Here is a 72,089-nt window from a genome sequence, read left to right as displayed (position 1 = left end):
GATAGAAGAAGCAACAGAAGAGAGTAGGCAGGGGTGTTTTTGCTCTCTAGAAATGTTATAGGAAAGAAATGTGCCTAGCCTGGGCTGCTTTGGCTCACTGAGAAAGTCAGAGGAAAGTGGGCCATGGGAACAGGAATAGGTTCAGGGGGTTAGCCTGGGACAAGCAGGCACTGCCCAGTTGCAAGTCTCATGAGTTCCTTAAAATTTAGGAGATGCATGCCTTTAGGAAAACAAGAGGGGGAAGGAAAAGGTATGGGCATGTTTCCTGAAAGAGAGAGTATATCTATTTTAGTTGTTTTAATAGGTCTAAAGTGATATCTCATTGTAGTTTTAATTTGCATTTCTCTAATAACCAATGATGTTGAATATATTATTGTGTGTTTATTTGACTTCAGTATACCCTCTTAGATGACTTTTCATGTCCTTTGCCCTTTTTCTAACAGGACTGTTTGGTTTTTGTATTTTTACCATTGTCTCTAGCCTTCTTTCTAAAATTTAATTTAAAACACTTTGAGCATTCTTTACATATTCTAGATATGTGTTTTTATATTACCAAACAAGTGTTCCTTGACCAATGAGCAATTCTATGACATCCATCTTTGAGGTAAGAAACAGCAAATTATTTAATGCTAAGTTGGCTCATAGGAGAAAGGAGCAAAGCTCAAATCTCTCTCTGATCCAGGGTTTGGGGCAGAAGTGCTGGTGGGGCAAGTTTTAATTGGAGAACCTTGGAGCTTGGGCATTTATGGTTAGAGGACTCAGTATCAGATCTTCCTGGAAACAAACCCATCACTTCTGAAAGGGTTCTGATGTTCAAGTTCCAGTCATGTTCCGGTCCTTTGGTTCCTTGGAGAGGTAGAGGAGAGAGAAGACTGGTTCAGAGAGCAGCTGGAAGACAATTTTCTTCTGCACATGCCCTGGTTGCACGACGACTTGCGATCTTGTTCTGTTATCTCTGAATAGCAACTCAGTATCTCCTTAAACAGGATAGGACCATTATCATCTGGTTCTGCAATTACATTGTGGTTTGCAAATATTTTCTCCTAGTCTGTAGCTAGTTTTTTCCCGTTTCATCATTAACAAGATCTTTCATAGAGCAAAAGTTTTTCATTTTAATGAAGTCAAATTTATCAATTTTTATTTTATGATTTATGTTTTAGGTTTCATGTTAAGAACCCTTGGACTTCCGCCAAGATGGAGGCATAGGTGGAAACACTGTGCCTTCTCCCACAACCAAGTTTGAATACAACAAAGGTTTGGAGAAACAAAGACACAACCAAAGGCCAGAAAATTGAATTATACGGAAGTCCGACTACATCTAACCGTTCAACGGGGACGGTAAGAGGGGCGGAGCCAGCAGCGAGCAGGGTCGGGCAGGACAGGGCCCCCGACCCAGGCCCGCAGGCAGACGGGAACCAGTTGGGGTGCGGGGCAGACCGTGGGCGCATATTCGCGCACAGTGAGACAGACCACGCAGGCCCCAGGGGCGGAGGGCTGACGGCGGTGGCACACTCGCGTGCAGTGGGACGAAACGCGTGGGCCCGGTGACGGCAGCAACTGCGGCACCGGTGAGGGCCGTGGCGGCAGGCGGCGGACAGGACGCCATAGTCCCTCTTTGACCCCGCCCCCACATACAGCGTCACAACCCAGCGACTTAGTTGCCCTGCAATACCGGTGAGAGCCATTGTCCCTCTTTGACCCCGCCCCCACATACAGCGTCACAACCCAGCGACTTAGTTGCCCTGCAATACCAGTGAGAGCCATTGTCCCTCTTTGACCCCGCCCCCACATACAACGTCACAACCCAGCGACTTAGTTGCCCTGTTCTAGTGAACACTTTAGGGCTCTGATCCTGCTATGGAACAGGCACGAACAACCCGAAAGATGGCACAAGAAGAACTCAAAGTCCCAGAGCCAATAACTCTAAGCGACCGAGAAATTGCCAGCCTCTCAGAAGCACAATTCAGGACACTATTTATCAGGATGCTCACAGAACTGGTAGATTATAGTCACAAATTAGAGGAACAAAGTCACAAATTAGAGGAACATATGAAGGCTAAACTAATTGAAATGAAGGGAGATGCACAGGAAACCAATAGTGATGGAAAGGAAACGGGGACTCAAATCAATGGAATGGACCAGAAGGAAGAACAAAACATCCCACCAGAAAGGAATGAAGAAATGAGAATTCAAAAAAATGAGGAGAGGCTTAGGAACCTCCAGGACATCTTTAAACGTTCCAACATCCGAATTATAGGGGTACCAGAAGGGGGAAAGAAACAGCCACGAGTGGAAAACGTATTTGAACAAATAATAAAGGAGAACTTCCCCAGTCTGGCAAAGGAAATAGACTTCCAGGAAATCCAGGAAGCTCAGAGAGTGCCAAAGAAGTTGGACCCAAGAAGGAACACACCAAGGCACATCATAATTACATTAGCCAAGACCAAAATGAAGGAGAGAATCCTAGAAGCAGCAAGGGATAAGGGGACAGTCACCTACAAAGGAGTACCCATCAGACTGTCAGCGGATTTCTCAAAAGAGACCTTACAGGCAAGAAGGGGCTGGAAAGAAGTATTCCAAGTCATGAAATCCAAAGACCTACAGCCAAGATTGCTTTATCCAGCAAAACTTTCATTTAGAATGGAAGGACAGATAAAGTGCTTCTCAGATAAGGTCAAGTTCAAGGAGTTCATCATCACCAAGCCCTTATTATATGAAATGCTAAAGGGACTTATATAAGAAAAAGAAGATGAAAAATATGAACAGTGAAAGGACAGCAAACACACAGTTATTAACAACCACACCTAAAACAAAAGCAAACCAAGAGGACAGCTAGATGAGGAGTGGAACCATAGAAATGAAGAACACATGGAGGGTTAGAAACAGGGGGGTGGGAGGGGGAGAAGAGGGGAGAAGGCACAGAAAATAGCATAGATGGTAGGCAGAAAATAGATAGGGGGAGGGCGAGAATAGTGGGAGAAATATAGAATCCAAAGAACTTGAGACACGTGGGTAGAAACTAAGGGGGGGAGAATGGTGGGGGAGGGAGGGTGTGGGTGGAGGGGATTGAAGGGGGGGAATAGAACAACTGTAATGGTATAATCAATAAAATATATTAAAAAAAAAGAACCCTTGACCAAGCCCTAAATTCTGAAATTTTTCTCCAATGTATTGTGATATAAGAAATAGATTTTGGTCTTCATCCTTGTCTCCTGGCACACAACTCCTAAAATCCTTGTAATTTCCTAAGTGATAAAAACTAAGGAGCATCATTTATTATAATACTTAGTTTTTGTTCTCAGCTTCTGTAATAGCTTCAGAGCACAAAAGTGAAAGAAGTGTCTTGTGTTATTCATTACTTGCTCCTTTCAACCACACCTGAGTTAATGAAGTGACTTTTGAAAAGCCTCTAAGGATGAGGGAGCTGATTTCCAGTGGAAAAAACTTTGTGATTAGAGAGTTAGAACTTTTAGCCCCTCAGGTGCCCAACTTTTGTTTTCTACTTCCCAGCATTACTTCTTTCCAACCCTAATTTTTATTCCACTTCTTTCTACAGTATGTGGACTTTGGAGAAAGCTAACTGGCTCAGAGAAAGCAAAATCCAACTCTCCTTCCCCCCAAATTGGTTCTGAGTAGGAACATTCTTAAATTGGCCTAATCAAGGTAAAACTGAAGGATTTGTTCCAAGATGATGGAGTAGATGTAAGCTGCACTCACATCCTCCCATGACCACATAAAATTACAACTAAATTAAAACAATAAACCTGGGTAACCATTTGAAGACTATATGAATAGAAGTTTTCCAACTGAAAATAATACAGAAAAAGCAACATCCAGACTGGTAAAATGGGCAGAAATGCTAAATGAGCTGGCCTTGTATCTATATGTAATGTTTGAGAATCCAGCTATCTCATTTGCAGAGGTCCCTTCTGAGGAGCAAAGGGTCTCAGCCCTATGCCAAGCTCCCCACCCTGGAGCACCAGTGCAGGAATAGGAGCTTTCATAACATTTGCCTGAGAAAATCAGCAGGGATTTTGTTCACCTGGGGAGACAGAGGGCCGCTGGAAACCCAGGTATCCTTTGAAAGGGCCAGCAAACTCTTACTACCAGGCACTCACTCTGGGCTCTGGAAAATGAATGGCAGCTCAGAGGGTGCCAGAGTCATACAGGGAGAGATTGGGTTGTGTAACTTCAGGGAGAGGGCAGGAAGGACAACTGCCAAGGTCCAGGCCCGAATGCCTCTTCTGCAAGGCTCACAAAGACCATCTTTCCTAAGTCAAGCCCTCCTTCCATTATAATGGGAGCTACAGTAGCCCCACCCTAAGCAACTTACTCACAACTATAAAATCTGTCAATAGCAACAAGCCCGGGCCCATGATGCAGTCTTTCTTGAAAAGTTCTAGCCAAGCTTGGGGGTAGCCAGAGAATGGAAGGGAGAAAATAAGTTGTTTGGCTTTAGGGAGAGGACTATCTTCCTGAAGGTGCCACCTTTTATTTGCTAAGTCTCCCTTCCAAACAGACAAATCTTAATTGCTTGAGCCTGATGAACTCAACTAGCTGCACCCTGATGAATCCCTGAGATTCCCAATACACCACAAAACCCCACAGGCCCCAGGAAGGTGGTGGCCCACCTTAGTCTACTGTGAGACTTTTGCTAAGAGGCCTCAGGCACAATACTGGTGCCAAGTTTGAGTCTTTATTAACCTGGTGAACACCACTCAATGCACTCAGGTGACTCCCTAAGAACGTGTCTCAGTAAGATTGAGGGTGGGAGGTAGAGGTCCATGGAGTGGGGGAAAGCGGTGGTGAGGAAATGAGGACAACTGTACTTGACCAATAAAAAAGAAAAGACAAGAAAAAAGAAACCTGCCCCATGCGAATCACATAACACCTCAGACTCTTTCAGTAGCTGAGGCTAATGGGCAGCTGACAGGAGCTGGCAGATCTCAAGTGGCTTAGACCTTCTGATGACCTGCCCCAGGCCCTGTACTGGTGGCAGCTGGCTTCAGTAAGCAGTTTGGCCCCTCCCATTTGTACCCAGGCCAAGCAGAGACAGCTACCAACTGTGGATTTCTTTGCAGCTTCTAAGAGGAAGCCCGGGGCTGGTTACAGATAGCACCTGACATTAAACTGCACCAGACCCCTCCCAAGACTGGCTTCAGACTACATCAAAGTGTGATTTGATTAGTTTCACAAGTGGAACACCTAAAGGGAGATCTTGGCAGGAACCAGACCCTGCTGGGGCAAATTCTGCTTCATGGGATCAGCCCCACACAGCAGCTCACACACTGTTATCACAGCTAATCCTGACAGCCTCAAATCTGCCTCAGGGTCATCCTCATACATGGCTGAGCCAACAGCAGTCAAGTCTTAACTACAACAGGATGGAATACATAATCCACACAAAAAAACACTGGAACACCTGGCTCACAGAATCAGGGAACCAGGTAGTTACTTAGTCATACAGGATGCAAACTTCATAAGACCATCATATCAAGACTGGAAGACATAGCAGATATACCTAATACATAGAAACAAACACATAGAGGTAACCAAAATGATGAGACAAAGAAACATGCCCCAAATTAAAGAACAGGAGAATTTCCATAAAAAGAATTAAATAAAATGGAAGCAAGCAAACTACCAGATACAGAGTTCAAAACAATGATTGTACGGATGCTCATGAAACTTAGTGACAATTTAACAGCATAACAGAGGACACAGAAACCATAAAATGAACTAGTCAGGAATGAAGAATAACTGAAATGAAGAAAACACTATAAGGAATCAACAGTAGATTAGATGAATCAGATGTTTAAAACAGCAATTTAAAAGACAAGGTAGCATAAAACATACAATAAGAGCAGAAAAAGAAAAAAGAAAAGAAAAAAGTGAGAATAGTTTAAGGGACCTCTGGGACAACATCAAGCATAACAACATCCACATCATAGGGGTACCAGAAAGAAGGAAGACAGCACAAGTTTGAGAATATATTTGAAGAAATAATAACTGAAAACTTCCCTAATCTGGGAAATAAAATAGACACATGAGTTCATCTATTCGGCAGAGAATGCCAAATAGATGAACCCAAGGAGGCCCACAGCAAGACACATCATAATTTAAATGGTGAAGGTTAAAGACAAACAAAGGATCTTAAAAGCATCAAGTCAATTAGTTAACTACAAGGAAGCATCCCAGAAGACTGTCACCTAATTTCTCAGCAGAAACTTTGCAAGCCAGAGGGAATGGTAAGAAATATTCGAAGTGATGAAAACAAAAGACCTACACTGATTACTGTATCCTGCAAGGCTATCATTTAAAATTGAAGGAGAAATAAAGAGCTTCCCAGACAAGAAAAAGCTAAGGAAGTTCATCAGCAACAAACCATTGATTAAAAGAAATGTTAAAGAGAATTATTGTTTTGTTTGTTTAAAATTTAAATTTTATTTTATTTTGCAAAGTTTTTCAAACTGTATTTTACCATACTTTAAGAAAGAAAAATAGAAACACAAATATTAACAATAAAATGGCAATAAATATGTACCTATCGATAATCACTTTAAATGTAAATGGCTTAAATGCTCCAATTATAAGACATAAGATAGCTGAATAAATTAGAAAACGAGACCCATATATATGCTGTCCACAAAGAACCCATTTCAAATCAAAAGGCCTGATTCTCTCAAAAGACCCATACAAAGAGTAAGGGATGGAAAAAGATATTTTACACAAATTAGAATTAAAAAGCTGAGGTATCAATACTTATATTATACAAAATAGAATTTAAAACAGGCTATAACAAGAAACAAAGAAGTATCATCAAATCCATAATGATAAATAAATAAATTTAACAAAAGGATATGACCCTTGTAAACATTTATGTACTGTGTACACAGTACATAATGTAGTAATGTAAACATTCAGGAGTGCAAAATATGCATTCCTATTTTGGATATAAAAAGAGAGATCATCAATAATAAAGTTATAGCAGGACACCCAATTGATATTAATGGATTAATATTCCAGACAGAAAATCAATAAGGAAATAGTGGCCTTAGATGACACATTTGACTAGAAGGATTTAATTGGTATTTTTAGAGCATTTCCCCTTAAAGCAGCAGAATATATATTCTTTTAAGTGCACATAGAATATTTTCAGGATAGACCACAAAACAAGTCTGAGTAAATTTAAGAAGACTAAGCTCATATCAGGTATCATTTCTGACTACAACGGTATGAAGCAAGCCGTCAATTACAATAAATAAATAAATAAATAAATATCCACAAAACATATGCAGGCTAAATAACATGTTACTAATCAGTGAATGAGTTAACAATGAGATTAAGGAAGAAATAAAAAGATATATTGAGACAAAGAAAAATAAAAACACATTGTCCCCAAATCTCTGGGACACAGCAAAAACAGTCCAAAGAGGGAAATCCATAACAATACAGGTCCTTTTTAGGAAACAATAAAAAATTTCAAATAGCCCTGGCTGGTGTAGCTCAGTGGATTGAACGTGGGCCTGCAAACTGCACAATCGTGGTTCTATTCCCAGTCAGGGCACCTGCCTGGGTTGCAGGGGAGTTCCCAGCAGGGGACTCATGAGAGGCAATCATACATTGATGTATGATTCCCTTCCCCTCTAAAGATAAATAAATAAATAAATCTTTTAAAAATTTTCAAATAAAGAATCTAAACCTACAAATAAAAGAAGTAGAACAATTATAACAAAGAAGCCTAAAGTGAGTAGAAGGAAGGAAATAATATCACAGCAAAAATAAACAAAATAGAATCTAAAAAATATAAAAGATAAATAAAATCAATAGCTCGTTCTTTGAAAAGATCAACAAAGTTGATAAATATTTAAACAGACTCGTCAAGAAAAAAAAAGACAGGACCCAAATAAATAAATTCAGCAATGAAAAAGGAGAAGTAAAAACTGATATCACAGAAATGTGAAGGATTATAAGAAAATAGTACAAACAATTAAATGCCACCAAATCAAGAATGAAATAAAAAATAATAATAAAAAATCTGAACAGATATATTACAACTAATAAATCAAAGCAGTAATCACAAAACTCCCAACAAACAAAAGCCCTGGACCAAAGGGCTTTACAGGTAAATTTTAACAAACATTAAAAGAACATTTAACACCTATATTTCTCAAATCATTCTGAAAAATTCAAGAAGAGTAAAGACTCCCAAGCTCATTTTATAAGGCTAGCATTATTCTAATTCCAAAACCAGATAAAGACATTACAAGGAAAAAAAATATATAGACCAATATTCCTGATGAACATAGATACAATAATCCTCAAAAAAATATTAGCAAACCAAATTCAGCAAGATATTAAAAAGATCATACACCATGATTATTGGCTATTTATCCTTGGGATACAAGGTTGGTACAATATCCGCAAATCAACTCATGTGATACATCACAAAAACAAAATGAAGGATAAAAATCATATGGTTATATCAATAGGTACAGAAAGGCATTTGACAAAATCCAGCGCCCATTTGTGATAAAAACTCTCAGCAAAGTGGGAATACAGAAGATATTACTTGACAAAATAAAGGCCATATATGAAAAAACAACAACTAACATCACATTCTACAGGGAAAAACTGATAAGCGTTTTCCTTAACATCAAGAACAAGACAGGAATATCTATTTTTACTACTCATATTCAACACAGTATTGGAATTCCTGGCCACAGCAATTAGACAAAATAAATAAATAAAATTGTTCAACTTGAAAGGAAGAAGTCAAACTGTCATTATTTGCACATGACATGACACAATATACAAAGAATCCTACAGTCTACCAAAAAACCATTAGAACTGAAAAATAAATTCAATGCATTAGTAGCATACAAAAATAAATCTTTAGAGACTAGTTGTATTTTTATATACCAATAATGAACTATCAGAAGGAGAAACAAAGAAAAAATAAATTTACATTTGCATAAAAATTTTCCTGGGAAAAATTTAATCAAGGATATAAATGCCTGTACTTAGAAAATTATAAGACACTGAAGAAAGTAATTGAAGATACAGATAAATGGAAGCATATGCTGTGGTCATGGATACGGTCATGGAAAGAATATGGTTAAATGTCTATACTACCCCCCAAAATCTATAAATTCAATGCAATTCCCATCAAAATACTGATGGTGTTTTTCACAGAACTAGAACAAATAATCCAAAATTTATATGGACCCACAAAAGACTCCAAATAATTACAGCAATTTTGAGAAAGACAAAAAAGTTGGTGTTATTACACTATCTGATATCACACTATATTACAAAACTGTAGTAATCAAATCAGCATTGTACTGGCATAAAAACAGACACATATGGCTTCTGGCCAAGATGGAGGTGTAGGTAGATATGCTTCATTTCCTCACAAAACCAAAAGAAGGAAAATAACCAATTTAAAAACAAAAAACAATCCGAACTGCCAGAAAATTGAACTGTCTACAAGTCTGGCAACCAAGAAGTTAAAGAAGAAACATTCATCCAGACTAGTAGGAAGGGTGGAGAAAGGAAGCCGGTGTGGAAAGGACATGTGACAAGACACTGGCTGGCAGACCATGTGGTCCCACATTCGTATGTGGATAAACCAGGAGGCACAACTGGGGAGTGAGACAGACTGCACAAAAAAGGGTTCCAGGGTGGGACAAAAATAAAGCCTCAAAACCTCTGGCAAAAAAACTTGAGAGGGTTTCAGCAGTGGGAGAAACTGCCAGTTTCACAGGAGAATCCATTGGAGGGACCCATGGGGTCCTAGAAGGTACACAAACCTACTCACCCAAGAATCAGCACCAGGGCAGCACCTAGGAGAGTGCGATTTACTTGTGAGAAGTAGGGGAAGTGACTGGAGGTGGGGTGAGAGCCGAGGGAGCAATATTATTCTCTCTCTGACCCCTCTACCACATACAGAGCCACAACCCAGTGAAGTGGTGTCGGAAACCGTCCTGCCTGGTTTCAGGAGCTGCAGCCCCCACATGGCTCAGGCTGAGTGAGCGACCTTCACGCCCTAAGCCACTAAGGAGACAAAGCTTATCTCCCTGGCAGGGGGGCCACTTCTGCTCTTTTTTTCATAACTGGCCCCCAGTGTTTGATCAGTTAGCCAATGACAGGTAAGATTCCCTAAGGGGGGAATGACCTAAGATAGGCATGGTTACATGGAGGTCCCAGGGAAGGACTTGGGGGGCATATGGAGAAAGGGGGTGATGGACCCTCACCCCTTGGCTTTGATGAAGCCTGACTCCCCTGAGTCCTTGAGAAGTGTCTGGAAATTTCTTGGCTATCAGCCTCCTCTGCCTGACTTAAGCCTGAAACAATGACAGAGAGTGGTGCAGCCCTGTGCTAAAAAGGGCAGGCTCCCTGGGAGATCAGGCCTGAGAAAGGATGTGTAAAATCCTGTGAAGGCCTGCTTTGCTAAACATGCTCTTAGTTAAATGATAAAGACCCGGGCAGGAAATGAGTTTGTTTCCCAAAGTTTTGTAGCCTTTTAGCTGATAGACCCTGACTCAGAATAGGCCCTTGTATTTCTTTGTATGCTATTTACTGTTTGATCCTCACTGCCTGACAATGATTAATAAGCTGTACCTGTATTCCTGCTCAAATTAAACCCAATAAAAGCCTGTCTAAGCAAGGGTCAGTGCGCTCTCCCCTTGAGGAAGTAGCCACATTGTCGCTTTTCCTCCACAGGATTTGGTAGTCCATGTGAATTTGGCTCATATCTCATCGATTACACTGCATGCACTGCAGGCCGGTGCCCGTGTCAAAGTGGGTTGCCCTGCCCTGTTAAATACCTAAGGCTCTGCCCCTTACAAGGTAACAAGGGTGCTGAGACAAAGAAATGTGGTTCAGCCCTGGCTGGCATAGCTCAGTGGATTGAGCGCGGGCCTGCGAACCAGATGATCGCGGTTCAATTCCCAGTCAGGGCACATCCCTGGGTTGCAGGTCAGTTCCTGGGAGGGGCCAGCTCCCAGCAGGGGATGCAGGAGAAGCAACCATACATTGATGTTTCTCTTCCTCTCTCCTTCCCTTCCCCTCTAAAGATAAATAAAATATTAAAAAAAAAAGAAATGTGGTTCAAATGAAAGAAAAGATCAATACTCCAAGAAAAGAACTAAGCAATGAGGAGATAGTCAGATGCAAAGTTTAAAACACTGGTAATCAGGATGCGCACAGAAATGATAGAGTATGGACACAAAAGAAAGGAAGAAGTGAAAGCTATACAAAGTGAAATAAGGGAAACTATAACCAACAGTGAAGGGAAGGAAACCAAGAATCAAATCAACAATTTGGAAAAGGACGAAATAAACACTCCACTGGAGCAGAATGAAGAAACAAGAATTCAAAAAAATAAAGAGAGGCTTAGGAACCTCTGGGACAACTTGAAACATTCTAACATCCAAACCATAGGGGTGCCAAAAGGAGAAGAGGAAGAGCAGGGAATTGAAAACTTATTTGAAAAAATAATGAAGAAAAGTTCCCCAATCTGGTGAAGGAAGTAGATATGTAAGTCCAAGAATTTCAGAGAGTTCCTAAGAAGTTGGACCCAGGGGGGGAACACACCAAGACACATCACAATTAAATTGCCAAATATTAAAGATAAGGAGAGAATCTTAAAAGCAGCAAGAGAAAAGGAGAGGGCCTATAAGCCTATCAGCTGATTTCTCAAATGAAACCTTGTAGGCAAGATAGGGCTAGAAAGACTATTAAGAGTCATGAAAGGCAAGGAACTTCATCCAAGATTACTCTATCTAGCAAAGCTATCATTTAGAATGAGAGGGCAGATCATATACTTCCCAGATAAGGTCAAGTTAAAGGAGTTCATCACCACCCACCCCTTATGATATGGAATGTTAAAGGGACTTACCTAGGAAAAAGAAGATAATAAAAAATATGAACAGTAAAATGAGAACAAACGACTATCAACTGTAGCAGGAGACCTGCCTAGACAAGCCCAGACAATTTAGAAGGACACGGTCCATTTGCAGAGCCACTAAGATAAGGAAGGGTGAGCAACTAAGTAACTAAGAAGTAAGAACAAAAGAACATTGTATGACCCTATCGGCAGCCCTGCTTTCTTGGTTCTGTAAACCTGCTTCTGCCACATAGGCTCAGTAAAATCGCTTCCGCATGCCACACAATATAAACAAGCCCCTGCCTGAGCTCAGGGCCCAGAATTTGGAGACTGCCTCCTCTGGGTCCACACACATAAAAAAAGTTCCACTCTGTACAACTGAAAGCGGCTGAGTTGTTTTCTGTAACACAACAACTGAACCTAAAAACAAAAACAAACTAAGCAAACAACTAGAACAGGAACAGAATCACAGAAATGGAGATCACATGGAGAATTATCCATGGGAAAAGGGAGGCAGGAGAAAGTGGGATAAGGTACAGGGGAATAAGAAGCATAACTGGCAGGTACAAAAATAAGAGAAGGTCAAGAATAGTATTGGAAACGGAAAAGCCAAAGAACTTATATGTATGACCCATGGGCAAGAACTAGGGCATGGGAGAATGCTGGAGGGAAGTGGGGTACGTGGTGGGGGGAATAAAAGGGAGAAACAAATGGGACAACTGTAATAGCATAATCGATAAAATACACTAAAAACAAAATAAAACAGAAACTTATAAATATGGAGAGTAAGTAATGTTTGTGAGACGGGAGTGGGGTTTACTGTGCTCAGTGAAAACGTTGATGAGATTAAGAAGTACAAATGGGTCAATGCAATCTAATCATTGAGATGTAAAGTACAACATAAGGAATATAGTCAATAATATTGTAATAACTATGTATAGTGGTAAGTCGGTACTTGAAATATGGAGAGGATCATTTCTTAAGGTATATAAATGTCTTACCAATATGCTATACATTTGAAACTAATATAATATTGAATGTCAACTGTAACTGAAAAACAAAATGAAATAAAAATAATGGAGGTTTTTGTTCAGAGGGTGAGGAACACACATCTGAAACTTCAGGAAGCTGTGTGTCTTGGGATAACGGGAAAAGTTCATCTGAGCCTGGAACCAACCCAGAGGTGGCTGAGCTGTGACATGGGATATAATCACATCCTTTGAGATCCAAATCAAGCTAAGCTGTGGACATTTGGCTTTTGGAACCAATCAATTTTTTTGTGTGATTGGGGCCAGTTTGAACTTAGTTTTTTCACCCAGAGGTGAAAGATTTCTTAACTTGCCTCTTTTCTCGGAGAGGCTTCTTGCCCTGGGAAAAGTTAAGGCTACCCAGTGAAGTGGAGCCAGGGAAAACACAAGTCTGAAACTGACTACTAAAACCTACTTGCTTTGGTGAAAAGTATCCTTTTTGGATAGCACATTCACTTGTTACCCCTTTAGGTTGGGGGTAGGGAGGAGGCAATGTCCTTGGAGGCAGTAAGGAAAAACAATTCTGGGATTCTTAACAAAAATATGTGGACCCTCTTCTAGAGGTTTTCTGCTGCAATGCGCTTCAGTCCTACCTTTAGGTCTTAGGGACAGTGCTTAGAAATTACCAGGTTGAGGCAGCTTCTTAAAAGAACCTCAACCAGACCAGCTTCCACCCAAAGCCTGTGCAGCTTTTCTTACTCCCAACTTTATTTTCTACTCTTTAATATATAATGAACTTCACTAAATAAATCCTTTCTCTAGGGATCTCTCTCCTCTCCGATCCTGAATTAGAGGCCCCAGAGTTGTGTATTTTAAACTGCTGGTCTCTATACACCATGAGTGAAATCAATTTAGTATGTTTTTTAAATACAGAATATCAATACATTACACATAATAAAAGCACTGTTTTCGAGAATATTTTTTGAGATGTTGTGAGGAATCTGATGGTTTCTGTGGGGTCCGAAAGGGTGAATGGTTTGGCTGAGATTCTTCTCAGAGGTCTTGGGGTGGGATGGAGGGAGATAGAGAAGAGAGAGCAGAAAGAGGTTGGAGAAAACTGAGCTGCTAATTACAGCAGGTCCTGTATTAGTTTGTGAGGCCAGGGGAAGAGGACAAGTCTGTGGCTTCTGCAATATTCATAACGTTTCTGGGACAAATATTGGGTACTAGTGTTATAGAAAACAACTCAGCCGCTTTCGGGTATACGGAATGGAAGTTTATGTTACGCACTTGGACCCAGAGGAGTCAGTCTCCAAATTCTGGACACTCAGCAGCGGGGGAGCAGTTATATTTATAGAGCAAGGGAGGGCCCGTCCTTCGGACCCTTACTTCTGCCGTGAAAGCAGGAGGCAGTTACAGAAGCAGAAAGCAGAGCATTATCTCTGGTATGTAGACAATAAACTGTCCAGAGACGCCAAAAGAGGCTTTTGGCCTCTATGGACCAAAACTAACCACCGGGCTGCAAAAACAGCTGGGCAGCAAAAACAAATCACTCTCTAGTCACTGTGTTGTGTCTTAAAATAGCTATCAATTTCCCCCAACACTAGGACTATACTTGTTGCTAGAGAAGTGCAACTACGTGAATGTGTTATGGATGAGGAGAGAGAAACCAGAGTTAAGAGGCTCCCTCCCCTGCCTTGGTTCTTGTCTTGCTTCCAACACACATATTCAAATGAGAGACAAACATGTATAGTGGAAATGAGATAGCAAGTTTATTTATGAAACACATGAACACAAAGCTATAAGCAGGCACCCAGCTAGTCTAATTGCCCCACTTAGGGAGGAAATAAAGCTGTTAGTAAGTCTGTTAGTTTATTGGTAAGTTTGCTGTATACACTTGAACCGAGGCTACAAATGGGTACTTAGCTAATCTGAGTATGCCGACTATTGGGGTTAAGGAGTTATATACCTTAGCTAGCTTCTAAGTCCCCCCTCATTCTGTCCCTTTTAAATCTCAGGAATAATGTACAGCTACAAAGGCTTTCTTTCTCAGTAATGGCTCCTTGTCTTTGTTAGTGAATATTTTACTGAGGCCCCCTTTCCCAGCATAGGCCCCCCCTCTTCCTCCAGTGCAATAGTTAAAGAAGTTTACAGAAGCCCCCTTTCTCAGCACGTTAGGACTCTCCCCACCTCCTGTGCTATTTTCATTGTAATGCTCACAACACCTGGCAATGTTATCAAATCAAGCTCAGGACTGCTAAATTAATTGGTGAGACATGTCTTCCTTTTGCTTCTAACCTTCTCTACTAAGTTCTTTGTTAGGTTGTAATGGTGAGGGCCCTGCCTTTATTTCCCCTCTGGCCACTTATTCCTAGCTGCTACCTAACAAATGAATTAGTTTTTAAACCAATTGGGAAATATTTGCAAAAGGAGAACAGAAAATAATTGTTCTAGGATTGCTTGTGTATTCTACAGTTTGTGGGGTTGGGGTTGGTACTACAGTATTTATATGAACCTCTACCGGTAACACAGCAGTTCTCAACCTGGGATGGCTTTGCCCCCTAGGGGACATTAGGCAATGACCAGAGATACCATTGATCATCAACAGTGCAAGATTTGAAGGTGCTACTGGTATCTAGTGGGTGAAGGGAAGGGATGCTTCAGTCCCTACTATAAAGAATTATGACTCAAAAAATTCAGAGTGCTGGGTCTGAGAAATCTTGTGATACATTCTTGCAGCTTTAGAGAGATAGGGTGCACAGAAACCTTGATGTTGGCATTGTAGAGAAAATTTTGTGCTTCAGTGGAAAACTGTGCACTGTTTAGACTATAGAGGACCCCTTCCAGGGTTTGATTCTGATTGTATAAAAGCTATTTTTCAATCCCACAAATTATAGCTAACTCACGGAAATACTTGTGGAGATTCAACCAACTCCCCTGTTCCACCATAGAACAAGTTTTTTTTGCACCAATGAATTTTGCACATTCATTTCATCTTATATGTTTGATTATTTTGACTTTTAAACTGGTTGTAACACCTCACCACTCTCCTCATTAATGAGTTAAATTAAATAATTATTGTGTTCATTTTGAACCTGTATGGAACTCAAACTTTACCTTTTTTTTTAAGAATACTCCTTTAACTGCATCATCCACCTTTGAGGTACTGAAGTAATGGAATCATTTCCACCGGAAGATGCCCTGACCTTGCCAGTGGAGACAGACACCAGGACTTGCACGTGAGCTTCAAAATAACAGGTGTTTTTCTGTGTGTCCCATTGCTATGTTCCTGGTAAATTGAGCAGCTCCCAGCAGGCAGTAAATGCTCCATAAATATTTGTTGAGTGACTATATGGTGCAACTAACTGTACATCTGCTTATGGTGAAACAGATTGAGAAGAGAGTGATGAATTCTCAATGGGAGCAAAGGAGGAGAGTTTTCTTTAAGTAGAGGGAAATGTTGACTTGATAATGGGTAGAAATCTGTGTTAAATTTTGTGGGGTGCTGGAACATTTGGGGTCCCTTACATAGCTGGTGGCTGTATTATCTGGTGTATATTGCATAAGCCAGTCTAGGCAATTGAGTACAATTGGAAAGAGCAGATGGTGACTTCTCTGCTTAGTAGACAGTGTGGCTTTGGGATAAACGAATTTATTTCAAAGACATCTGTGGTAAAAATCAACTTAACACCAGTCAGAATGGCTACCATGAACAAAGAAACAAACAGCAGGCGCTGGAGAGGTTGTGGGGAAAAGGGGACTCTAGTTCACTGTTGGTGGGATTGCAGACTGGTGCGACAACTATGGAAAGCAGTATGGAATTTTCTAAGAAAACTAAAAATGGACGTGCCTTTTGACCCAGCGATTCCACTGCTAGGAGTATGTCCTAAGAACCCTGAAGCACCAATCCAGAGGAACCTGTGCACCCCGATGTTCATGGCAGCACAGTTTACAGTAGCCAAGAGTTGGAAGCAACCTAAGTGCCCATCGGTCAATGACTGGATCAAAAAACTATGGTACATTTACACAATGGAATTCTATGCTGCAGAAAGGAAGAAGGAGCTCCTGCCCTTTGCAGCATCATGGATGGAACTGGAGGGCTTTGTGCTGAGCAAATAGGCCAGGCAGTGAAAGACAAATACCATATGATATCACCATTAACAGGAATCTAAACAACAAAACAAACAAGCAAGCAGAATGTAACCAAAGACACTGAAATACAGAACGTGCTGACAGACAGGGTCTAGAGGGGAGAGGGGAGAGAATCACAGGGGAAAAGGGGAAGTACTCACATGAACAAGTATAAAGGACACATGGACAATAACTAAGGTGGGGGGCAGAGATGGGAGGGAGGTGGGGAGCACTGGGGGGGGCAGGGCTGGGAATACAAGAAAGAAAACTGTACTTGAACAAGAGTTAAATTTAAAAAAATAGTTAAAAAAAAGACATCTGTGGTAAAAATCAAAGGCATTCCTAAAATTTGTATGGTGCAGCATTGCTTATATTTTTGGTAAATATGTAAAGGAACAGTTCAAGGTATCTTCAAACATAGTGGGGAATTGGAAATGGACAAAAAAATAGGAAAGACTCACTTAAGAAATTTACTGCTGCATTCCATCACTAAAAAGTGGAAGTTTTGAGCTTCCGAAAAGCCTGAGCATAGTTTTTATTGTGTAATAGCAGGAAGTACACCTATTATCCAGAAGTAAACAGAAGATTCTTGGGCCCTGAGCAATGAGGAAATGTGCTATAGATTGGTCTGAAACAATTGGGTATCCACATGCAAAAAAGTTATTCTAGAAACAAACTTTACATGCTGAAAAAAAGTTAACTCAAAATGGACCACATACTTAAATGTAAAACACAAAACTATAAAACTCCAAGAAAATAACATAGAGAAAATCTTGATAACCTTGGGCTTGGCAATGACTTTTTAGATGCAACACCAACAGTATAATTCATAAAAAGAAAAAACTGATAAGCTTGATTTCATTAAAATTAATATTTTCTACTCTGTGGAAGACACTGTTAAGAGAATTGGAAGAGAAGCCACAGACTGGAAAAAATATTTCCAAAAGACACGTTAGATAAAGGACTACAATCCAGAATACACAAAGAAAACTGAAAACTCAACAATAAGTCCACTCTGATTAAAAAATAAGCCAAAGATCGTGACAAACACATCACCAAAGAAGAAGATATACACCTGGCTGGTGTAGCTCAGTGGATTGAGCCTGGGCCTGTGAACCAAAGGATTGCGGTTCGATTCCCAGACAGGCCACATGCTTGGGTTGCAGGCCAGTTCCCAGCAGGGGACACATGAGAGGCAACCATACATTGATATTTCTCCCCCTCTCTCCTTCCCTTTCCCTCTAAAGATAAATAAATAAAATCTTTTTTTAATATACTTTATTGATTATACCATTACAGTTGTTCTATTCCCCCCTTCATTCCCCTCCACCCGCACACTCCCTCCCCCACCTTAGTTTATAACCACGTGTCTCAAGTTCTTTGGATTCTATATTTCCCCCACTATTCTCGCCCTCCCCCCTATTTTCTACCTACCATCTATGCTATTTTCTGTGCCTTCTCTCCCCTTCTCCCCCTCCCACCCCCCCGTTGCTAACCCTCCATGTGTTCTTCATTTCTATGGTTCCACTCCTGATCTAGCTGTCCTCTTGGTTTGCTTTTGTTTTAGGTGTGGTTGTTAATAACTGTGTGTTTGCTGTCCTTTCACTGTTAATATTTTTCATCTTCTTTTTCTTATATAAGTCCCTTTAGCATTTCATATAATAAGGGCTTGGTGATGATGAACTCCTTGAACTTGACCTTATCTGAGAAGCACTTTATCTGTCCTTCCATTCTAAATGAAAGTTTTGCTGGATAAAGCAATCTTGGCTGTAGGTCTTTGGATTTCATGACTTGGAATACTTCTTTCCAGCCCCTTCTTGCCTGTAAGGTCTCTTTTGAGAAATCCGCTGACAGTCTGATGGGTACTCCTTTGTAGGTGACTGTCCCCTTATCCCTTGCTGCTTCTAGGATTCTCTCCTTCATTTTAGTCTTGGCTAATGTAATTATGATGTGCCTTGGTGTGTTCCTTCTTGGGTCCAACTTCTTTGGGACTCTCTGAGCTTCCTGGATTTCCTGGAAGTCTATTTCCTTTGCCAGACTGGGGAAGTTCTCCTTTATTATTTGTTCAAATAAGTTTTCCACTCGTGGCTGTTTCTTTCCCCCTTCTGGTACCCCTATAATTCGGATGTTGGAACGTTTAAAGATGTCCTGGAGGTTCCTAAGCCTCTCCTCATTTTTTTGAATTCTCATTTCTTCATTCCTTTCTGGTGGGATGTTTTGTTCTTCCTTCTGGTCCATTCCATTGATTTGAGTCCCAGTTTCCTTTCCATCACTATTGGTTTCCTGTGCATCTCCCTTCATTTCAATTAGTTTAGCCTTCATATGTTCCTCTAATTTGTGACTTTGTTCCTCTAATTTGTGACTATAATCTACCAGTTCTGTGAGCATCCTGATAAATAGTGTCTTGAATTGTGCTTCTGAGAGGCTGGCAATTTCTCGGTCGCTTAGAGTTATTGGCTCTGGGACTTTGAGTTCTTCTTGCGCCATCTTTCGGGTTGTTCGTGCCTGTTCCATAGCAGGATCAGAGCCCTAAAGTGTTCACTAGAACAGGGCAGCTAAGTGGCGGGGTTGTGACGTTGTAGGTGGGGGCGGGGTCAAAGAGGGACAATGGCTCTCACTGGTCTTGCAGGGCAACTAAGTCGCTGGGTTGTGACGCTGTATGTGGGGGCGAGGTCAAAGAGGGACTATGGCTTCCTGTCCGCCACCTGCCGCCACAGCCCTCACCGGTGCCGCAGTTGCTGCCCTCACCGGGCCCATGCATTTTGTCCCACTGCATGCGAGTGTGCCACCGCCGTCAGTCCTCGCCCCCTGGGGCCTGCGTGGTCTATCTCACTGTGCGCGAATATGCGCCCGCGGTCTGCCCCGCACCCCAACTGGTTCCCATCTGCCTGCGCGCCTGGGTCGGGGGCCCTGTCCTGCCCAACCCTGCTCGCTGCTGGCTCCGCCCCTATTACCGTCCCCGTTGAACGGTTAGATGTAGTCGAACTTCCTTATAATTCAATTTTCTGGCCTTTGGTTGTGTCTTTGTTTCTCCCAACCTTTGTTGTATTCAAACTTGGTTGTGGGAGAAGGCACAGTGTTTCCACCTATGCCTCCATCTTGGCAGAAGTCTCAAATAAATGAAATCTTTAAAAAAAGAAGAAGATATACAGATGACAAATAAACATACGAAAAGATGTTCCACGTCATGTCAAATGGTAAATGCAAATTAAGAAAACCATAAGATATCACAACATACCTACGAGAATGGCCAAAATCAAGAACACTGACAACACCAAATGAGGATGAGGGTATGCCTCAACAGGATGAGGGTGTGCCTAATTAGGAACTCTCATAAATTGCTGCTGGGAATGCAAAATAGTGCAGACAGTTTGGTGGTTTCGTTGAAAACTAAGCCTCCCCTTAACATATGATTTAGCAATTGTGCTCCTTGTAATATACCCAAAAGAGCTTAAAACTATGTCCACACAGAAACCTGCACATGGATATTTACTGCAGCTTTACTCATAATTGCAAAAACCCAAAAGCAACTAAGATGTCCTTCAGTATGTGAGGAGACAAATAACTAGTACAACCAGGCAATGAAATGTACTAAATTCACTAAAAAGAAATGAGCCATCAGACCATGAAAAGACATGGAGAAAACGTAAATGTATATTATTACTAAGTGAAAGAAACCAATCTGAAAAGGCTATATAGGATTACAACTGCATGACATTCCAAAATAAAGGAAAACTATGGACACAGTATAAAGACTGTGCTCATCAAGGATTAGGGGGGGTGAACAGACAGAGCACAGAGGATTTTTAGAGCTGTAAAACTATTGTGTTTCATACTACAGTGGTGTGGATACATGTCATTATGCATTTATCCAAATCCATAGGATGTGTAACACTAAGACTGATGCAAACTATAATGTAAACTATGGACTCTTAGTGATAATGATGTATCAATGTTGATTTATCAATTGTAATAAGCATATCACTCTTGTAGGGGATGTGGATAGCTGGGGAAGCCATGCATGTATGGGAACAGGGAGTACAGGCAACTCTCTACCTTCTGCTCAAATTTGCTATAAATATAAAATTGCTGTTAAAAAAAGTCCATTTAAAAATTCAGTCCTGACTGGTGTGGCTCAGTGGATTGACCACCAGCCTGTGAACTGAAAGGTTGCCAGTTCGATTCTCAGTCAGGGCACATTCCAAGTCCCCAGTTGGGGGCATGTGAGAGGCAACCAATCAATGTACCTCTTGGACATGGATGTTTCTCTCCCTTTCTCTCTGTCTTCCCTGCTCTCTAAAAATAAATACATAAAATCTTTTAAAAATTCATAATAAAATCATCTGAATCATAACCCAATATATATTTAGATTATAATTTAGAAAAAAACTGAAGCCTGTGAGAGCCTGGACTTTCTAGCCATCTTAAGAGAAACATGCTGAGAAAATCAGTAACTTCTTTTGCTTTTATCCTCCCTGTAATAATAAAAACAATGCTCATTTTCTGCCATTTCAATTAATAGAACTTTATGTCAAGTTATTCTAAATGTCCAACACTTGTCCTGCATTTCTAGTGGGGATAACAGAGGTTGCTCATCTCAGCTTCTGTTCCTCTTCTGCTTGAACCCTGCCCATGTGTGTGGAGGACCAGGCCCAGTAGCGTCTACTAGAACACCCTCCTCTCTAACCTCTGGCTAGGCCTTCAGTCAGAGAAATCTGCAAGAAAACAGTTGCTATAAAAGACATAAGCAATGCTGTGCTGAGCACCTCTTAGTGCATACTATGTGCTTCATACACAGCAAACACAAGGGATGCAGAGGGAAAAAATTTGGGCTGAAGTTATTTTGGTTTGTGGTTATCATAATTTCTTGATAAAATGATTTTTTACACTGAGACGACTCATAAGCTAATAGAGAGAAAAGTTATTCTATACTATGCCTGAGGCCAAGTGAGGATGAAAGCAGGAGTTGGAGGATGAGGGTAAGGAAAAACCAAGGGCGGGTCGTCATATTAATTTATTCTGCAAATGTGGAGATCTATCAGTGAATAAGAAAGGCAATTTTTCTGTTTATATCTGAGAAGGGGGAACACAGGCAATAAAAAAGAAACAGATTACTTACCAAGATGATGTTAGAGCACAATAAGGTGATAGATACTGTTAGGGTGGGTGGGGATAGGAGGAAGCTCCAGCTGGACTTTGCCAAGAAGGACATCCTCACAGTAACCTGAGTCCGAGGAAGAGACCACCAATGCTGTATTGCTGCTTTGTTCAGAGGGCACCAATCCCCAGCTTCCACGAGGAGCCAACGAAAATAAAACCCCATGACATTCCCTGCTTGGGTGTGACTTCTCCAGCCTCATCCTGCAGACCAGGAAACCTCACCTGGGTGCACAAACCCCAATAAAGCTCTTTATTGCCTACTTTATGGCTGGTTGGCATTTCTTTCTCGGCAGAGCCTAAGAAAACCTCTCATTTGGTGCCAAAACCCGAGAGGGGTTGTTGTCTGCTGAAGATTGCTCCTCTCCCTACTCCCCGAGAAAGCCTCATAGCCACCCCACCAGTCTGGACAAAGAACCAGGGTAAGTGCCCCTGCCCTTAAGTTTCTGGTCCCCGAACACTGATTCCGGCCTTCGTCTGCTGGAGAGACTGCTGTCCCACCAAATCACAGCACTGCGTCGGGGTGACCCTTCAGGGAGAGGTGGCTCTCCCTCCGCTGAGAGGCTCTAGGCACCGGAGGAGACGTCCCTGGGCCTAGATCCTCATTTTTACCTGGATCAGCAGATTGGGTTGAGGGATGCTGATTCCCATCTGCTGCTCCTCATGGGACCAGCAATGGAGCGGCAGGAGTCCAAGCCAGATCCTAAATCACCTCTAGGGTGCCTTCTGAAAAATTTCAAAGTAATTGATCTTGGCCTCAAGCGAAAACGGCTGATTTTTCTATCCACTATGGCCTGGCCGTTATATCAGCTCAATAATCATGAGACATGGCCTCCTAAAGGCACTTTCAATTTCGTTATCCTTACTGACCTAAATATTTTGCAGACAGATTGGCAAACGGTCTGAGGTCCCCTATGTTCAGAGCTTTTGGGCCTTGCGCTCCCTGGCAAGCTCTCCTTGCCCAAGGGAAACCTATCCCCCTCCAGCCTCCTAAACCTACTGTCCCAGAACCTCCCTCCTCCTTTTCTGACTCCCCTGAAGACCTTGTTACCCTTCCTCCTCCCCTTATCAGCTCTCTACTAGCAGCCACTGAAGCTCCCAGCCCTCCCTTCTCAACCAGTTTCTACCCCCCCCCCAAGGCCTTGCTGCTGCTCCTCCTCCTCCTCCTCCTCCTCATCAGTCCCTACCATCAGCTACTTCAGTCCTGGCCCCTCCCTTCTCAACCAGATTCTCCCCTCCCCCTGAAGACCCCACTACCCCTCCTCCTTCTCCTTATCAACCAATGGGTTACTCCAGCCCCACCCTCCCCTCTCAGCCGGATTCTCTCCCTCCCTCTCATGATCTTTCTTCCTCTGTCAGCTCACATACTCGCTCCCACCTGAATCTAGAGCCCCTAGATTCCCGCATTTGCCCCCTCCAGGAATTGACAGGAGCAGAAGGTGTAGTTCGGGTCCATGTTCCTTTTTCACTAGCTGACCTCTCTTCAATTGAAAACCGCCTAGGCTCGTTCTCCACTAACCCTACCAATTTTATCAAGGAATCCCAGTACCTAGCCCAGGCTAATGACCTCACATGGTATGACCTGCACATCATTTTAACTTCCACTATGACCCCAGACGAGCGCAACTGTGTCCAGACTGCAGCTAGGGCTCATGCAGACCAAACCCACACCACCAATCCTCTAATGCCAGTACAGGCTGAAGCCATGCCAGAGGCAGAACCAGGCTGAGGCTACCAGGTAGGACAGGCGGGTTGGAGACGCTGCAACCAAATGGTCGAGTGCCTGATAGCAGGTATGCACCAATCTGCCCAGAAAGTAGTCAATTATGATAAGCTCAGAGAGGTCACCCAAGGCCCCGGAATAAATCTGGTGCTGTTTCTCAACAGACTAAACGAGGCCATACCTGCCTTGACCCGACTTCTAACGCTGAGGCCACTGTCTTAGCTACTCATTTTATCTCCCAGTCAACCCCAGATATTAGAAGGAAACTGAAAAAGGCTGAGGATGGCCCCCAAACCCCCATCTGAGATCTGGTAAATATGGCATTTAAGGTTTTCAACAACTGGGAAGCAGAGGCTGAGGCTGCCCACCAGGTTCACCTATAGCAAAAGGCAGCCCTGCAAACCCAGGCTATACTGGTGGCCCTGTGGCTGGCGACAAACACTGGCGTAGGGGTGAAGCCAAAGTCCAGGCCAAAGAACACCCCACCGGGGGGCCTGTTTCAAGTGTGGCAAAAAAGGGCACTGGGCTCGCCAGTATCCTCAACCCCGGCCACCAAGGAAGCCTTCCCCGAGTGCCGACAGCTTGGCCACTGGAGGGATGCCTGTCCCCTTAGAGGCTCGTCCCCAGTGTCTCCATATGGGGGACCAGCTGATCAAGGTGCAGACTCTTCCCTGGTCACTCCGGGACTTCTCGGACTCCTAGGTGATTGAGGCGGCCTGGACTTGAAGACCCCTATCACCCTCACTGCGCCCAGGATAACACTGCAGGTGGCAGGTAAGTCCATTTCTTTCCTAGTGGACATGGGGGCTACCTTCTCTGTTTTACCATCTTTTTCAGGACCTCTTACTCCTTCCCAGATCTCGGTCATGGGGGTTGACGAGACCCCGTCTAGCCCGTGGCAAACCCCCCAGCTTAGCTGTAGTCTGGACGGCTTTCTCTTTTCCCATTCATTCCTCGTCATACCCTCCTGCCCTATTCTGCTCCTAGGATGGGATGTTCTGCAATTATTAGGCACCACTCTTCAGATCATGCAAAACCCGACCCCTACTTCCCCCCTTATCCTCCCGCTGTTAGAAAATCCAACTCCTCCTTCAGCTCTACTCATTTCCCCTTTCCTTGTCAACCCACAAGTATGGGACACTTCTATCCCAACCGTGGCTTCTCATTTCCCGCCCCCCCCGCCCCGGTTGTCATTAGCCTGAAACGACCCAACGTTTTCCCATCTCGACCCCAATTTCCTATCTCCCACACGAACTTAAAAGGATTACAGCCTATCGTCAACCGCCTCCTAGACCAGAAACTTCTTGTTCCTATTAATTCTCCCTGCAACACTCCCATCCTCCCAGTCAAAAAACCATCCGGAGCCTACCACCTGGTCCAAGACCTTTCGACTCATCAACGAAGGGGTCATCCCTATTCACCTGGTAGTTCCTAACCCCTATAATATTCTCTCTCACATTCCTCCTAATACAACCCACGTCTCAGTTCTAGACCTCAAAGACGCCTTGTTCACTATCCCACTACACCTAGAGTCCCAGTTTCTTTTCGCCTTCACATGGACAGACCCTGACACACTGCTCTATCACAACAGCTCATGTGGACAGTCTTGCCACAAGGGTTTAGAGATAGCCCCCATTTATTTGGTCAGGCTTTAGTTCCTGTGACCTAGGTTCCAGCAAAGTCCTCCAGTATGTAGATGACCTCCTTCTCTGCAGCCCCACTTTGCAAAATTCCAGACAACATACTGCAGATCTCCTTAACTTCCTTACCCAAAAAGGATACCAAGTCTCCCCTGACAAGGCTCAGTTGTCAAGCCAACAAGTCACCTACTTAGGTCTCACCTTTCGCCTACCTCACGTAGTCTCACAGTGGACCGCAGTCAGCTCCTCCGCAATCTCCAACCACCTACGACAGGAGATCAAATTCTTTCTTGGGGCTAGTTGGATTTTTCAGACACTGGGTCCCCAACTTTGCCCTACTCGCCAAGCCGCTGTATGAAGCAGCCAAAGACACTCCTATGGGCCGCTTCACATCCCCCAAGCTAGGGCAAAAAGCCTTTACTGTTCTTCGGAACATGCTGTTACAGGCCCCCTCCCTGAGTCTTCCCAATCCCTCCTGTCCTTTCCATCTGTTTACAGACGAGAGACAGAGAATTGCGGTGGGAGTCTTAGCTCAACCGGTAGGCCCGACATATCACCCAGTTTCCTACTTATCAAAACAGCTTGACCGTACCCTACGTGGATGGCAGCCATGCCTCCGGGCATTAGGGAGTGCGGCTGAACTCGAGAAGGAAGCCCTCAAACTAACTCTATGCCAACCTGTTACCATACTTTCCTCTCATCGCCTTACAGACCTGCTATCCCACCAAGCTCTCTCTTTTGAGCCCTTCCCGTCTACAGGAATTCCACCTCCTGTTTGTCGAGGGGAAGCTGCACATCCCTTATCACCCCCAGTCTTCCGGTAAAGTAGAACGGGGTAACGGTATCCTGAAAACCCACCTAACCAAACTTACCAACAGGACTTAGCCCTTTCGAACTACTGTACAGCTGCCCTTTCCTTATTAACCATAACCTGCCAGTACATACTCCTCCTCTGGCCTCCTATCTGCCCTCTCTCTCTCACCTCCGGCATCTTCGTGAACACGCAGACAGAGTTCTTCCTCCTGTGGGGGGGGTGTCCTGAGACAGGCCCAGTCACTCTCCTACAGCCTGGAAACCAGGTATTACTCAAAGAACTCCGACCTGGACGGGGCATCATACTGTTATTTTAAGCACCCCCACAGCAGCGAAACTGGTGGGTCAGCCAGTGTGGGTCCACCTCTCCTACCTTAAGCCAGCCCCTGCCTCAGGAAAGTGGTCAGTGCAGCTCATAGAAGATACCCAAGTCCGCTTTACTAGAGCTCCGGGTTCTCCCAATGAATCCTCCACCTCCACTCTACAAATCCTCCACCTCCTCCTTCTTGCTTACCCACCCCTGCCAAAAACCCCTCCTAACCTACAAACCAAATACATCTGAAGATTCTTCCTATGTGAAATATATCACAAAAACAGACAGATGAATTCTCACTCTGTCACTTTTGTGGACTGCCCTCCCTCCGGTTGCTCTACATCCATCCTTCTTTCTCTCTGCTCCCAAAAGTAGCTTTAGAGGGCTAGACGGCTGGACTGCCTGGTATGGAAGGCACATTCTCTGCTTCCTCTATGACCAGACAAAAAGTAAGTGCAAACTCTGGCCAGACACATATGGAGGCTGCCCCTACTACTACTGCAGATACCATACATGGAATACTCTCCAGTCATGGCGCTTTACCATTTATCATCCATGGGACTCCAGATGGGAACAGGGAGTGAAGGGAAAACTATACCAAAGCCTCTCATATTTGCATCCCCAGAGTTCCATTGAAATACACCGAACTCTTGTTCCAGAACCAGGGAATACAACCCGATTAACTGATACCATATTAACACATGAACAATCTTTGCAAACACAGATACAACAAAGAAAACAGAGTGTCCCTTTTTCTTGGCTAAGCCTCATACGCCAAGGAATTCAGCTCTTCAATATCACTGACATGGAAAACATCACTGTTTCCTACGTGCTTTTCTTGACGGCTCCCCTATTGCGGCAGTTCCCATACCCACTCCCCTCAAGGTCACACCTTTAGTCTCTGACACCTTTTTTCCTAAAGGATGTACCTCTCTTTCAAAACATAATTAATGCACAGTCCCAAAGTACGTTACACTACTGCAGGCGCTTCCTCATGGAACCAGACCGTGCAGATATCGGGAACCACTACCAGCCCCCCAGGTACACTTTTCTGGTACAATGGAACGCTGCTGCGGACCATTAACTCCTCCTCAGCCTTCCCCTACTTCCCAACTGTGCTGACCCCACAGCTTATGTATTATGGAAAAGGAGAGCTCAGAGACAAACTAACCAGGCATAAAGAAAAATGAGCTGTCTTCCTGCTCGTGTTAGTAGGTCTAACCTTCACCACAACCCTGGCAGCAGCTGGGGTAGGTGGTGCTGGGCTAACACAGTCTCCAAGCTACTCGCCAGTTATGGGCTGAGTTGGAGCAGGCCCTTAATGCCTCAGCCATCTCTCTAGCATCCTTGCAGAGACAGATAACCTCGGTAGCCCAGGTTGCCCTCCAGAACCGCAGAGCTCTAGATCTACTAACAGCAGAAAGAGGGGGAACGTGTCTCTTTCTGCAGGAACAGTGCTGCTTCTATGTGAATGAGAGCAGCATAGTAGAAGAGAATGTTAAGACTTTACAAAATCTCAGGAAAAATTACACCAAGACCCCACCACTCTTGAAATAACCCCGTGGTGACGTTCCCTATTTTTTACCACCCTGGCCCCAGTCCTAGGGCCAATCATAATAATCTGCATAGTATTAATGCTTGGTCCCTGTTTCCTGAGATTCCTCCAGAAAAGAATTCGAGAAGCTTCCAGGGTTACTTTTCACCAGATGTTGCTGCAGACACAAACCTACTCGCCTCTCCCTGGCGAACTAGAAACAGCTGAGCTCTAGACCCTCCTCTCTACACCCATCTGACAGCAGGAAGTAGCCAGATGAACATGACACCCCTTATCCTATCAAAGAGGTGGGAATGTTAGGGTGGGCGGGGATAGGAGGAAGCTCCAGCTGGACTTTGCCAAGAAGGACATCCTCACAGTAACCTGAGTCCAAGGAAGAGACCACCAATGCTGTATTGCTGCCTTGTTCAGAGGGCACCAACCCCCAGCTTCCACGGGGAGTCAACGAAAATAAAACCCCACGACATTCCCTGCTTGGGTAGGACTTCCTCGGCCTCATCCTGCAGACCGGGGAACCTCACCTGGGTGCACAAACCCCAATAAAACTCTTTATTGCCACTTTATGGCTGATTGGCATTTCTTTCTCAGCAGAGCCTAAGAAAACCTCTCAGATACGAAGGACATGTGATGGAAACTGGAGGGGTGAGAACTGGGGTTATGGTACTTTATTAAGTGATCTAGCAGGTAACACCTCTGAGCTGGCAGAGACCTGAATGAGGTAAGGAAACTAACCTGTGAAGGTCAATGGATAAAATGTGAGGCTGAGTCTTAGAAAGTAACCCTCTGACTTCTCTGTAAAACTCACTGCTCACTTCCAAAATATTGAGCCAGGCACTCTGCATTTTATAAGGAAAATATGGTCTCTGCCATCAAGTGACTTATAGTCTTTTGAATGCAACAGTGAGGTGAATAGAGTGAGATAAATTATGATAGGCTACAGGTGATTGGAAGCACAAAAGAGCAGCCAGCCCAGCTGAGATGGGGTTCAATGTTGCAGAGAACAAGTAAGAGTGGAATCCTCGAGAATAACTGAGAGTTGGAAGAGTACAGAGTGTGCAAAGACATGGAGGTAAGAGGTGCATGGCACACTGAAATTCCGTATGGCTGAAGGTGGAATGTGAGGTTGAGGCACAAAATCTGTTACCCAATCATGCTCTAAGAATTTGTTGTGGACCATCTGTGTAATAAATACATGGAGGATACTGTAGGGAAAAAGCAAAGTTCCTCTTCTCAAAATATTTTCTAGAGAGGATAGATGATAAACAAGTGCAAGACTAAGTAAACAAATACATGTACGTTCTATAACAGAAATAAAAAAGGGGTAAAGTGACAGGATGGGTGGGTGAAAGCCCAGTTTAGATGAGATTAGGACGACTGAGGAGGTGGCATTTCAGCTGAGTGAAGGGTAAGATTAAGCTGGTAGTGCAGAGATGGGCAGAGCATTTATGGTGTTGGGGAGATCCAGGACACATGCCCTGAGGCTGGAGGGATAAAGCAGGGATTTGGAGCTACTAACAGTTGCTCCAATCTCTGGGGTAGCTAGTACTGAAGAGACTGAATGGGACAAAGACTGACCCCAAGGGAATACAGAAAATGTCATAAATTTGACTCAGGAGGCCTTCAAAGGTGCAGGGACGAACACTGGTGGGGGTCCCGCGTCTTTCGTTCTGCATCTTAGCCAGAACTTTGTGCTAATGTCCAAATTCTGTCAAAATTTAGGATCCAAATATCACTGCAAGTAACTTTTCTTCCTTAAACTAAGATGGCTAAGTTCTAGGAGCTGACAGCTTCAGTGGGCACAGCAAGGAGAACTGTAACAAGGGTGGTATCAGCAGCCCATACTGGTGCTTTGCACACAGAAAAGGGAGAAGACCGAGAGTTTGAAGATGACTTCGTGGACAAAGAATTCCACCAACATGGGCGAGAAGCACAAAGTCTACGTGCTTTGTAAGGACCTCCAAGTTGTAGGTATGGCTGGGGTCAACATGAGCTTCCTTGCCTGTAAAATGGGGACAAACAAAAATTCTCTGCTCCTTCTATTCCCTACAGCAAGACACCTTACAGATAGAGAGAGAGAAAAAAAGAGAAAGGTTTTAAGTTCAGGTAAAGTCCTTGTTAGTCAACAACTGCAGGTTCTCTGTAGGGCACACTGATAGGCGTGGGACCATGCTCACCTGGAGGAAGCACACAATATAATACCGCAAAGTGCAGGACCGCGTCTAGGGCCCAGGATTCTAAACTTGTTAGTCTTGGGCCTTTGGAGGTCCAAGGCAGACTTCAGTCCATGTCCCCCTGTCCTTTTGCGTTTCTTTTGTGAGTCTAGAGACGTCATTCCCCAAAACGATTGCCCCGCCCTGAGGTCTCGTCCACCGCCTAATTTACTGCTGGAAAAAAAAAACAACAAACAAACAACCCAACAGTGTCAGGTCTAACAACCCCTCCCCTGAAGTCTGAAGACAGAACACGCCCCGGCATTCACGCAATCTCGCCCAACCTCCACACCGGCCAAGTCGCCGACGCCTGTCGCTGAATTGCGTATCCGGTCGCAGAGCATTGTGGAGCTGGTAGTCCAGGCTAGGGCTCACGGCTTTGGGTACGGGAGCCATAGAACTACATGTCCCAGTAAGTTCAGCGCCGGCACCGGCCGCCGGCGAGACCATCAGACTTCCGGAAGAACACGGGGCGGGACCGTGGCTAGGGCTTGAGCTGGGCGTAGGGATGCAGCGCCCTGGGCCCTTCAGCACCCTCTACGGGCGGGTCCTGGCCCCTCTGCCCGGGCGGGCCGGGGGCGCGGCCTCTGGAGGAGGCGGAAACAGTTGGGAAGTCCCTGGCTCCCACGTGCAGCCGCCTGGGTGCACGCAGTCAGGGCTTCGCGGCGGCGCGAGTCGTACAAACACTAACGGCGGGGAAGCCAGCAGCGTCTTGTCGGGCCCCTCAACGATGTCCAAAGCCGAGGAGGCCAAGAAGCTTGCGGGCCGCGCAGCGGTGGAGAATCACGTGAAGGTGAGTAGCTCCGGACTGAGGCGATGGACTCGTGTTGGGTTTTTCCAGGGTGCCCTAGATCCTCGAGGCGAGTTGGCTGCGTGAGAGGAGAGAGGGTGTTCATTTTCCCCGGGTTAGTTCCGGGCTCCTAAAAGGCCGTCGTGATGTGGGATCTACTGGGGAGAGCACCCTAAGTTGAGCTTTCTAAAGGCTCCTTGTATGGCGGGACAAAAATTTTGCAAAGTGGAGCCAGGTGGTGTCCACTTGATGTTGAGTGGGGCTGGAAGGGACTTGCCGTCTGGGTTTTTAATCAACAAATGGAAACTGATGCGTTCTGGGCTGCAGAGAGGTATTCTTCCTGGGAAGCCAGTGGAGAGCTGACTTGAAAATTGCCTTGAAATTTCACTCCAAGTAGGTTTTAGGTTGTCGCGCGCCCGCTCCTGCGTGTGTACTCGCCGAAAGGAAGGGGAGACATCATAGGGGAAGACCTGAGCTTTTTAAAATGTCACTTCGAGAGGGCCTGGTGAACACACTTGAAGTATGGAGGTTGATGTTCGGAGATATTCAACTGTTAGTGATGAGGTCGAGGTCGTGGCTCCACTTTTTTGTTAAGCAGTGGGTGTGATGTTATTAAGTGGAGTCTTTTGACCTGAGTGGATTTGTTGTTGCCAATCAAGTTATCTTAATTATAGTATTTTGAGAACCTAGTGGAGTACCTCTCCCCTTAGGCGGAGTTTCTTCTGTTTTAGTGGCTTTTTGTTTTTCTTTTCTGTTTAGAAAATGGTATAATTCTCTAATGGTAGTTCTTTATATTTGATAATTCATTAGTTTACAAAGTTATTTTGCATATATACATGATATTTGATTCCCCAAAACACCCTAGTTAAGTGGGAGGGGCCAGTGTGAGGTAAACTGGCTCTGCATGTTCTGTAGAAGGAATAGGTAAGGGTCCTCCAGAACCCAAAAGGAGTGACTCCTGTTTTCCCATCCTTCCACCAGTTTCACAGCTGCACTGTCCTGGTGTTCTGAGTTTGGTTAGCAATAGGATTTTCTTTGGGAGTTCACAGAATTAATGTAAAATGTGTAATCTGGCTCTACTTTGGGGATTCAGTGCCTCGGCTGCAAAATTGTGACAATAAACTGAGATTTCAAAATACCTGAATAAAGTGAATAGCTAATCTACAGGTAAATGAAATCTGTACAACTGGAAAAGCCCCATATCTTAGTTGTCCTATTAACCAATTTACATTAATATTTGATGACTCATGGTTCCCTGACCTTTGTTTTATAATTATGTATTTGCTTAAGTAAAAATCTGTAAGCCCCCACCTCAGGCTAGAGCCTGGATTCCAGACACATTATTCCATGAAGTTACCAGGTGACTCTGGGGAGATTGCCATTGGCCTTTTGGGGATACCTCACCCAATCTCAGAGGCACTCACTTTTCCTGCCAACAAACTTATATGCCAGCACCACTTGAGTTTTGTATTTTCTGCCCTTTAACATTGATTTATTCATTTCATTTGTTTGCCAGGTATTTTTTGAGTTCATATTTCTGGTGTGATCACCAGAAATATGGCTAGAGGGGGGAGGAGGTGAGTCTGGTCCTGTATGCTTTTCAAGTGGGATAACTAATTCAAACCCACACAATTATTGAGCATATTCACATACTTAATTGCTGTCTGCAGTGGCAGGGGGGTAGGGGCTGGGTATCCTTTGCTCTGTGTAAGGCCATGTTTTTGTCTAGCACTTTGAGACTGGATTTGTTTACTTGCTTGTGTAGGATAATCAGGATCAGATATATGCTAAGACCTGTTGGTTCCATCTTTGGGATGTTTGACCTGCCAGCCTGCTCAGTTTTGGCTCTCCTCAGGTCCAGATGATAACAGTTGTCCTTACCTTGTTCCCTCTATGGATCTCCAGGTGGTACATTATCATCTTCTGAAGCTCTCATCTGCTTTTTTCACAGTGGCCCTCATGTGGCTTCATCTTGACCTCCATGTGACACATCTGGAACATCTGCTGTAAGATAGGTACTCAGCCAGATGGGGAGGACCTACAGACAAGAGACTCTGGGCCTTGTCCTCAATCCAACTAACTTGTTTCCTTCTGTACTCCTGTCTTCCTGTGTACCCAAACATTGCAAAAGTCAGACTACTGGCAGATAGTGTGTGTTTTCACATTATCACCATCAACCTAGAGTGCTCTTTCTTGTCCTTTGCCTTTATGATAAAATCATATGTCCTTTAAGATTTGGTTCAAAGACCACTTCTTCCTTTCAGTTTTTTCTTAGCCTCATAAGAGGAGGGCAGATTCTCTTTGATTTTTGTAGTGCTTTATACCTTAGGTGCCATATGCAGGTGTCTTTTGTTTCAGTCATTTTTGTGTTTATGTCTCCCAGCCCCATAAAGGGTAAGCTCCTGGATAGTAGTTAACCTTATCTTCATTTAGTGTTGGTCCCACTGGTGCCTGCCTAGTAAATGTTCAATGAATTGTGTGAAATGCAAAAATAGACATGAGGGTTGTGGGATTATTGGCGGGTTGAATTTCTGGGTGTAGGTCCAGTTCTCTAGCCCATGGGTGTTCCAGTGTGGTAACCACCTCCACATCTAGGACACAGAAGTTGGAGAATTTTGAACTGAATCCTTTGGGTAACTACCCTGAACTCATATCTGTGTGTTTCTGGGAGTGTAGTCACCCAGGACGGGCTACTGTTTAGGTCCCTGGCCTTCTGAAGGTCCATAGCCTCCTTTGTGTTCTTTGGAGCCATATATAGTAATCTTGGTTGTAGGTCCTTACTTTATATCACATTGAGTATTTTATGCCAGTCCTGTGGCCTAAAAAGTGACTGTTGAGAAATCAGCTTACAGTTTTATAGGAGTTCCCTTGTAGGTAACCAACTGCTTTTCTCTTGTTGCTTTTAAGATTCTCTTTTTACTTTTGACTTTGGCATTTTAATTATGATATGCTTTGGTGTGGGCCTCTTTGGGTTCATTTTGTTTGGGAGACTATGTGCTTCCTGGACTTGTGTCTTTTTCCTTCACTAGGTTAGGGATGTTTTTTCTCATTATTTTTTCAAATAGATTTTCAATTCCTTGCTTTCTCTTCTGGTACCCCCATGATGTGAATGTTGGCACACATGAAGTTGCCTTAAAGTCTCCTTACATTATCCTAATATTTTTGGATTATTTTTTTGTGGTTCTGCTTTTTTTTTCTTTTTTCTTTTTGGCTGTTCTGATTGGGTGTTTTTTGTTTCCTTATATTCCAAATTGCTGATTTGACTCTGCTTCATCTACTCTACCATTGATCAGTGTAACTTACTGTTCATTTCAGTTAGTGTATCCTTTATTTCTGACTTGTTCTTTTTTATGCTGTGGAAGTTATCATTAAGTTTCTTGAGCGTCCTTATAACCATGATTTTGAACTGTGGTAGTTTACTTGCTTCCATTTCATTTAGTTCTTTTTATGGAGATTTCTTCTGTTCTTTCATTTGGGACCTGTTTCTTTGTCTTCTTATTTGGCTTCTTCACTGTGTTTGTTTGTATTTATTGGGTAGAGCTGCTGTCTATCCCAGACTTGGTAGAGCAGCTTTATGTAGTAGGTGTCCTGTAGGGCTCAGTGGCTCAGCCTCCCAAATTGCCTGAGCTGGGTGCTGCAGGTGCTCTTCTCTGTGGGCTATGTGTAGGGTTCTGTCATAGCTGAAACTTGATTGCTATTGGTGTCATTAGGAGGGATTTACCCCCGGCCAGTTGGCTGTGAGGGCTGACTATGTCTACAGCAGAGGAGCTGCTGTGCAGGAGCTGACCCTATGGAGCAGGACTTAATTCACTGGGGCTTTGGTGGTGTTCACTGAGCCTTCCCCTTGAGTCTCTTGCTTGTGAGGATAGTAGAACTGTAATCCAGTGTAGTCTGAAGCTGTCCACTGTGTGCACTGGCTGTGGGGCCTCCCTAGAAGTACAAGGTCAGCCACTGCTTGTTCCCTGCCTGGGCCCACTTGTCAGGAGCTACAGAGTGATCTACAGGTAGCTGCTACTTGTGCTAGGCTTGGCAGTGCCTGGAAGAGGCCAACTGATGAAGAGAGGCTGGCTGGCTGCCATTAATTCTGGGCCTAAAGCCACTTAGCAAGAGGTTTCCTGCCGAAGCCAGATGCTTCTTGTTTAAGAGATTTAGGAAAGTAAAGTATCAGCCAAGATAGGCCATTTGTATGGGGAAGAAACTAGAAAGAGCTTGGGTGGGCCCACAAGTTGGGTGGGGCTATGTCTCAGGGAATCACCAGGGTGGAGCAAATATTGTTAGGAAGGCTCAGCAAAAGAACAATGGCCTCTGCCAACACTTTTGTCTGGAGAGAGCTGGCCCTCCACCCCTCACCCTGATGCCAGGCACTATTTCTTCCTCTTATGACCCTGGCACCTTTCTAGCTGCTGCCTGATGGCGGGGACTCAGAGTGAGTCAGAGTAAGTCTGTGCTTGGGCCATTTAAGAGGAGTGCATGGGACTTCAAAAACTCTCCATCTCACTTAGCCACAATCCCTGCTGGTTTTTACAGACAGAAATTATGGGAGCTTCTCTTCCCAGCACTGGAACCCTGGGCTGGGGGTCTGGTGTGGGGCTGGAATTTCTTGCTCCTAATGGCGTTCTCTACAGTTGAGATATTCCTCCTGTTTTTTTTGTTTGTTTGTTTGTTTGTTTTTTTTTAAGATTTTTAAATTTTATTTTTAGAGAGGGGGGAAGGGAGGGAGAAAGAGAGAGAAACGTTGGCTTGTAACCCAGGCATGCTCCCTGACTGGGAATTGAACCCACAACCTTTTGGTTTACAGGCTGGTGCTTAATCCACTGAGCCACACCAGTCAGGGCAGATATCACTACTGGTTTTTTAACTGCCACATGTGGGTGTGGGACCAGCCTGTTCCCTGTCTCCTCCCTTCTTACCAGTCTGATGTGGCATCTTCTGTATATACTCAGTTGTAGGACTTCTTTTCATTTAGATTTCAGGTGTTTTGAATGATATGGTTTTTCTGTGATTGAGTTGTAGTTTTGATGTAGTTGTGAGAGTTTCTGAGTACCATGTTTACCTATGCCACCATCTTGACTGGAAGAAAGAACCATAAATTAAAATGCAGTCAAAAATGTTAAACTTACAAGACTTTTCGCTAGGGTCGTAATCAAATGGGTCTTACAAAATACAATTAATTTGCATTTATATGGACAAGAGCTATTCATTGTTAACAGTTTTCTGCAACTTAAAATCTATTTCTAGAGTTGTAAAATAGCCTAGTAAAGGTGTTACTTGTGTTGGAGTGATTGGATTCCCCAAGATACAAATCAAGAGGAAACCCCATACAGGGGTACCCAACCTTGTGGCCTGTGGGCTACATGTGGCCCGGGGTGGCTATGAATGTGGCCTAACACAAAATCATAAATTTACTTAAAACGGTTTTTTTTTTTGCTCATTAGTTTTTGTTAGTGTTTGTGTGTTCAATGTGTGGCTCAAGACAGCTCTTCTTCCAGTGTGGCCCACAGACTCCAAAAGGTTGGACACCCCTGCTAGAAAATTCCAGGCAGATTTTATTAAGCTTTTGCTCAAGAACAAAGAAGCAACACAGAGGAAAGAACCATCCTCTGACATGGTCCCAGGGGCTGATTCTGCTTGGCTGCTTTTATAAAATGGGGACAAATTGAGCTTGCCTGAAAAGGCATACTTTTTGAGAAACGTAGGCTTGCAGAATTTCCCATCCCAGGCCTGGGTGACTTTTTTTTTCCAGCTTTGTTGTCTGGTAAGCACATTGGCTCCTGAACTGTAGGGACATGATGGCTGACCATTCATTAGCCACCCTAGGAGGGTCGAATAGCAGTCAAACATTGATCCACTATACATATGGGTTAGTTGAAGCAGGCATTTAGAAGGGAGATAAAATCAGCTACTTCTGTATTTTTTGAGCAGGAAGTGGAAGGGTGGTGACATTTTGTGGTCCAGCATTCCTTTTGGTTATCTGGCACCCTTGGGCAGAGGTCCCTATGCCTATTCAAAGGCAAAGACACACACCCCAGTAGGGTGAGATCATACAGTACCTACAGGCTCCAGCATGCTATTGAGTGGACATCCAGTAATCTCTTTTGCTCATTTCCAAGTCTTAGGTTTTTCCTTAGAGTGTTGAATTCATCTCTAAAGTGGGGTTAATCAGTGAGATTGTAAGGGGTTGTGAGATATGATTTATATTTATGATTTATAAATCTTCTTGGAAGATGCTTAATGAATGGTAGTTGCTGGTTTGGTTTTTAGCTGTTTTGCCTTAGACTGGCAGGGGACTGCTTCCAGGAAGTTGCTTGAGAACTGAGCTCCACATTAGTTCCTTACTGTTCGTACATACCCTGACCTTGTGTTGTTTGTGGTCTAACTGACCTCAGTTGGGGCCGTGCTCTTCTCCTAGTCTACTAGGTCCTTCCCCTTTTGTTAAGTAGATAGGTTCAGTAATGATGCCTGTTTTTTGTCTGTTGCACTCAGGAAGTGTACATGTTTGCATGTTCTTCCTAATGCAGATAAAGAGGTTTTTTTTCCATGTTTCTAAGCCTTTATCCTCTCTCCATATTCTTTCAAACCGGCTTATGCAAAATATGGAGCCCTTGGCATCAGCTGGAAAGATGCTGATATAATTTGCTATTTCAAGGTTACTTCAAACTCTTCCCTCTTCTGTTTAACACTGGGGTATAGATGGTGGGCTGGATATGTCCCTCAGGTACCCCTTGATGCCAGCAACATGAAGGTGTCTGGAGTCTATCTCCTGCCTAGATGTTAAACTTTTGTGAAAGGTACTGAAGCCAGAACCTTGACTTACTAATGCCTGGTGCCTTTGCTTGCTGATTGCCTCATCCAGGGGTTGGTAAGGAATCTTTCAGTGCTCACCTGCAGGCCATTTTTGGGAGGCCAACTAAAGCTGCTTTATGTTGTACTTGAGCCAAGCCTTTTGTCTGATAGGTTGTAGGGAGTGTTAAATGTTAGACAGCAGGCCCAACGTGGAGAGTCACTTATGCTAAGCCCAACTCATCAAACCAAGACTTAATTACAATGTTGGCTCTCCCAGAAATGGAATCTTAATTGAGTCAATCAGAAATTGCCTGATCAGTGGTAGTTGGGTATCTGCCTGGTAGACCCTGCCACCCTTAAAGGAAAGGACCTAAAAGTCTTTCATTTTGGGTAGTTCCTTGAAGCTCCTTTCTGTCTGCTAGACTGATGCTGCCCAATTCAAATCAGTTTTTGCTCAAATAAACTCAACATTTTTTGAAAAATTTATTTATTTTTAGAGGGGGGGAAGGAGGGAGGAAGAGAAGGAACAAAACATCAATGTGTGGTTGCCTCTTGTGCACCCCCTACTAGGGACCTGGCCCGCAACCCAGGCATGTGCCCAGACTGGGAATCAAATGGGCTGAGAGGTTTTCTTAGGCTCTGCTGAGAAAGAAATGCCAATCAGCCATAAAGTAGGCAATAAAGAGCTTTATTGGGGTTTGTGCACCCGGGTGAGGTTCCCCGGTCTGCAGGATGAGGCCGGGGAAGTCCCACCCAAGCAGGGAATGTCATGGGGTTTTATTTTCGTTGGCTCCCCGTGGAAGCTGGGGGTTGGTGCCCTCTGAACAAGGCAGCAATACAGCATTGGTGGTCTCTTCCTTGGACTCAGGTTACTGTGAGGATGTCCTTCTTGGCAAAGTCCAGCTGGAGCTTCCTCCTATCCCTACCCACCCTAACAGTATTCTTTGGTTCCCAGGCTGGCACTCAATCCACACAGCCACACCAGCCATGACAACTCTTTTAACATTTTAATATTCCTTAGTTTATCTTTTAACAGGAGGAAGTGGTGATGTTAGTGTCAGATAAAAGGGGGAGGGCTCTGCTAATAAATTGCCACTGGGCACTAAATAAAGTACAGCTTTGAGGTTCAGTAGTTGTGTTTCTGTAAAAGGGGCATAGTACCTGCCTTGCAGCAGGTTGGTGCATTAATGTTTACAATAATTTTATAGCCCTAGGAAGTGAGCTGAAGAGGGAATAAATGATGATATTAATGTTTTGGGTTTTTTTCCTCCTCTTTCTGAGCAGAATAATCAAGTGCTGGGAATTGGAAGTGGTTCTACCATTGTCCATGCTGTGCAGCGAATAGGTATGGTCTTGGGCTGTTTCCTGGATATTTTGTGTTGTATGATGGGTGTAGGGAGGTGGAAGGGTGGGGGTGTTAGTGGGAGTGGGGCATAAGTTTGGCACTGGCTGGGTGTGGCTCCAGCACTGTGGAGCTGGGAGGAAGGGTTGCTTGCCCGAGGCTAAGTGTTCCTACTCTTCCTTTAGAGAGGGACAGATTCTTGAACCTCTTCAGTCACCTTTGGGAGTTGTCCTTTATTTATTCAGCTGGAAGTGAGGGGCAGACTTAAGGTGACATCTCAACAGAATTTTAGTCCTCTTGTGGGTGCGTGCACGTGTTCAGTCTCAGCGACCCTGAGGGAAGCTCTGAAGTCTGTGGGTTTCTCAGGCAATCTCTGGTTAACAAATCTAGATCATTGCAGGCTTGACCCTAGAGAGAATACAGGGTGCTTGCAGTTGGTGGCTCATTTTCCCAGGTGCTGACTTTAGTCTGATTAAGGTATTTTTGTGCTTAGGGAAGGCTCAGGAGTTGTCAGGCTCTGTGGCTGCTCAACAAGGTTTACTGCCTTGCTCTTATTTGTAAGAACAAAGCCCAGAAGAGAGGCTTGCCCGAATGCTGACCTCTTCTAGGTCCCGGGAGTCAGTGCTCAGGAGACAACGTCCAGTAGTGCTTTGTCTTTCAGGAGTGGTTGTGTAATAGGGCACAGCCAAGAGGGCCCTCCCCCCCTGCCCAAAAAAGGGATTTGGAATGGGGTCCAGAACTCAAGGTGTCCAGGAAATATTAGAAAGACATATAAGATGTCTTCACCCCTTACCCCCCCCCCCCACAGGTGTAAGTTGGGGGAAGGGAAAAATGTAGCAGGGCCATTTGAGAGCTGTTTTGCATAGCAACAGTTTCACAGGTAACCTCTAGAATGGTCATTTAACATATCTATAACCTCTAACTGGTTTCATAGATATGTTAAATAGCTGTGGCCATGCTCTGAGCTAGGGTGTTGCAAGTGACTTCCACCCAAGATGTAACTGCAGGCGGGTGCCCTGAGTTACAGAGCCTGCCTGAGAGCTTGGAGATGATTGGCTCCACGCCATGGGGCGGTACCTGCCCAGACTCATGGTGGCAGCCCAGTGAACTTGGAATAATACAGGAATGCTGGCAGGTAGGATTGTAGGAGGAGTCGGAAATGGGGCTGCAAAGGAGGACTGGTGCGGGGATTTAAAATCCAGGCACGGCAGCCATTGGAGGAGTGCCACGTGGCTTTGCCAGAGTCGGGACACCTGCAGCCATATGAGAAGGAGAGGGAACCATCGTAGCTGTGGCAGTGCAGAGAGAGAACCACGTGGTTTTGGCAAAATGAGGAACCCCCTCTTGGCCAGGTAAAGAAGAGAACCACGTGGCTTTGCCAGAGTGGGGACCCCTGCAGCCAGTGGAAGAAGAAAGCCATACGTTTTTGGGCATAGTGCAGACCCCTGCAGCTTTGGTAGAAGAGGCCCATGCAGCTTTGGGGTGCTCCCTTTGGCCGAGTGGCCTGGGAAGCAAGAGAGATTTTGCCTGGAAAAGTGGGTACAAAGAACTCTTGCCAGTGGACTGTGAGAAGGTGCCACATGACTTTGGATTAATTGGAGATCCTGCCTGGACGGCAACACAGCTGATGGTGCCAGTGGCCTGGAAGCACGGATGGGTGCTCTTTTCCTGAGTTACAGTACCCAGAATTAGGGCAGGGGGAGAAGGGAGCACTGTGGGCGTCTGTGGTTATCCTAAAGGACTTGGATATTTTTATGGAGACATTGGGTCACTACTTTAAGTCTGTATAGCTTTAAGTAAACCTTTAATTTTCACAAATCTCTGGCATTGAGAAACTAATTTCCTTTAGGGGAGGACAGATGAGCCCAGTAGGTGGTCTGGATGGTATTAGTATACTGTCCTTTGGGGTGGGGGTCTGTTGTTCTGTAACAGTTTTTGGCGTCCCAGGGTGGGCCAAATGTTGCCCCCTTGGACCTCTGTTCTGTAAGAGTTTCAGTGCCGGTGTTTTGGCTCCTGGAAGCATTCTCATTGACCTGACATGGTCTTCATATGCTACCTTAGCACCGAGCGTGTGGAGGATTTTAAGCACAGGAATTAACTGTGGATTTTATAATACTGATATCTAAACCTCACAAGATGCAACCCAGTGATTAAAAGGACTTAAATTTTAACAAGACAGTGTTTTGTTTAGACTTTTTAAAAGTCAAGTTTTCCTGAGAGGTGCAATCCCGCAGATGAATAAATAAACCCGTCCTAACAACCCTCTGGGGTCTACAAATGATTATATATTTTGCTAGACATAAAAGTTGAGTTCTAGGTTTACCCTGTAAGAGGCAGTATAGGGAAGTATTTAAGACTGGGAAGCTAGACCGCCTGGGATCATGTTCCAGTTCTGCCACTTGTTAGCTGTGTAACTAACTACCCGTCACTGTACTTTACCTCTCTGTGCCTCAGTTTGCTCACCTGTAAAATGGAGATAATAGTTGTAACTTAATGTTTAAGATTGAAAGAGTTCATTTGTACACAATTCTTTGAATGCTGCCAGGCACATAATAATAATAGCAACCACTGGCATTATTTTTTCTGTAGTTAGTAGTCACTTCCTTAGGCTTTGTAATGTCCCATTCTTGTGATGGGAGATGTTAAGTTCACCAACTTTTTCACCAAGAGTGGGGACACAGAATGAAAGGCAGCCATCAGGGGTAGTGTGTTTGTTTTCTGTTGGAGTTGAGCAAATGTGTACATGACAGGAAGAATAAAGTGAGAGTGAAAATCCACCAACACAGCTTTTGTCTCCACAGCTGAAAGAGTGAAACAAGAGAACCTGAACCTCATCTGTATTCCCACTTCCTTCCAGGTATGTCCTGCTTTCCATTCTGTATCTTTGCAGTAGCTGAGGAATATTCTCCATCCCTGAGGACATTGTGGTGTGGCTTTGGGTTGTATACCAGGGTTTTTCCAGGTGAGAGGGCTAAGCAGCAGAAGAGTTTATTTACTGAGGATTGCTCCTCAGAAGTGTGGCTTTGGGTGCATTCACTGTGAATACTTCAGTGTATCTTGTGTTAGGCATGATGGAATCTATAGAGATGACCAAATGGTCTCTATCCTTAACATTGTTTTTATTTCTAGATGAAAAAAAACTGGGGCAAAGGGCATAGGGCATTAAGTGATGTGTTATGCAAGTACAGTGCATAACAGTACAGTTACGCAAGTATGGTATTTGCAGTTCATGTCTAATGCTTTTTCACTGTAAAATAGTAAGGACTTGTGGAGGAAAGTAGTGCAGCCAAGTAAATTTAGGGAAAAACCAGGGGACAGTAAACTTCAGGAAGGAAAAAAAGAAAGGTACGCAGGTAGAGCCTTCCCTACCCATCATCTGGCTATTGTGGAGAGGGGTATATGTTGGAATTGTGGGTGGTTGGTGCTGCCATGACTTTGTGGATTTAGTTTTGGGTAGATAGGTCTTAGGAAAGAAACTCTTCCAGCCTTGGAGGCTCAGCACCTATAGCCTGTAGGTACCTCTGGTGAAGGGAGAGAGTGAAGAATATGCCTGAGAGATGTCTTTTAAGCCAGGTGGGGACCCTAGCCTATCAGAGTAGGGAGCTGAGGAGGCATTCTGGGCGGACAAGGTAGGAAGTTAGGATGGTGCATACTGCCAGAGCTTACTTGGAGTGAAATCTTATTCACTCCAAGGAAGTGAAAGGGACTCTCGACAAGGTGATTGGGCACCAGGGAGACTAAGACAGTACCATAATTGCTGCTTCAAGCTATAAAGTGAGTGGTTTCACAGCTTGTTTTTGCCTTTGAAATCCTACTGTTCTGAGGAGATGCTTTTAAAATCAGTAATTGTATGGATTTTCTTGGCCTTTTGAAAAGGTAGGTACATAATTTTCTAAGTGACTTGACCATGTAGTATTTTTCTTATTCAATAAATTATATATGTGTGTGTGTGTGTGTGTGTATTATATGTGTGTATTTTAATTTTTTATATAGGGGATCTTGATAAGCTCATACATATGCCTGGTGGTTTTGAAGAGGTTCGTTTGGGCAAGGTGCAATGTGTAGGCTGAAGAGAGGTCAGGGATGGTCTAGTTACTGTCTTGACTGGCTGAATGTGATGTCCAGTGTAGGTGCAGAGGAGACATAAGAAAGTCCAGCAGAAAGTAAAAGCTGGGGCTAGCTTGTAAAGTACCTGATCTTTGACTCTATTCCCCAGTCCTCACATAAATCCATTACCAAAGGCTGAAAACCTTACTGATTTAAGCTGCTTAAGCATTAACTTCTGGTTAACTAAACTGTGGTGACACAGGGTGATGCTTAGGAATCTAGACTTAAGAATAAAAACAATTGAAGAAAAACCCAAACTGAGCAAAAATATCAGTGGTCATACATTGCAAGGGAGATAAAACTATAAGTTAATGCAGGCAAGTGAGTAAATAAACAGCAATAACAACTCCTTGTGGGTCACCAGTATCCAGAATTATATAGCATATAATCAAAAGTGTTTATTTTTATTTCATTTTATTTTTATTTTTTTTCAATTATAGTTGCTATTCAGTATTATTTTGTATTGATTTTAGGTATAAAGCATAGTGATTAGACAATCAGGTACTTTACAAAGCAGTTCCCTGATATTTCAAATACATAGTTATTTTAATATTATTGACCTTATTTCTTAATGCTGTACTTTACATCTCCATAACTGTTTTGTATTTACTAAATTGTACTTTTTAATCCCTTTACCTTATTCACCCGGGTCCTAACTCCCCTCCCCTGTGGCAAACATCGGTCTGTTCTCTGTATCTACAAGTCTGTTTCTGTTTTGTTTATTTTGCTCTTTAGATTCCACATGTAAGTGAAATCATATGGTATTTGTTCTCTGACTTCACTTAGTATAATACCGTCTGGGGTCCATCCATTCTGTCACAAATGGTAAGATTCATTCTTTCTAAGGGCTGAGTAATTAATATTTTTAATTAAAGCTATGCAGTCAGGTCCTGTATAACATTTTGGTCAACAGTGGATCACGTATACAATATGACCATAGTCTCATAAGGTTATAATTGAGCTGAAAAAATTCCTGTTGCCTAGTGACATCATAGCTGTCAACAATGTCATAGTGCAATACATTACTCACATGTTTGTGATGATGCTGGTGCAAATAAAATTGTGCTGCTAGTTGTATAAAAGTATACATGTACTTTTATAGTAGTAGATTATACAATTATACAATTATAGTAGTAGGCTATGTCATCTAGGTTTGTGTAAGTGCACTGTCTGATACTCTGCAATGACAAAACCACCCAACAACACATTTCATAATATATCCCCATTTTTACACAACACATGGCTATCTACACATGGATTGAAGAAGCAAATCATTCAAGTCTTATTTTTTTCATTTAAGTCTTTTTATTAAAAACAATGATATTCTCCTTATCCCCCACCCCTGACCACCACCATTTATTACTCTCTAGGTAGAAATAATTTTATTTATTTATTTTTAGAGAGAGGAAGGGAGGGAGAAAGAAAGAGGGAGAGAAACATCATTGTGCACACCCAACTGGGAACCTGGCCCACAATCCAGGCATGTACCCTGACTAGAAATTGAACCTGCAACCTTTTGGTTCACAGGCCAGCACTCAGTACACTGGGGCCACTAGCCAGGGCTGGCTAGATGGTAACAATTTTAAAACTCCTTTAGCAGATTGGATGTTTGCTCCAGTATCTCAAGACAGGCTTTTCTTGGTATTTGAATGTTTTTTCAACCTTAGGTAACAATTCTGCACTAAAAGGATGAATGGAAGATAGCATTTGGTTATCTTTTACCTCCTTAGTCTCATTGTTCACATACTCAGTTTTCTCCCAGTCTCCCCTAGAGTTTCATTTTGATGAGGCTTTACTCTGTTTTTACAGAATTGTGACCATCCAAACTACAGCTGACCTGTGTAGTGTGCTATGATTACTCTTCCTTACCTGCCCATTATTTTGTTTTCTTGAAAATTAAGTAAATATTGCATTCTTTGTTTGCTTGGTTGTCTATGTACTCCTTACTAAATCTACCCTGAACTCTTACCCAAAAATGATGGCTTAAAAGAGCAAATATTTATTAATCCTCCTGATTCCCTGGACTGAGTAGGAAGTTTCTCCTCAGCCCTTTCCAACACAGTGAATATTTCACTCCATCAATTTCATTTTCTTGGTCAAGCCTCTCTGAAGAGTTGGGGTTGGTAATGCTATAGCAGCTGCTCATGGCTATTATCTTGGGGACTGCCTTTGTAGTCAGGAAATTTCCTTCTCTTGTTTTGGATCCATTCTGTTTTTTGGTCTTGTTCCTCACCAATCCCCCACACTCTTCTTGTTTTCTTGAATTTTGGCTAAGCACGTCCTTTAGGTAGCTACTTAAGCACATGGGATGCAAATTTGTTGCCACTTTGAATATCTGAAAATGTATTTATTCTAGCTTCTCTTGAAGTCAGTTATTTGATCAATACAGAATTCTGTGTTAAATAATTTATTAGAATTTTCAAGGCGTTTCTTTATTGTCTTCTGGTTTTCAGTTTGCTATTGAGGAGCTTGAAGCTATTCTAATTCTTAGTCCTCTGTATGAAACCTATATTTTATTCTCTCTAAATGCTTATACCCTTATATTATCTTTTCTTTGTCTCCAGTTCTAAAATTTCAGCATGTTGTGTTTGGCTTGGTGTGGTTTTATTGTTGTTGGTTGTTTGTTTGTATTCACTCTGCTACTCACTTGCTGGGACATTACATTCTACAAATTCACACTCTTCAGTTTTGGGGATTTTTTCCCCCATTAATGCCTATGATTTTCTTTCCTCTGTTTTCTCTGGCCTTTCTTTCTAAGAGTCCTGTGTATGTGGTGCTTGTGGCTTGTTTTGTCCTTTGGCCTTGTCTTTTTCTCTTGTATGTTTAATTTCTTTTTTTTTTCTTTTTTTTTTATTTAATATAATTTTTATTTAATTCTTGTTCAAGTACAGGTTTCTGTCTTATATTCCCAACCCTGCCCGCCCCCCACCCCATGCTCCCTGCCTCCCTCCCCTTTCCACCCCCCACCCTTAGTTATTGTCCATGTGTCTTTTATACTTGTTCATGTGAGTCCATTCCCTTTTCCCCTATGATTCTCTCCCCTCTCCCCTCTGGGCCCTGACAGCCTGTTCCATATTTGAGTGTCATTGGTTGTATTTTGCTTGCTTGTTTGGTTTGTTTAGATTCCTGTTAATGGTGAGATCATATGATATTTGTCTTTCACCGCCTGGCTTATTTCGCTCAGCATAATGCTTTCCAGTTCCATCCATGATGTTGCAAAGGGTAGTAGTTCCTTCTTCCTTTCTGCAGCATAGAATTCCATTGTGTAAATGTACCATAGTTTTTTGATCCAGTCATTGACCGATGGGCATCTAGGCTGCTTCCAACTCTTGGCTATCGTAAATTGTGCTGCTATGAACATCGGGGTTGTATGTTTAATTTCAAACAAGAACTCTGTTTTTGTTTGAAGTTAAACAAAAAATTCTGAAATTTTTTTTGTTCTTAGGGATTCAGTTTTTCAATTTCTTCTCTTACCTCCCTGAGGATATTAATAATAATTTTCTTTTTACAGTTTCTTCTTTTTATATATCTGTTTCTTCGAATTACTTTTACAGTTTTTTGAGGTATAATTTACATATATAGTAAAATTTACCCTTTCTAGCATAAAATTAATTATGAGTTTTCACAACTATAGTCATGTAACAACCAACACAGTGAAAGTATTGTTAGATTGCTTTGGTAGTTTAAAAAATTATGTTCCTGTTTTTCTTATTCTGATGTTCTTGGCTGTCTGCTTGCTTTGAAAGACTGTTAGGCTAAGAAGTTGATTGGAAACTAGCTCTCAGGGTGAGGGTGGTCTTTGCGCTAGATTTCTCTGTCAAGCCCTTAAATTGGGGAACTTGTGATGTCAGATCATTTGTCTTTCTAATTGCTTGCTGGCCAGTTTTTCCAGAGAAGACCTCATAGTTCCCTCTTGGAGGGTATGCATGGCTGCCCATGTCCTGGGAGTCAAGTAGATAAGAGGACTGGAAGACATCTATTATTATTCCGGATGTAAACTTGCTCTTAATTCTCACTTTTAGTATCCTTGTGTAGATGACAAAGAAGTGTCTAGCATTTTGCAGAACTATGATCATGGGACTCATTTTCCAACAGAATGTGACCGAATGGTATGCTAGAGAGCCTTGTCTTGCATTGGGCATGGCATTCTCCCTTCAGGTGAACAAGCCCTGGTGGACGAGTGGCTCTTTCGCCCCAGGCATGTGAATGACACCATTTATATCACCCAGCCCAGACCAGAAACTTCCCATTCTGTCCAGGGAATCGTGAGAATTAATAAATGTCTGCTTTTAAACCACTGTGTTTTGGGGTAGCTTCTACACAGTAAAAGGTCACTGAAGGAGTGCCCCTGCCTTCACTTGTACCTGGCAGCCCAGCCTGAGATTTACTGTTTGACTCTTTCCGGAGAATAAATGTGGTGCTTTGGGAGTAGTGGAGAAGAATGTGGGGGTATAACAGGTTCTTACATAAGCCTTTCCACCAATCTTCCTTTTGCTCCAGCATCATCTGCTCCTTGAAGTTCACAATGCCTTTGAGTCATGAATCTTTTGGGAGGTTCTATGTTTATTTGTTTGCTTTTTGGCTTTGTCCAGTACTGGCTTAGGATTTCTTTCTCATGTCTGCCATTTACCATTAATTTATGTATTAGTGGTCCAGCTTTTAAGTTTTTTGTTGTCTTTTTTTCTTCTTTCTTTTTCTAGGTGTGTGCCTTTAAGAAAAATTACTTTACAACAGTTTTAGAGAGGTTTTGGGGAAGAGTGAGCTAAACACTAGTGTTTATATTTCTGTCTTTAATTGGAAATTTGATCCTGCATTCTTAGTATAGCATCATCCTCTAAACCCACCTATTTTATGGTGGTAATTAACAGCAATTGCTGGCCAGTTCCAGGAAGTTAGGAGGAGGAGTTGTTCACAGGGCTTTAAAAAATGTACTTACTCAGTTACTGTTTTGTTTTTGTTTTTGTCCCTCCCAAGCCTAAACTTATTTTGTATTAAGTTTAGCCAGGTGGCAATTTCCTGAAATTAAATAATCTGAAAGAAAATAAAAATATTTTAGGCCCTATCTTTTAAACAAGTAAACCTGTGGTAATATAAAGGATTTATATAGATTTTCCTTTTAAAGTTGGGCTTTAGAAGAAGAAAATAAAGTATTTGAAAGTCAGATTTGGTCTAAGCCAAAAAGTTGTTTATTGATTATGCTGGTTTTCAGTAGAAGGGGAAGTGTTTTCAGAGTTTGTTATAACATTTATGAAAAACAGAAGGATTGCTAGTCTCATTAATCACATGAGACATTTGCGGGGGCATCAGTTGTGGGATTGCAGTGAGAAGGCATTGCTTCCTGTCTTTTTTCACAAGCACAGGGTAATCATTATTAGCTTTCTGGCTCCCTGCATTTTGCAGTTGGAAGAGGCAGATGGGGTTTGCCCTGCACCCTCGGGAGACCCCTGAGCTTGTAAGTGTGAGTGCTTGGTGTCCAGTAGATGCTGATCCAGTTAGGCCACTGAGGCTACGTTTGTGCTGACTGATCCAGTGGTGGGTCTATACTGCCATGGTAGGGCTGTTATGTTGAATTCAGTGTATTAGTTTACTAGGGCTGCTGTAACAAGGCACCACAAACTGAGCGGCTTAGAAAACAAATTTACTTTCTCATGGTTCTGGAGGTCAGCACTCTTAAGATTAGGGTGTTGGCAGAGTTGATTCCTTCACAGGCTGTGAGGGAGAGCCTATTCTGTGCCCATCTCCTAGCTTCTGGTGGTTTGCTGGCCATCTTTGGTGTTGTTTGACTTGTAGATGCATTGCACTGATTTCTGCCTTCATATTCACATCACCTTCTCTTTGCATGCGTCTGTCACTGTGTGCAAAATCTCCCTTTATAAGGAAAGCAAAGATACGGGGCTAGGGCTCACCTAATGATTACATTTTAACTTGATTATCTCTGTAAGAACCCTATCTCCAAATAAGGTCACACTCTGAGGTGCTGGTGGTTAGAACTTTAACATATCTTTTTTAAGGGGAACACAGTTCAACCATAACACTGAGGCCATTAGGGAGTATGACTTCTCTGAGTGTGCAGGGCCATTCGCAGGGCATCCAGTGAAAGGTGGAGAGACAGAGTTGAAGAATTTGCTAATAGGAGCAAACTTAAAGGGTCTCAACCCAGTGGGATCTTGAGGTCATTGTGTAGGGTCCTCCAAATTATGAATGGGGATACATATTCTTTAAAGGAAGGACAGATCCTGTGCTTATATTGTTGCTTATTGTTTGGGGAGATGAGCATTTGTGTGGGGCAGGAGAATCACCAACAGGCCTCCCAGCTGCACAATGTAGCCTGTGCTTACCTGATGGCCCCGTCATGTGCCAGACTCTGGACCATTGCACAGGTCGGGGGGCTGGAGGTGAGGAAGTTGAGTCAGTTGGACGTAGTGCTTATTGAGGGTGTATATATTTTTTTTTAGAGACGTGGTACATGGGAGGTGTTAGTCATTGTCTCCAATGTCCTAGTGTTGCACCTGGCTCTTAGGCACTCTATAAGTGTTTGTTGGATGAATTAATACTACATTTATTTGCACAGTCTGTCACAAATATGTAATAGAGAATGAAGAGGTAATATGCCTTTTAGAGGAAGGAGAGAGCCCACTCTTTGCCAGGGGATGGGGAAGTCTTCCTGGAAAGGAGAACCTTTCAGTTGCATGTAAAGCGCTGGAGTTCTGGAGAAGGTAGGACATTTTAGGTAGAAGAGGAATGCCAAGACCTCAAAGAACTTCTAAAATTGTTACTGTTAATAGAATTATTAATAGCATATTATTATGTAAGATGACTTAGATTCTATTTATAAATAGGGTTGTTTTTCTTTTTTTTCTTCTATCATTCCCATTTTCCCTTTATTCTAATTCTGTTCCTAGTTCCTACACAGGATAGGAAAACAGGTGCCAGTATTTCTGTTCCTCACTCTGTCCCTAACTTAACCACTGTGTGACTTCTCTGGGTATCCATTCTTTAAAACAAGGGCTTTCACTAAGTGACTCCTTTTGGATTGAACTCACATCGACCAGTTATTTACTCAACTGTTGGCTCAATGTGATGCTAACTTTTGTAGGGCAACAGGAGTGTTTGAAATGTGTTGTGCCATCCTCTGATTACAGCCTAGAGAGACAACAGGACATCCTTATCAAACAGGAACACTGGCAAGTGGTGCTTTGACTTAAGAAATGTTAAACTAAAATGGTGTATTTACGTAGGACCCTTTCCATAGAAATTGTGATAGAACATTTCCTAACATCCAGTTTTCATGTAATGTATTTGAATAAAGTGTAGTACTGTTTCTACAGTATGTAAAATCAATAGGAAATCAGTATATCACAGTTTTATTTGCATGAGAGAATATCACACTGAACTTACATGTAATTTTTGTCATTTTTCTAATACCATCTGTATTAGCTATTTGTTCCTGTGGCATAAATTACCCCAAACTTAGCAGTTCCAAACAACTAAATTTGTTGTTTTGTGGTTTCCAAGAGTCAGGAATCTGGAGGAATTTAGTTGGGTCTCTCATGAGGTTGCAGTTGAGCTGTTGTCATCTCAAGATAGCATGTCTTCAAGCTTGGTTGCATAGCTGTTTGCAGACCTCAGTTCTCCACAGGCTATTGAGGAACAGGACTGTGCCCAGGGCAGTCTCAGTGTCTTAAGGATATAGCGGTTGGTTTCCCCAGAGTATGTGGTAAGAGGAGGATGGGGGGAGAGGAAGGAAAAAGGGGAGGATGTTTCAGCATGTCTCACCCCCTGGCCCCCAACCTCAGTTCATCTCAGCAGTACCTTGCCATCTCGCCTGCTGTGTGCTTTTGGTCATACAGGCCAACCATGGGACATTGTGGGCGGGGATTACCCAATGTCATGAATACTAAGAGGAGGGGATCATTGAGGATCATCTTAGAGGCTACCTTTCAGATATTCTTAATGTTTTTATAGTCTCAAGTTCTGAATTACAGTGAATTCTCCAATACTACTTTTGGAGAAATCTAGGAACTTGGAAATAATCCAGCAATACCGTTTTTACTATTGTTTTCTCCATTTTATGTTTCTTTTTTATAAGAACAAAATCATGGTTTCTTTTTTTTTTAATTTGCTTTTTTTCAGTCAATATTTTATTTTAGCCTTTTATTATGGAAAACTTAAACTTCAGAAAGGATAAGGAATAATATCAATTTCCATGTACCTATCACCCTGTTTGAACTGTTATTAATTTGTGGCCAATTTTTTTTTATCTGTACCCCATTCTCCTCCACCTAGGTTATTTTGAGTATCCCAGTCCTAGTATAAACTAATTGTATATGTTTTATTACATCTGTAAAATAGGCTTTTAAACATCTCAACAGTACTAAAAAACTGTACCAGTAATTTTTAATAGCATCAAATAAAAATCTAAGGTTCAAAATTCCCCTTTTCTCTTATTCTTAAAATAATTTTTTTACAGTTTGAATCAGGATTTAAATAAGGTCCATATATTGCAAATTCCAGGGTCTTTGTATTTTATTCTTAGAGTCTTAAGGTTTTGGATGTGAAGATTTATATTGGTCATTTCATCTATCTCCATTATTTTATAGATGAGAAAATTAGCCAGGGTTATATGGTTGGTTCATTTAAGATTCTTCAATGATTCTCAATGATCCCCTCCTCTTAGTATTTATGACATTGGGTAATCCCTGCCCACAGTGTCCCATGGTTGGCCTGTATGACCAAAAGCACACAGCAGGCGAGATGGCAAGGTACTGCTGAGATGAACTGAGGTTGGGGGCCAGGGGGTAGACATGCTGAAACATCCTCCCCTTTTTCCTTCCTCTCCCCCCATCCTCCTCTTACCACAAACTCTGGGGAAACCAACTGCTATATTCTTAGATGAACCAACCCAGATCTTGTGATTCTTAATCTCAGGTGCTCTTCATGTTAAGAAGAAAGTATTTTCAGCACATGCCTTCGAAAAAAACATTTTCATTCTTAGGTTACTTTGCGTATTGTGAACAATGACATGAACATAAATCCTCATCCCCATTGGATTTGGGTGATCGAGGTTCATGGTGCATTTGTTTCACCTGTGAGTCCTGCTCTGGGCCATGTGGTGCTGGTCACCACTGCTCTCCCCTTTGTTCCACTTGGGTTAAAGGTTAATTATTTATAAGACGTGTCTGTAAAGTCAGTGGTGCCAACTTTTTCCACAAACATCCTAAATCTCTCCCAGTCTGCTGCTTTCAATTTGCCAGGCTGGTTGCTTAGCCATTCCAGAAGCCCTGCCCTGCCTTTATATAATCTTCTGAGTATGTTTGTTTGTTTTTGTTTATTTTTACTCAATAGTAGAATAGCCTAGGAATCACTCCATGTCAATTCATAGTGATCTTCTTCAGTCTTTTTGCCACACTGTTGAATTGTTTTTAAAAAACCTTCCTAATATTTTACAGATTTGATTCTTATTTTAGGAAGTTTTTTAAAAAGTACTATATAAGCAGAAGCTTTAGAAAACCATAGCACTGTCTTAATAGCAGGTCGCTGCTGTTACATTAGGAACTCTTAGACAGGCACAGAACTGAGTCTTCACTGTGTGCTATTTCCCTTCCTCTGCTTCCCAGGATGAATTAACTTAGTTTTTGCTTTTCATGGGTCTACTTCTCTCTTTTGGTGATCCAGGTTGGAATTTGGGAGGGAACATTGGTCAAGAAGCAGTGTTCGATACTTAAAGAGAACAGAATTCTGAAAATCCTTGTCATCTCGTCAGAGTAAATGACTATGGGTGCTTTTTCCTGTCCACCATAGGCCCGGCAGCTTATCCTGCAGTACGGTTTAACTCTCAGTGACCTGGACCGTCACCCCGAGGTAAGAGAGGCTATTCTGTCTTCTGTCTCCTTTTCTTATGGCTGTCATTTGTTCATGGGCTCTGGGTACCTTGTCGTGTCTAGGAGACAGGTCATACTAGCTTTTCTTCTGGAACCTTCAGTATTAACCCTGGCTAAGGTTACAGAAGGAGAGGTGGTTGATTTCTAGTACATTCCCTTTTGTTTAATCGTGAGCACTCAATCTCAGTGTGGTGAAGGGGATTGGACCAGCTTACTCCAGGGCTTTCTTTGGTCCTTGGAGCAAAGATAGTGAGCTGGCCCATGGAGCTTACCACCAAGTGGAGGAAAGAAGTAATCCTGTGAGGCACCATGGTCATTTGGACACAGATTAAAATTAAGTTTTACGGCAAAGATGATTGAACCCATGGGTAATAGAGGGGAGCTGAAGTTGATAGCGTGAGTAGCATGGTCATAGTTAGCATTTACTGAGCCCTTACTACTTACTAGATATTTTGCTTAGTGCTGTACCTGTGGTAAATTACTTAATTTCCAGTAGTCTTCAGGGTGGGTACCATTTTGTACCCATCATTTTTACTGATGTGAAAAAGGCATAGAGTGGGCAAGCCGCTTGTCTAAGGCCATGCTTTTTGTAAGTGGCAAAACCTTAATATGAATTTGAGTGCTTCTAGCTCTAGAGCGATGCTACTTAGAAGGGTTTTGTGGGAAGAGGTAAAGTTTGAGTGGAGCTAGGAAGGCTTGGTGGTAAGGACAGGAGAGAACATTTTAGAGAGGGATAGATGGAAACCACAGGAGCAGTTCCAGCAGGCATGTGGATACGTGTGGACAGTGTCCAGACTTACTACAGTGATTAGGACTGAGTGGTGGAATTCTTTGATGCAGTGGGGTAAGGGGGGAAGGGCAAAGCTGGATTTGAATGGTTTGGCAGGGTTGTGGCAGCTCTGAAACTAGGCTGATGTTTGGGGCTTGATGGTGGTCTAGTAAGCTAGTTACGGTACACATGGGCCTCAGGGGGATTAGCAAGGATCATGGGAAGAGCTCATTGAGAAAAATCTGGGCAGAGTCAGAACACAGGCTGAATCAGCTGTTCAGTGCTGTTAGGAGAGTAGTTTAGGCTGAAGATAGGCCTGCCATTCCAATAGAAAGGGTAGCCGCCTTCTAGGCCCTTGAGAATCAGTTGCCCAGGCAGAGCCTGGTGCTGGAGTTAGTGCAGGGTCAAGGAGGAGCAATGGCTGTACCTTCAGATACAGGGCACACCTGTAAATGGATGAAAGCATGGGTGCATACTTGAAGCTTTGTAGGGTTTATACCTGTGCCACAGCAGCCATACCAAGCAACTTCTAACTGCACCTTGAACTGAATTTGTACCCTGAGGTTTTCTCTACTGCTATTATTAAAAAACCATGCTCAAAACTATCACATTAATCATGCAACAGTACCAGGAGTGATAAAAAAATATATAGCTTCTTTGGTTTCAAATTTTGAAAATGAGTGGACCAACTTGCCCTTTGACTGCTTTTGGAACTGTTGGTAGAGCTTCCTAATAGAAAAAGTGGGCAAGGCCAGATAGATGCTTTGGCAGTATCACAGTCAGGGTACCTCAGATAATTTCCAATCCTGGATCACATCAAATGTGTGTCAGCTTTGTACCTCCTCATTGGGTCTTCTCGGTCCCCTCAAAATTGCTTGTTTTTGCCACAATACTAAGGAGACTTTTGAATCAGTGTTTCTGAACTTTTCTCTGTGATCTCCCTTTCTTTCCCCAGTGAGATTTTAATACCATAGATAATATGTATATATCTGTTACTGTGCTTGGGGGTGATGTCACCCACATTGAAATTGCATCATCTCCACAATTCCAGCTTGTGCACAGAGAAGCCCGCCAGTGAGAAAAGGGACTGCAAGAGCTGGACCCAGGTGTGGTTCTCAGGCCCTGTGTTTGTTTCCCAGTGACTCTAGAACAGTTTGACCTCTCAGAGCTTCAGTGTCTGGATTGGTTAAAAGCAAATAACTACCTAGCTAATTGAGCTGTTGAAGGTCTAATAAGCTATTGCATGTTCAAGCTTTGCATAGAGCTTTCCTTCAAGAGGCTCTTAGTGGTGTTTTTATCTTTCCTTCTGACACAGATTGACCTTGCCATTGATGGTGCTGATGAAGTAGATGCCGAACTCAATCTCATCAAGGGTGGTGGGTGAGTGTTGTGGCAACTTTTTTGCTAGGGAGTATCTGGCAGTTAATCCCTAGCAAGGCAGTGGGTTACAAAATAAATAAGTTTTCACTGTGATATACCTGAGTTTGTCTTTCTACTAGGGTATTGATAACTATGGTTGTAGAGCTACCAAATTGGCATTTCTGGTCATTAGTTGCAAAATCTGGTGACTGGGAACCTGGACCTCTTCAGTGAAATTATTCATCTTAATGGGTTCTCTGTGTCTGCATTTTTCTGATTCCAGCTTTAAAACTCTGCGGACTAAACCAAGCATATTATTGGGACTAAATTGTTAGGTCTGTGGGCACCAGCATGTAATCTTTGCTTTAAAGCTGCTCTTACCTCTGAGAAGTTAGTGATATATTTTTTCATTCATTTAGAAAACATTTATTGGATGTTTCTAAGAGTTGATTTGGGGGTTAGGGAAGAGTGAGTTGAAGAAGGTGAATTTTCCTGTTTCATTGGTTCTTAGAGTTAAGCAGACTATGAAATGACACAAAATTTGTTTTTGTGCTCTCTGCTTTATCACTTTGACTGTCAAGTAACCTTTGACCAGATTATTCCAAGCTTATTTCTTAAGCTATGGAACCTGCCCCATTCACTCCATGCTCAGATGATTTTTTCCTAAGCACAGTACTTCAGGCCTCACTGGGAACCACTGTCCTGTTTCTGGGTTCTTTCAGATACAGGCTAAGCTTCCCATTGTCCATTTAGTAGAAGCAGTGTGTATTAGCTTCAGCTGCCGTAACAAAATACCATAGCCTGGGTGGCGGTAACAACAGAAATTCCTGGCAGTTCTGGAGTCACTTTAATTGAAGATGGCTGCCTTTTTACTGTCTTCACATAGTGGGAAAAGAGAGTAAGTGAGCTCTCTGGTATCTCTAATCATAAAGACTGTAATCTTATTAGACCAGGGCCTCACCCTTATTACCTCATTGAAGCATAATTGCTTCCTCAGGGGCCCCATTTCCAAATACAGTCAGTCACATTGGAGGTTAGAACTTCAGCCTTAGAATTTGAGTGGGACACAATTCAGTTCATTGCACAGTAATAGAGTTGGGTCATGTCCCTTAAGATATAAAAAGTAAATTTCTCTTTAAGTGCCAGAATTGAGTAGATTTGGATTTTCTGTATCTGACTAGTTCCCAGATAGAGCTTTTGTTTTGCCCATGTGTTTATTTTATTTTATTTTCTATCCCTAGAGGCTGCCTGACTCAGGAGAAGATTGTGGCAGGCTACGCCAGTCGCTTCATTGTGATTGCTGATTTCAGGTATAATGCTTAGTGTCCTAAAATGTCCACCGAGGAGATATATGGGACCCCAGGCCTCATTCTCATTTTAGAGGAGGAAATAGAGAACAGGAGGGACTGCCTGGCTTTGAGACTCATGTCTAGGACTTAGGGTCATGTCTAGGAAGGGAAGGTCTAGGAGGATTTCTATTCAGACTTTATGCTGAAAGCAGGTATTGGTATTTATGTGTCCTTTGGAATGAGGAGGAAACAGCTTGTGTCCCTTGTTAACAGAGCATGTCCTCATATGTCAGTCATTTGATCCACAGAGCCTCAGAGGAAGCAGGGCAAACACTGCTTCCTGTGGGCAGTGACTCGGCATGTGTTGCCTCCTTTTGGGGTCACGTGTGGCTTGTGGTGTAGATAGTCTTTGCCCTGGCTCTCAGATTCTTCTTCAAGGAATCTGGTAGAAGCCATTTGTGCTGAGCATGTTAATTTAGAGGGGGAAAAAGTATTTACTTTGGAAAAATAGCTGTAGGAAGAACATAAATAATAAACATCTGTATACCACACAAAGCTAGTCATATCATATTTTAACATTTTTGTCATCGTTACTTGAAATTTAAAACCTCTGTATACTTACCCTTGCTCGTTTCCTATGCCCTTATACCATATAATTAACCCCATTCCTGAATTTGATGTTTCTCTGTACCATTGAGCCTATTATATTTATCATAGTTTTTGACTTTTTACTTCTAGGAAAGATTCAAAAAACCTTGGGGATCATTGGCACAAGGGAATCCCCATTGAGGTCATCCCTATGGCTTATGTCCCAGTGAGCCGAGCAGTGATTCAGAAGTTTGGAGGTGTGGTTGAACTTCGCATGGCCATCAACAAGGCAGTAAGTGGCCATGGAGATTTCTGGAGGACGTGCCAGGTTCTCAGTGTTGTATCAGCGCTTGTGATGTAAAAGCTCTTTAGTGCCCACAGGCAGGTTCTTAGTGTTCTTTCTGCTCCAGTCAGGTCACCTGTGCCTGAATTGCGCAGTTGGCTTTTATTTACTTAATTTTATTTTATTTTAATTTTTTGCTTCAGGATCTTTTATTCTTTTAAATGATTTTATTTAAAACAATTCAAATTATTTCATTATAATAAATGGGTAATTATTTAATAATTATAAATAAGCAATTATTAAATTAGTATTTACTACTTTAAGCAAATTTATTTAAAATAATTTATTTTATTTGTAAAAATACAAGGATGGTGTCACTGTCACAAGCATGTGTCGATTTTGCAAAGAAAGAAAATGCTACAAGTGACGCTAATTCTTTTCAATTACATTTTGTCAAAAATTAAAGATATTTCTAATTACCTCAAGCATTTAACAGATAGTAAATTCTACTTTCTGCCTATGGTTAAATAAATGGTGTCTTTCAGTGAAATGGTGGGAAATAGATAATGAGAAGCCTGCTTCCTAAAATAGCCTTTGGCTCCAATAACCATCAGCCCCTTGGATTGCCACTGAACTTCTCAGCTATTTTCTGTAGCTTCAAATCCACTGCAGCCAAGTTTTCAAGTTCTTTTTCCTGGATCCACCTCAGAAGAAGATGGACTGGAAAGGGCTTCTATAGAACTAAAAGCCTTGCTGTGGGCCTCCTGGCTGGGGGGCCTCCTTCCTGCAGCACGCAGTCTTCATGTCACAAACACATGGCAGCTCCAGAGCGTTCTTTTCTGACTGGCGTCTTGCGTGGCTTCCTGAGTTGCCATAGTCCACCTGGCAAGAGTAGCAAATTGGAATCCAGAAGCCTATTTACTTATTTTAAATAGGTTTCTTTGTTTATTTTTAGAGTGCTAGCTCTATTCAAACTCTTGTAGATAAGACTTAATGCAGCTTGAGAGGCTGACACTCCTCATACATGAAGCCTGGACCACCCTGATTATCATCTGCTAAACCTGGGCTTTGGGAAGCCCCCTGGGGCATAAAGTTTTTCATGTTTTATGTTATAATTTTCTTTTTTCTTCCTCTTTTCTCACTCTTTGGTTAAATTTGACAGGAAGTAGAATTTCTTGGGGGATGTGAACCCTTCCTCAGGAATACACTCCAGATAATTAATCCAAATGTTTTTCTTCAACTTCTAAAGTGGGTTACAATGAACTTGTTTTTCTTACCCATAAATAAAAAAATCAAAACTAATAACCCCAAAACTAACTATAGTGTAAACATAACTATATAAAAAGCTTAGGAGATAGAGAAAAAAGATTAATAGTAACCTTTCCTTGATAAATTTAAAAATATATATATTTTATTGATTATGCTCTTGCAGTTGTCTTGATTTTTTCCCCCCTTTGCCCCCCTCTACCCAGCACCCCCTGCTCCCTCGGGCAACCCACCTACCATCGTTCATGCATCATAGGTATAAATTCTTTGACTGCTCCATTTCCTATACTGTACTTTACATCCTCATGGCTATTCTGTAACTACCTATTTGTACTACTTAATCCCCTTACCTCTTCACACAGTCTACCTCTTCCCCCTCCCATTTGGCAACCATCTGGTAAACTACTTTCTTTATTCTTGCTACTTTTAAAAGTCTCTCTTTATCTTTAACCTTTGGCCTTTTAATTATGATGTGTCTTGGAGGAGGCCTGTTTGCATCCATCATAATTGGGACTCTGCTTACTGGACTTCCATGTCTATTTCCTTCACTGAATTAGGGAAGTTTTATTTCATTATTTTTTCAGATAGATTTCCAATTTTTTGCTCTTTCTCTTCATCTTCTGACACCCCCATGAGGCAAATGCTGGACCTCTTGAAGTTGTCCCACAGGCTGTTTATACTATCCTCATTTTTTGAGGGCTGCTTTTTCTTGTTCTGAGTAATTGGTTTTTGCTTGTTTATATTCCATATCATTGATTTGATTCTTAGCTTCATCCACTCTACTGTTATTTCCCTGTAACTTGTTCTTCATTTCAGTTAGTGTCTCCTTTGTTTCTGACTGGGTCTTTTTTATGCTGTTGAGGTCTTCACTAAGTTCCTGGAGTATCCTTATAACCAGCATTTTGAACTTTGAATTTGGTAGTATCCTTTTTTTTAAAATTTAATTTTTGTTCAAGTACGGTTTTCTGCTCCCATCCCAGCTCACCCCCCCAGTGTTCCCCACCTCCCTCCCATTTCCACCCCCCTTAGTTTTTGTCCATGTGTCCTTTATACTAGTTTCTGTAAATCCTTCCCCTTTTCCCCCTGAAATTCCCTTATAACCAGTGTTTTGAACTTTGAATTTGGTTTGAATTTGAACTTTTGAATTCAAACCAGGTTTGAATTTTGAAAACTGCTGATCTCCATTTTGTTTAGCTATTTTTTCTGGAATTTTGATCTGTTCTTTTATTTGGGCTATATTTCTTTGTCTCTTTGTTTTGGCAGACTCCCTGCATTTATTTCTTTGTATTAGGTGGTTGCTTTGACTCCATGTCTTGGTAGTGTGGCTTAATATAGTAGGTGTCCTGAAGGATCCAGTGGCACAGCCTCCCTTATTCCACATGATGTGTACTCAAGGTGCACCCTTTGTGTGGTCTGAGTATACTGTCCTCTTGTAGTTGAGCCTTGGTTGCTTTTGGCAGGTCAATGGGAGAGATTTACTAAGACTAGTCAGCTGCAAAGACTGGCTGTGACCACTGACCACCAACCTCCACCCTCCATGGAGGATCAGCTATGCAGGGGCAGGGTGGTGGTGCTCTGATGTAGTTAGTACCTGTCCACTGGGTGTGTTGGCCCTGGGGTTTCCTAGGTGATGCAGGCCAAGGTCAGTCCCCACCTGTGTGTTGCCCAGGGCACCTTGCCTGCTCATTAAAGCAATCTGAGATGGCTGCTACTTGTGCTGGGTTTGGAGATTCCTAGGTGAAGCCAAGCTGTGACTAATCTGGGTACAGCCAAGGCTCATTGAAGCCACCTGTTGCTTGTTTGATAGGACTCAGGAGCCAAGACCACCCATTCCCATGGAAAAGCAGCGAGGGTGGGCCCATAAAGTGGGTGGGGCAGAGCCTCTGGGGATCTCCAAGGCTGTCAAAGTGTTAGCTAGGTTGATGGAGTCTTAGATGTGGCACCAGCTCTGTGGGGGTAGGGTTTAGCAAAGGGAAAATGGCTTATGCTCACCTTGATGCCAGAGACTTCAGTTTCTCCCTGTATACCACTGGTGTTGTTCAATTGTTACCCTGGTGCTGGAGCTCAGAGGGAATGTCTTGGTAGATGAGTCTGTGTTGTGGGTTCTTTAAGAGGAACTCCTTGGGTCTCCAGAATTTTCTTCCACTGACTCAATCCTGCTGGTTTTTGCAGCCAGAAGTTGTGGGGACTTGACTTTCTGGCACTGGAATTCTGGGCCAGGGGACCTGGTGTGGGTCTAGGACTCCTCACTCTCAAGATACCCCTCCTGTATTTTGTGGTTGTTCAAATTCCATTTGGCCTGATTTCTGATATTCCTGAATGATGGCTCTATATTTTATTTTATGTTTTTATTTATTTACTTTTAGAGAGAGGGGAAGGGGGGGAGAAAGGGAGAGAAACAATAGTGTATGAGAGATACATCAATCAGTTGCCTCTCACATGCCCATAACCCAGACATGTGCCCTGAGGTGAGCCATATCTTCCTATGATGCCGTCTTGACCAGAAGTGCCACATTTTTGTTTTGATGTGTTTTCTTCCTGGTGTTTTGTGACTTTTTAAAATCATTGTCCTAATCATAGTGGTCATACAGGTCTTTGACTCTGGCTGCCTTTGTAGATGAAAGGCCAGGAGAAGAATGTTGGGGGTTTCCTCTCATAGCTGGTGTTATTCTAGACAAGAGCCTCAGCATCCTGCCTTAATGGAGGTCTTAACTGAGCACCTACCTTCTCCAATCTGCAGAGGAGCCCTCATTTCTTTGCCTTTGATTACAGGGTTCTGTTAACATTTGTTGTCCTAAGCATTTTCTAGTGCCTAAAGCTGTTGAGGAATTCTGGGTTAATTAACTAAAACTGCCTGCTACTTATTTGATCTCAGAAATCATCTCTGCTTCTGTCTTTTTGATGGGACTGCCTGATTGAAAGGTGGACTATCATTGTCTCATTTTACATTATTCATGGTACTTAATGTGAAGCCCTAGAGACTATTGTGCCCTTTGGTAGCTTGTTCTGTTTCTGTAGTTTTCAGTCTCATAATAGCTGAGAATTGTTGAGCTTTTACCATGAGCACTCCCTGTGGTCAGTGCTGACCCATGTGGTTTATATATAAGCTGCTTGTGAAGTGTGGATTATTGCCTCCTTTCTGGCTGTTGAGAATTTGAGGCTTATGGAAGTTAATGGCTCTTCTGAGGTCTGGACCTTTGTGGCATTAGGGGGACTCAGATCCTGACTCCAAGCTCTTCTCATTACTGTCTCTCAGCACTAGAGAGCTTGAGGTGGGAGTACTAGCTAGAGTGAGTTGATTAGGATATTTGTCTTTGGTTATTGCCTTCATTTTCCTGTCTGTCTCTTTTTATCTGTGTCTTTATACCTGGTAAATATGGAAACTTAATCTCCTAGGGTCCTGTGGTGACAGATAATGGGAACTTTATCCTGGACTGGAAGTTTGACCGGGTGCACAAATGGAGTGAAGTTAACACAGCTATCAAAATGATCCCAGGTAAAGTGAGTGATGTTTACCTTCTCTGCGTAGAGCCTTTCCTCCCAGAACCTTTGCTTAAGCAGCAGGGAATATTCATAGATGTAGAACATAGGCAAGATATTGTGCTACATGTTATAAGGAATACTCCCACCTAGAGAACACAATTTAAACCTGAGGAAAATTTTGGCTATTTAGAAGTCATGCCTACAAATAAGATGACATGTGTTAAATTCTGCTATAGGAATACCAAGAGTCTAGAGTGCACAGAAGTTATTTCTTTTGGGGAATGTCGGGAGGTATTATGGGAGAGAGGTGGCTTTTGAGGTATGCCTCAACATAATGTAATCTAGACACTGCACCAAGTGCTTAAGAGTCTCATTTGACTCCCCAGTTTGATTGCATAGTTACAGAGAGGACAGAGATTGAAGAAGGTTAAAGGATTTGCCCAAGGGCTGCAGCACCAAGGTGGGAGCCCCAGGTTGCCTCTAGACCCTGAATTTTCAGTCCTTCTTTGAGAGCCAGGTCAAAGAGGGTGTTGTGTGACATGAATATTTGAAGCAGTGGAGAGCCTCTGGTGTACCTTTTATTAGGGATCTGTAGCTAGGTGGGCAGCGTAGAGGTGAGTTATGAGTGTGGACTGAAGTAGATACTAAGGGCTCAGACAACGGGGTGAAAAGGAGGAGGTAGAGGTGAGAAATATTTGTTACGATATTGTGAGACTAATATTCTAACTGGGAGTACTTCATGACAAGGAATATTTGTGGGCCATAACTGACTAATAAGATGGATAAGGTCAAGTTTAGCAGATTATAGTAGCTAAGAGTAGATCCTGGAGCAGACTGCCTGAGTGAGGGTCCTAACCCAGCCTTGCTCTGTCAGTGTGGCTTCTGTGCAGGTAATACCTCTTCCTCAGCGAAGGAGGCTCATTCTAAAACCTACCTCTTAGGATTGTAGGAGGATTCAATGAACTAAATGGTGCTAAGTGCACAAGGCAGTGTTTGTTGAATGACTATATCCCTAGGGGAAAAAAGATACTCTACTTCATTCATTTAATATGCTAGATTCTGAGTTATCCGTGCTATTTGGGATTGAAAATAATATGAGTATATGCTATGTAACAGAGCTAATTTTTCCAACCTTACTTTTTAGCTCACTATTTTAGTCTTCCATTGACAATTTTGTATCAGATTTCTTAAATCAAAAAGATGAGCTGAGTCCTGGCTGTTGTAGCTCACTGGATTGAGCACTGGCCTGTAAACCAAAGGGTTGCCGGTTCGATTCGCAGTCAGGGCACATGCCTGGGTTGCAGGCCAGGTCCTCAGTAGAGGATGTGTGAGAGGCAATTACACATTGATGTTTTTCTCTTGCTCTTTCTTCCTCCCTTCCTCCTTCTCTAAAAATAAATAAGTAAATAAAATCTTTTTTTAAAGATGAGCTGAATTATGTTTATTCTCAGTGTTATCTTTTTGTTGGAAGAACCAAAGAACCAAGAATGCAGGAGGAAGAGAAGACATATAGGTCACTGTTAGTAAAACGGGCACATTTGCCTTAACGATAATGCAAACAAACCCAGGGGACCAGGTAGGAAATGCCTTACCAGTGTCAGCACCGCTTCTCTGTAGGAGGGTTTCTTGCAGTACTCACTAGGGTAAGCTGTATTGCTCCTCCTCAGACCTTTCTTGGCTTTTGAGCCATTGAGATGTCCTTCGTGAGAAACTTTCTTCTGTACTTTGCTATCCACCTCAGCAAGTACCAGTTACATCCTAGAGAGGGTTAGAAGTTTAATATAAGAAACATTCAAACCTGGAGAGAATTTTTGTGAGTTTATTTGAGCCAAATAGATGACAATTGTCAGAACGCAAAACCTCGACAAGTTGAGAAAATGCTCAGGAAAATGACAATTTTGCACCTTATACATGCATCACAATGCATGTATATGAAACCATTGGTGATAGATTAGGGAGGTGCGAGAACACAAAGCAGGGAAACGTGGGATTGGATAAAAGTAAAATGAGACGTACTTCTTTTACACAGGTTGGTACAGGATCCTTAGTAGTCAACAACTAACATGATAATAACAGTGAGGGGATTTGTGGTCTCTGCTCTTTTGTGGTTATTGTACCTGGAGGGGTCTGGAAAAAGGGAAGTTATCTTGACATTCCAAAGGTATGTTATTGTAGATGCAAAAGGACAGTAGACAAAGTCAATTAGGGTAAATTAACTTTTGTCAGGGAAGATTCAAGTCTAGGGCATGACTACTTGCCGTAAACTGATTTTAGTTAATAAGTTTTAATTTTAGACCATCCTTTGTGGTTACTTTAGATCTCCAATTTCTGCAAGGTTGTCATGCAGGCCCCACCTAACCTTGTCAGGCTTAGCATGTGGTCCCTTTTCTTCCATAGTTTTTAAAACTTAAAGTGAAAAAAAAAATGAAAAGAGAGAGGCATTACATTATTTAGTACAGTGTGACCAGGATCATCTCTGGTTTGTTTTATCTTTTCTCTTCCCAATTTGGCCCATTATAATGATTGCTGCTGGGCCAAGATCAAGGGAGGAGAAGCAGGGCAAGTTTCCCTTTCTGTCCCTGTTCCTCTGACCTTGTTCCATGTGCGTTTGTGAAGTAACTTAGAGGATAGCTGAAATGTGCATTCTCCCTTGTGTGTTCCATTGAGTTTACACCCAGAACAGACAGGCACTACAGAAGGGTCAAAGCTACTGGGGTTCTTTCACTATGTTTGCATTGAGCTACCTCTGCTCTTCCTATGTTTTGGAGAGTGGTGGGTTCAGTCATTTCCTTCACCTTAGTGACCTGAGGAGAGGTTGCTTTCATATCAGATCCTAGACTACTGCCATTTGTCTCTGCTGGTTTTTAAAAAACATTGTCTGAACCTGTTCTCACTTGTCTCGAATCAGATGGAAGCTGTCGCCTTGTATTACAGAATGCTTGAAAAGGATGGGACTTGAGTGGCCACTTATTTTTGGGAGGCTACAATCATGTTGGCACAGTTTAGTGCCAGGACCTTTGTGTTTCATCAGGTTCTCTACCTGGTGGCTTTTCATTGAAGATAGATGATCTTATTTGGAGATGATCTCCAAATGTATAAATATTGGAGAAGTGTCTCTGGAAGTTTTGATTTTATTTATTCTTTTGAATATATATGGGTTAATATTATAAGAGTAATCAGTGAAAAGTCTCTTCTACCCCTCAGCTTTCCCTGTCTAGAGGCAGCCAGTGTTACCAAAATTGTATCTTCTTGAGTTATTCTTTGGTCAACAAATCAACCCTCTCTGCCCTACCTCTTTTTACACAAGTGGAAGCATACTAGATACAGGTTTTGATTCCTAGTTTTTCCTGTCTTGGAGATCATACATAATAGTTCAAAAAGAGCTTCCTCGTTCATTTTAAAATAACTGTGAATAACTGTGACTAGCCCCGTCCTCCCGACTCCCTGTGGCCCCACTTTGCCAAGCTTTCATCCTGCTTGTTGCAGCCAGCCTGGGCTCCCATTGCAGTCTTTCTTAAGGGGCTCTCCAGGAGATCTGGGTAGACTGGGGGTATTAGAGACACATAGGGAAAAACTAGTGTGGCTTTCAGGCAAGGCCATGATTTCCCATGTACCCTGAATGGTGACACTGTTCCTGTGCAGAGCCCATCTTCCACATGATCAAATCTTACTCTGTACCTGATGACTCCCTGAGACCCTTTACCACCACAAAGGTCCCCAGGACTGAGGCTGGCCTGAGGCTTTTTCTGAGTGACTGCAGACCTAGCACTGGTACTGAGTTTGAATATCTGTCAACCTGATGAACACCACCTGCTGTTAACCTGGTGACTTGCTGAGAACCTGCCTCATGCAATTCATGTACTTATTGTAGGAGGCTCTTTCAGTGGCTAATAGGCACCCAACAGGTGGAGCCAGGTCTTGAGTGCTTTCCATCTTTTGCTAACCTGCCCTGCTCTGTACTGGTGGTAGTTAGCCTCAGGCACAGCTTGGCCCCTCTCATGTGAACACAGGCCTAGGAGAGGCAGCTACTAACTGGATTGCTTTGGAGCTCTAAATAGGCAGCACAGGGCCAGTCACAGGTAGTGCCTGACATTGACCTACACGGGAGTTTCTCCTGAGAGGGCCCAGAACCAAAACATCCAGTGGCTGGCTTCAGATTACATAAGAGCACAAGCCAGTTAGCTCCACACCCAAATGGGGATGTTTGCAGTCTCCAGACCTTGCTGGGGCAATTTCTACCTTGTGTAGTCAACTTCCATGCAGTAGCTCATACACTGTGGCTGGGGTATGCCAGCCCAGGGGTCATCTTCCTATATAGATGGGCTAGCAGCAATCAAGACTCAACTATAACAGGAGGACTTATGTAATCCGCACAAGAGACATTTTTGGAGCACCTAGTTGAGGTGATCAGGGAGAATGTGCCATTGAGCCCCACAAGACACCTACTACTGAAGACCACCATACCAAGACAGAGATATAGCAGATCTACCTAATACACAGAAACAAATACAAAGAGGCAGCCAAAATGGGGAGACAAAGAAACATGCTCCAAATGAAAGAACAGGACAAATCCTCAGAAAAAGAATGAAATGAAATAATGAAATGAAATGAAATGAAAGCAATCTACCAGGTAAAGAGTTCAAAACAATAGTTATAAGGGTGCTCAAGGAACTGAGGGGAAGAATGGATGAATTCAGTGAGAACCTAGATAGTAGGCATTAAAAAGGACATAGAAATCCTAAAACAGAAGCAGTCAGAATTGAAGAATACAATAAATGAAATGAATACATAGAAGGAATCAGCAGCCTATTAAAGCAGCAGAGTATTGAATCAGTGATTTGGAAGACACGGTAACAGAAACCATGCTTTCAGCGGGAAAAAAAAATTTTTAAATAACAATAGTTTAAGGGACCTTTGGAACAACATCAAGCTTAATGACATCTGCATCATAGGGGTACCAGATGTAGAAGAGAGAGAGCAAGGGATAAAGAAACTATTTCAAGAAACAATGACTGAAAACATATCTAACCTGGTGTGGGAAATAGATACACAAGTCCAGGAAGCAGAGAGAGTCCCAAACAAGATAGATGCAAAAAGGCCCACTCCAAGACAATGAAAATGCTAAAGGTTAAAGACAGAATGTTAAAGCCACAAGAGAAATGGGGTTAGTTACTCACAAAGGAGCTCCCATGAGACTGTCGTCTGATTTTTCAACAGAAACATTTCAGGCCAGAAGACTTTGGCATGAAATATTCACAGTGATGAAAAGCAAGGACCTACAACCAAGGCTACTTTCTCCAGCGTGACGGTCATGTAAAGTTGAAAGAAAAATAAAGAGCTTCCTAGATAAGAAAAAGTTAAAGAAGTTCATTTCCAACAAGGCAATGTTACAAAATAACTGCACAGCATTTCATTTTATAGCTATTGCATACTTTATTTAACCACATCCCCTCTTGGGGATATTTGTTTCTAGTTCTTTGCTAGAAGAGAGTTACTAGATCAAAGGATAAGTGTATCTTGGGTTGCTAGATGGTATTAAATTGCCCTATAGGGATTTTACCAATTTACCTGTCTACCAGCAACATAATGCAGGTGCCATTTTTCTCAGCATACTTTTTTTCTGATGGTTGAACAGTATTGTCTCACTGTAATTATGTGTATACAGTTGACACTTGAACAACACAGTATTTGAAGTGTGTGAGTCCATTTATATGCAGAATTTTCAATTTGGCTTGGCAGTTCAAACCCATGCCACCCAAGGGTCAAATCTGCAGCGGGAATCTGCATGTTTGGAGGGCTAGCTGTAGTTATAGTTCAATTTTCAGTTATGAGGAATGTTGGTGCCCATAATCTCCAAGTTGTTTAAGGGTTAACCGGACTATGTAAATATTTTCTGTAAAGGTTGCTCACAGTTGTAGTTAATTCTCATTGGTGAATAGATTCCATTCTATTATGTGTATGGGGGGGAATAGCTTGTATACTCATTCTACTCTTACTGGGCATTTGGGTGTTTCCAGTTTTCAGCTATTAGGAAAAGTACTGCTATGGACATTCTTGTACATGTCTCTTCATGACCATATGCTTATATACCTAGCTTAGAATTGCTGGATCATAGGTATGAATATGTTCATCTCTAATAAGTATATTAACAACCCCGGCTAGTGTGGCCCAGTGGGTGAAGCACCAGCTTGTGAACCAGAGGGTTACTAGTTAGTTTCCCAGTCTAGGGCACATGCCTGGGTTGCAGGCCAGTTCCCAGCAGGGGGTACATGAGAGGCAACCACACATTGATGTTTCTCTCCCTCTCTTTCCCCCTCCCTTTCCCTCTAAAAATAAATAAATAAAATCTTAAATATATTTACAAACATTTTCCAAAGTGGTTTGCCTATTTATTCCTGCTGTCAACATGTAGAAGTTTCTTTTTATCCTTGTCACATTTCATTATAGTCTCTCTGGTGAGCATGCAGTGGTGTCTCGTTTTAATTTGCATTCTTTTTTGTTTAGTTTGACCCCCAATTTTTATGTTTATTGGCCATTTTGGATAGCCTCTTTTGTAAAGTCCTGCTGAGTCTTGCCCATTTTTCTACCAGGTTGTCTGTCTTGTTGATTTGGAGAGAGTTTTATATATTTTGATGTAGGTTTTTTTGTTTCAAATATGTTCTTGGACTTTGTGGGGAAAACTTCAAAAGCTGGCAGTGTGATTTAGAGTAACTAGGAGTGGGATTTATTTAGAATAGTCATAGGAGACCTTTAAGCTGAAAAGATCACTTGTCATGATATCTAAAGGACAGAGAAGAGCCAGCTCTTGAAGCTCTCAAAGATGACTAGTTCAGACTGAGGGAGTATGGCCAAAGGCTCTGAGACAGAAAAACATTTGGCACTTGTGGGCAAAGAAAGATAGAAAGCAAGCCAAGATATTGATGGAGAAGGAAATTTTAAGATGAAATACAAAGAATCAGAATCACTCTTGATGTGTCCAGTATTGCTAATGACTGTTGCTCCTACTGATGATCTTATGATCCTTGATTTGTTTCTTGCTTGGGAAGCTGAAACGTAATGCCTTCTGCCATCTTTTGTCCTGCAGGTGTGGTGGACACAGGCCTATTCATCAATATGGCTGAGAGAGTCTATTTCGGAATGCAGGATGGCTCAGTGAACATGAAGGAGAAGCCTTTCTCTTGACCCTGCTAGGAGTGAGTGTACTTAACTGGAATCTGCAGGCCACAGCCAAGTGGACGTGTCACTCCAGGAACCTTTGCCTTAATGTCTCTGTGCCAGGTGGACAACAGTAGGGTAGGGACCAGGCAGTTAAATCCAGTCTTCTCAAGTATTGTTATTAAGTGTCTTTTTTAAAAAAGAGAAATATAAACATATATTTTTACTATTAAAAATACTCAGTTTTTAAAATAAAGTGGAAATTAATTTCGTGTTTTATATAAAATATTTACCAAAAAAAGAGAAGGGAATTGTCTTTTAAACTTGAGCCTGCTGGTTAAGCTTCTAAATATTGAGAGTTTGCTGAATAATGTAAATCAAAACTTCTTTAAACTGGTAAAATGAAGGGCCCAGCCAGCAGTGATTCCCTGATGCCTTACTAGAAACATTGGAGTTTACTCTTCTATCACACTTTTTTGGTTTTTAGTATTTTTGTTGTGATCATGCATGGTACCTACCTTGTTACATATTTTAACGTGAGGTTTACAAAAGTCTGGTGAGTGTAGCAGTGTGGTGTGTAGTGACTGTAAACTATCAGGGAGAAAATGTAGTGGTTCTTTTGTTAAGATGAGCGGGTCCATTCAGACCCCTGCTGTTGGAAGCAATTGGCCAGAAATCCTTGCTAGTACTGCTGTGAAATGTGAAACACATTTAAATGATTGTCTTTTTGTTAACATTTTATCCGTTCCTGTGTTATTGCCTGCATGATTCAGCATCAGAACTTATCACTTCTTTATATTGTTTGAGGGTTGAAATAAAGCAGTATGGTGCCATTCTTACTCTTTGTCTTTGCTATAGAATTTGCAGCAGTTTTGCTGTTAAATAGATATCAATTTTGCTCAGCCAGTTTACATTGGATTTCTGATAAGAGGTGGAATTTTCTCAAGAAATCTTGAGCCAAAGAGTAGGTAAATATTTATTTCTGAGAGAGCTTAGTGTCAGTTTTATTCCATAGGTCCTTGTCAAACAAAACAAGGGCAATTAATTTTCTTCGTTAGTTAAAGATTGAACAAAAGGCACAAATTATTTCCAAGTTTTATATTGCTCAAACCTTTACTTGTAGAAGTTGACAAACTGGAAAATGGGTGACCTGGATTTTATCTTTATTCCCTCCACTATCATCTTCACTGTATGCCTAATGAGTAGTGAATTGTCCAGAAAGCCTCATAGACAGAGAAAGGAAAGGCTATGGACAGCTCAGTGGTAATTTTAGAGGGGGCTCAGGAATCCATCTGAGAATCCTAATTTCCCCCATGCTGACTTTGCACAATACTTGGAACAGTGGGCTTACTATGTTTTGAAGCTTGAATTTTAGCTACCAAACTTGTTGGCATCTAAATTTCAGCTAAATTAAGTTGCAGAATAAAAGTTAATCAGGCTTTCTTTTCCTTATTGAATTCCTTCTCTTTTTCTTCATTCTCAAGGTGCTCTTTAAAAATAGTTGTCCCATACATTGTTAGGAAACCTGTTGTTAGGAGTGTTTTATTTTATTCTTCAAGACTCTTTTGGTCTGTATGAAAGGTAATTTTTGCACCAAATGGGCACTAGATCTTAGCTGAGAAAACTTGATAGAACTGATTTTTGAAATAATCCTTTAAGCTCTTACATGGATTAAATTCAGGAATAAAGATAAATAACAGAGTTATTCAGGGTTTCTGAAAGATACCTGCATGCTCTAATCACATGTAAATTTTCAGCTGGTTTCTTAGGCACTTGAACCTGTGACCAAACTGAAGTCCCTCTAAGTGTTAATATGAGGTTTTTCTTGAAAAATACAAAAACACTTACTATACTTTGGACACATATAGAGGAGTTTGTCCTTGAGGTAAATTTTAATTAAAAAGTTTCTTCAATAACATTGTTATTAAATGCAATCTTGTAGGCGATAAGTTGGATGGGAAGAATTTGCAGGCTGGTGAGCAATTTGATAGCACAGGGCAAGCTGCAAGTTGGCTGTTTAGGGAAAGGTTTATAACTAAATAAAATTGCCACATTCCTGGGAAGGATCAAAGGGGAAAAACACTTGGACTTGAACAAAACCTATTCAGTTTTGGTTTCAACTGTAGCTCCTGAAGTTTTTATACTTTTCATTCATGAAACTTAGATTCTGAGTCCCCATCGTGTGCATATTCCTAAGGGAATTGGTTGGGGAGGGAAACAGAAGAGGAAGACAGAGCCTGTGCTTCAGCATACTCTTGTCCTCCGGATGCTTCCAGCCTGCTGGACAAGACAGGCAGATTGACGGGTGCTGTCATGCAAAGAGAATGCATGGAGAAGTGGTTATAAGGTGACTCTGGTGTCAGAGTCCCACCTGTCATTACTTCCTGTGTACCAGTGCTGTTCTGGGCCTTTGGCCTGTTATCTCATAGCAACTTTATGGCATTTGTTCTCTTAATATGCAGAGTAAGAAACAGGTTTAGTTTAAGTAACATGTTCAGGCCATGCTCCTAATACCAGGTAGTTCTGACTGAATATCTTACAGTTGTGTTCCTTAACTGCTATGTCCATCATTTGCAATGTAAGTCACAAGTAAT

The 72,089-nt window shown here is 42.5% G+C and overlaps 1 protein-coding gene across 1 annotated transcript; it reads left to right on the top strand.

The window, feature by feature from the left end:
- The first annotated feature begins 30,873 nt into the window (after positions 1-30,873).
- Positions 30,874-70,334, top strand: RPIA (ribose 5-phosphate isomerase A). The gene is made up of 9 exons (XM_037057245.1): positions 30,874-31,193; positions 39,258-39,318; positions 42,117-42,172; positions 53,224-53,283; positions 55,388-55,452; positions 56,673-56,741; positions 57,459-57,600; positions 62,254-62,353; positions 69,425-70,334. The coding sequence occupies exons 1-9, from the start codon at positions 30,909-30,911 to the stop codon at positions 69,520-69,522; spliced, it is 936 nt and encodes a 311-aa protein (XP_036913140.1). The 5' UTR covers positions 30,874-30,908; the 3' UTR covers positions 69,523-70,334.
- Positions 70,335-72,089: the final 1,755 nt, after the last annotated feature.

Source organism: Sturnira hondurensis, unplaced genomic scaffold (genome assembly GCF_014824575.4).
Source record: "Sturnira hondurensis isolate 20B ecotype Veracruz unplaced genomic scaffold, ASM1482457v3 Scaffold0009556, whole genome shotgun sequence".
NCBI lineage: Eukaryota > Metazoa > Chordata > Mammalia > Chiroptera > Phyllostomidae > Sturnira > Sturnira hondurensis.
This window is presented reverse-complemented; position numbering and strand designations above follow the sequence as displayed.

Coding starts and splice junctions, on each gene's coding strand:
- RPIA (XM_037057245.1), top strand. CDS start 30,909: ATGCAGCGCCCTGGGCCCTTCAGCACCCTCTACGGGCGGGTCCTGGCC. Junction 55,453..56,672: donor AATCTCATCAAGGGTGGTGG/GTGAGTGTTGTG, acceptor TTCTATCCCTAG/AGGCTGCCTGACTCAGGAGA. Junction 57,601..62,253: donor GCATGGCCATCAACAAGGCA/GTAAGTGGCCAT, acceptor TTAATCTCCTAG/GGTCCTGTGGTGACAGATAA.